The sequence below is a fragment of the Vigna umbellata genome, chromosome 1 (genome assembly GCF_029865625.1).
Source record: "Vigna umbellata cultivar VRB3 chromosome 1, Vumbellata_1.0, whole genome shotgun sequence".
Taxonomy (NCBI): Eukaryota; Viridiplantae; Streptophyta; class Magnoliopsida; order Fabales; family Fabaceae; genus Vigna; species Vigna umbellata.
The window spans coordinates 1,204,174-1,261,298 of record NC_142165.1 but is presented as its reverse complement, the minus strand read 5'-3'; the positions used below and the strand labels follow the sequence as shown (position 1 = coordinate 1,261,298).

The following is a 57,125-nucleotide window of genomic DNA, read 5'->3' as shown; positions in this document are numbered from 1 at the left end:
AAAAAAAATGCCAAAGAATATAAAATCTTCAAAAACTAAAAACATCAACGCTTTCAAACAATCAAACAGTATTCGCCCAGAACTACGTTATCCTTGATTCTCCATCAAAAGTGGAGATACGTAGGAGCAAGGCTAGTCCTTGTCAGGTTCACTTCCCAAAAATCCAAAATCATTTTCAAAACAAATTTTCAAACAATTTCTAAACAAATTTCTCAAACAGATTCAAAAGAACTACGTAACCCTGATTTCTCATTCTGAATGAGAATACGTGGGAGCAAGGTCAATCCTTGTCGGGCCCAAAAAACTAAAAAATATATTTTGTTTCTTTAGAGTTTTTATTTTAGGGGATAGTTAAACATTTTGAAAACCACATCATATTCGCATATTTAGTTAAAGGTACTGCCTTAGGGCAGGCGTTGTAGGGTGCTAATACCTTCCCTACACGTAACCGACTCCCGAAACCAGAATCTGGTTCTTGTAGACCATGCCTTATCCTTTTTATGGTTTTTCCGTAGTTTTCCAAAATAAACTATGGTGGCGACTCCAAATCTCTTTTCAAAAACCCGTTCCTTTTTTTTGGATGGTCGTCCCGTCGCGATTCCGGTTGCGACAGATGGCGACTTCACTGGGGACGTTAGAGAGTCAAGCCATTTAATTAGATGCGCGAATTCAGTGTGGTTTTGCTTTATGTTTTTCTTCCTTTCTTTTTATCTATGTTTGATATTTGAAGTAATTGCATATGATTTGTTTTGATTTTTCTATATTGAACCCTAGGTAGAGAACATGTCTATATCTGCCTGGGATTTTTTCTGGTTGTTTTGCAGGTGAGGGTTTGGGTATACATTACGCTCTCCCTTCACACACACACACTTTATGCATATCATGAGTGGGGCCCTATACCCGGGTCTGAGTGTAACTTAGAAATAGAGGGGTTGTGTAGCGGTGCCATTTGGGACATACTTCCTGTTTGGCTATCGTGAGAACCCCAGCTAGAGTTTGTTCTCTTCACTTGTGTCTCCGCATCTAGTTGATTACTCGACTGTTGTGGAGATACTCTGAAGGGGGCCATAGCTCTAGTGACCATCGACCTTTAGGTTCAGGGAGCCATCCTTGTGAGGTTGCATATACTTGACCTTCAATCTGAAGCGTTGAACCTTTATTAGGGCACAAAGGGAAAAATGTGTATTCCTCTAACCCTCACCCTGTTTGTTCTTTTTTGAAAATAATGACATTGCATTTTCATGCTACGCATGCATTTGTGTTGTTGGTCATGTTTTGCTTCATTATGTTATCATGCATCATGTTCATACATCATTTGGTGACATGTTGGTTTTAGGGGAAATCACAGGTGTTCACTTGACCTCCTACAAGATGGAAGTCGATACAAGATCTGGTGCTACCCAACAGACCGATTCTGTCATTTTAAGAAAGAAACCTCGCCTGAGGATTCATGGGGGGAATTTGACAGGGCTGATAAGCTTAGGCAAACGACTAAAGACTATAAAAAGAGAAACTTTCAAGAATAAGTATGGAAACCTGTTGGGCCTAATGGAAGTGGAGGTACAGTTGCCTGCTATCACAGCCCTAGCGCAGTATTATGACTCCCCGCTAAGATGTTTCACCTTTCAAGACTTCCAACTAGCACCGACTATAGAAGAGTTTGAGCATATCCTTGGTTTACCGCTGGAGGGTACCATGCCGTATCAGCATTTGGAGCATCATACATCTATCTCCACTATTGCTGCCATAATGAAATTACAGCCCAAGGAGCTCGAAGATAGGCTGGTAATGAGACATCAAGTGCGTGGGCTGACACAGGGGTATCTGGAACAGTACCTGCAGCATCTAGCTGATAAGGAAGAGTGGGAGACTTTTATGGATGTGCTAGCTCTCACCGTGTACGGCATTGTTTTATTCCCCAAAATAGAAGACTTTGTGGATTATACCGCAATAGATGTCTTCGTGGCGAGAAAGACGAGATCGGAGAATCCTGTGACGGCAGTCCTTGCTGATGTTTATGGCACCATGAGTTTCTGTCACGAAAGGAAGGGGAAGAAAATCCTTTGTTGTGTGCCGGCACTGTATGCTTGGATGACTGCACGCGTGTTTAAAGGCGTAGTCAATGTCAAGTGCCCTTCGGAAGATCTGTCACGTCAGGGGCTTACGGACAGAGGAGGAAATGAGTGGGCCCATTTCTTTGCTAGCTTGAATGGAGGAAAAATAAATTGGCGTCTTCCTTGGCTTGGGATTAAACAGCCTATCCAACATTGTGGCCGCTTTCCCAATGTACCTCTTATAGGGGCCCGATATTGCATCAATTACAACCCTCTTTTGGTTCAAAGACAATTCGGGCATCCCATGAAAGGGGGACCTTCGCCGGACTATCTCACGGCATTTTTCATCTACTATGAGGATGGGCATTGCACTGAAATGTTGAGGAAAGTTAGAAGCGCTTGGGAAAGTATTGTGCGAGCTGAAAAAGATCTAAGGGTAGGGGTGGCAGACGACAAGGTTAATTATCAATCATGGATCCTAAAAAGGGTAAAGGAAATCAAACTACCTTTCAAGCCGATCAGTGATCAGCCAGCTAATGAAGGGCGATCCCAAGACCTAGAGAGCGAAGAGGTGAAGCAGTTGAAGGTGGAGATGAAAAAACTGAGAGAGAGGAATGCTAGGTTGGAAAAAGAATTACAAATCGCGCGCAATGATTTTGTTGATGCGAGGAATGCTAAAGAGGAAGGATCACAGGCCTATGAAGAAATTGTTAGAAGCCAGAAGGCCGAAAGAGATTATACATTCCGAGTGAAGCAAGACCTTGCAGCCGCAAACAAAGAGCTAGCTATGAGAGTGAAGGAGAAGAACGTGGCGTTGGAAGAGGGAAAACAATGGAAACACCTCTACGAAGAGGCCAAAAGAGATAAGCGGGAAGCCTTGAAAAGACTAAGGGAAGCGCAGATTCAGGTGGAAAAAACGGGGCATCAGATGAAAGAAATGGCCACGTCGTTTGAGGCGGATATGAACCAAGAGCGTTGGAAGCTAGCAGAAGCAGAAAAAGGGCATCGAGCCATGATAAAACAAATGGAGGATTATATCGAGGCGCAAGAGGAGCGATGGAGGTCGATGGAGTTTGAAGAGAGACATCAGGCCTTGATGAAGCGAATGGAAGATCACATCGCGGAGCAAGAAGTGGCTGTGAGACATTGGAAGGAAAGTTTCTCCCAATTGGCAGCTTTGGCAAATGAAGCAATTGAAAACATCCCCAAGATGGTGTTGGACGCCGAAGCAAGTACTCACTTTTATAGCCCGCCAGAAGAGATAAAACATTTTATTAATCATTGTAAATGGTTGGTGGGCGAGATGAAATCCTTTATCGCTCGATCTCGAGAATGATGTATTTTGAAATCCTTGTATTTTGTTTCTGTAGGCGATGTATTGAACTGAGTACTTTTAATGAAAGATATGGAATGTTTGTTTGGTACCAACTTGTGTTGATTTCCATCGGTAATGTTGTCGCGACCCAGTGATTTCCACCTATTACCAACATGCATCATGTTTTCTTTATTTCGTTCTCATCTAATTTAAAATTAATCAAAATAATAAAACAGTACAAGTGAGGAAAACAACGGCCAATTTTCCACGACATCCCTACAGGACTCGAGCCAATTCAAGAATCATGGAAAGCTGGGAGGAGTCTCAGGAATCCATCAAGGCCGATATCGGCCAGCTGAAAGACCAGATCGGCCAAATCCTTGCTGCTCTAGAATCGCTGAAGATTGCGGGAGAGTCATCGTCAGCGCGGATCGAGGGGAACGCCCCCCCTTATCCCCCAATGTTTAATGCCTTGAGCCCATCGATTCCGTTCCCGATGTATGGCTTGCCCCCGGGGTATACGCCCCCCATGGGAGATTAGTCGGAAGCGGAGCATACGTCTTTCTCTTTTCCCACAACCACTAATGTGCCGCCCATCGGTACTCAGGGTCCTGTCTCAGTTTCGGCACCCATGACAGGTGTAGCTATGAATGAGACGACCGCAGTTGAAGGAACGCGGGTGACCGTAGTCGCTAAGGAGGACTCTTCAGCCGGGGCTGCGCCACGCACCACAGTGATTGGGGGGATCGATAGTTTCATCGGAGCTAAGAATAAGCTGGAAATTCTGGAAGAAAGGCTGAGAGCCATAGAAGGAGTCGAAAGCTATGGATTCGGTGACGTCGCGAGATTAAGCTTGGTCCCCGGGATAAAAATACCACACAAATTTAAGGCGCCGGAGTTTGAGAAGTACAAGGGTAATACATGCCCTAAAAGCCATTTGACGATGTACTGTAGAAAGATGGCCGCGTACGCCTATGATGACAAATTGCTTATCCATTTCTTCCAAGATAGTTTGGCTGGGGTAGCATTGAACTGGTATACCCACTTAGAGCCGTCTCGCATACGTTGTTGGGTGGACCTAGCTGACGCCTTCGTGAAGCAGTATAAGTACAATATGCATGTCGCACCCGACAGGTTGCAACTGCAAAACATGGCAAAGAAAGATAATGAAACTTTTAAGGAATATGCTCAACGATGGAGAGAGCTAGCGGCGCAGGTTGAGCCGCCTCTGTACGACAAAGAAATGGTGGCAATGTTTGTGAACACGCTCCAACCACCGTTTTATGAACACATGGTCGGGAACGTGTCCTCCAATTTCGCCGATATCGTCATAATAGGCGAAAGAATAGAGATTGGGTTGAAGAATGGGAAGATTGCCGGTGGCCCGTCTGCGGTAGCAAACTCTAAAAAGCCCAGCTTCAATCCAGGAAAGAAGAAAGAAGGAGATGTGCATGCGACATCGGCAATGCCTGCATGGAGAGGTCAAGCTCCTATTCACAATTATAGACCACACCTGGGCCAACCTCCATATGCAGCCAATGCAGCTTTTGCTCATCCAATTAGACCTCAACAACAACAAGGATTTTATCAAGCGCAACCAACTACAAACAACGCCTGGAGGACTGGGACAGGCGCGAATCCAAATCCAAATGCGGGTCAAGGCACTTACCCGAGAAAAACCCAAGAAAGAAACTTTGTTCACTTCACCCCCATCCCTACGACTTACACTGAATTGTTACCCCACCTCGTCAAAAAGGGTCTGGTTGCTATATGTCCAATGATGCCTATGCAACCTCCGTACCCTAGGGGTTATGATGCCGATGCCAAGTGTAGTTATCATGGGGGAGGAGTGGGTCACTCAACTGAGAGATGTATGGCCTTCAAACATAAAGTACAGGCCCTAATCGATGCTGGGTGGCTGAAGTTTCAAGAAGATAAACCTAGCATTGATGATAATCCGTTATCCGGACATGGGAGTGCCTCCACAAATGCCATTGAGGTTAAGAAGCATGAACTGATAAGGGATGCAAGTAAAATCCGAAGTTCCAGAAGGTTTATTTTCAAGGAATTATTGAAGTTGGGATTTTTAAACGGTGATTATGATTTGGGAAGAGCATGTGAACTCCATCCATGCGCTGAGCACTCTATCGATGAATGTGTTGAATTCGAAGAGTTTCTGCAAGATCTGCTTGATAGGAATTTGATGCAAGTGTGCTACGAGGATAAGGATGAAGAGGTGTTTGCACAAACCGGTGTGGAGTCTGATGTAACCCTGCCAGAGCCGTTGGTAATTCGTTTCACTCGGACCACCCCTGCACCAGTTATTCAAGGAAGATCGTCCGTCGTCATCCATACACCAGTTCCTTTTCCTTACAAGAGCGAGAAAGCTGTTCCTTGGAGGTATGGAACACACGCGGTCGATGAAGGACAATGTGTTGAAAGTCAATTCCTCGGCCAAGATCCAGTTATTGAAAATATATCAGGCATCGGCAGAATGACAAGGAGTGGTCGAATCTTCACGCCACCAAACCTGATGAGAGAAGGAACTAGCAATAATGAAGCACCGGTGGCCGCGAAAGCTAAGGAGCTCTTAAAGGGGAAACGGGTGCAGGCAGAAGAGACCCCCGACAAGGAGAACGAGAAAGAAATATCCGACGAAGAGGCTTGTGAGTTTTTGAAATTCATACAACAAAGTGAATATAAAGTGGTGGAACAATTGAATCGTATGCCAGCCCGGATCTCTCTGTTAGAATTGCTCATGCACTCAACCTCCCATAGAAAACTGCTGATGAAGATACTGAGCGAGGCCCATGTAGAACAAGGTATTTCCCTGAACAAATTCGAGGGCATTGTTAGCAACATCACTGCTAATAATTACCTCACCTTCACCGATGAGGAAATGCCTGCTGAGGGGAGAGGGCATAACAAGGCTCTCCATGTCTCCGTGAAATGCTTGGACCACGTCGTAGCACGCGTGTTGGTGGACAACGGATCCTCCCTGAATGTCATGCCCAAAACGACATTAGAGAGGCTACCTTGTGACGGAATGCATATGAAGCCAAGTTCTATGATTGTGAGAGCGTTTGACGGTAGCAAGAGGGAAGTCATGGGCGAAATAGAGTTGCCGGTCCAGGTTGGCCCATGTGTCTTTCAAATAACCTTCCAGGTCATGGATATCCTCCCAGCCTATAGTTGTCTATTGGGTCGCCCATGGATCCATTCTGCGGGAGTTGTACCTTTCACACTGCACCAGAAACTGAAATATGTCATGGGAGATAAGCTGGTGATAGTCTCTGGAGAGGAGGATCTCCTGGTGAGTGGGCCATCCTCCGCCCGCTATATAGAAGCAGCCGAGGAAGCTCTCGAGATAGCTTTTCAATCATTGGAGATCGTGGGAAACACCTATGTGGAACCATTTCCAGTAAACCCATATCTGTCATGCGCCTCTATCATGGCGGCCAAGGTTATGCTGAAAGAAGGCTATAAGTACGGGAACGGTTTAGGCAAGTACGGCCAGGGTCGGACATTCCCATTGGAGGTGGTCGAGAACAAAAACAGGTATGGCCTAGGGTACAAGCCCAGCAAGGAGGATAAGAAGAGGCTGATTGAGGAAAAGAGGGAGCGCAGTCTGGCTCGGATGGAGAGACGAGAATCAAGGACGAGGAAGATTCACATTTGTGATATCAAGGAGAGTTTTCGCAGTGCTGGATGGGTGAACACTAGCCATATAGCGGTCGTGGAAGAGGAAGTTGGATCTGAAAGCTCAAACTTCGTGTGGGCTTGCTCCCCAGATGCGCGGCTCAGCAATTGGAAGATTGTGGACTTACCCGTGATGTTTAATTCGAATGAAATGTAATATATTAATTGATCCTATTGCTTTACCCGGAGCTTTAGGATTCATGACTTACGGGTTGACGCTTTTATTTTGCTTTCAGTGTGATATTTGAATCGTGTTTGTTCTTGTTTCTATCATCATTTAGCCCTCTCCATCGTTTTTTTGTTTATTTATTCTTTTTTCGAAAACTTAAATAATGCAGATATGACAATGAATGTTTTGAAAATAACAATGTCGATATCCCTAATCTGGAGCACCCTGTCGATGATACGGAAGATGATTACGAAGATGGTTCGGAACCCTCTCCGGAACTAATGAGATTAGTGGAGCAAGAGTCTAAGGAAATAAAACCCTATCAGGAAGATGTCGAAATACTCAACTTGGGTGAGGAGGACGAGATAAAAGAAGTAAAGATCGGCACCACCATGAGAGAAGAAGTGAGAGAAAGGTTGCGAGTCCTATTGAAGGAATTTAAGGACGTGTTTGCTTGGTCGTACAATGATATGCCCGGTTTGGATACCGATATCGTGCAGCATAAACTCCCTCTTAAGCCGGAATGCCTCCCGATCAAACAGAAACTAAGAAGAATGAAGCCGGAGATGTCTTTGAAAATCAAGGAAGATGTGCAGAAACAATTTGACGCAGGTTTCTTGGCTGTGGCGAAATACCCGCAATGGGTGGCGAATGTCGTACCAGTACCCAAGAAAGATGGTAAAGTTCGGATGTGTGTTGACTACCGTGATTTGAATCGTGCAAGTCCAAAAGACAATTTCCCACTACCGCACATCGATACTCTAGTCGATAATACAACCAAGTTTTCACTATTTTCATTCATGGATGGTTTCTCAGGATATAATCAGATCAAGATGGCGCCAGAAGACATGGAAAAGACAACCTTTATCACGTTGTGGGGAACCTTTTACTATAAGGTGATGTCCTTTGGGCTCAAGAATGCCGGGGCAACATATCAGAGGGCGATGGTTGCACTTTTTCATGACATGATGCACAAGGAAATCGAAGTTTATGTGGATGACATGATTGCAAAGTCCGAATCGGAAGAAGAACACATTCTCAACTTGAAGAAATTATTTGAGAGATTGAGAAAGTATAAACTCAGGTTAAACCCAGCCAAATGCACGTTTGGAGTGAAATCTGGGAAATTGTTGGGTTTTGTGGTTAGCCAAAAGGGGATAGAAGTGGATCCTGACAAGGCACGGGCGATAATAGAAATGCCTGCGCCTAGAACAGAAAAGGAGGTTCGAGGTTTTCTGGGTAGATTGAACTACATTGCTAGATTCATCGCCCAATTAACCGCTACGTGTGAACCAATGTTCAAGTTGTTACGAAAGAATCAGGCTGTAGTTTGGAATGAGGATTGTCAAGCCGCTTTTGAAAAAGTCAAACGATACCTGCAAGACCCTCCCGTATTACGTCCACCTGAACCAGGAAGACCGCTCATTTTGTATTTAACTGTGTTGGATAAGTCAATGGGTTGTGTGTTGGGTCAGCACGATGAAGCTGGGAAGAGAGAACACGCTATATACTACTTGAGCAAGAAATTCACAGACTGCGAACAAAGATATTCGTCGTTAGAACGAACTTGTTGTGCATTGGCGTGGGCTGCTCATCGCTTAAGGCAATACATGCTGAGTCACTCAACCTGGTTGATATCCAAGGTGGACCCTATCAAGTTCATTTTTGAAAAGCCTGCTCTTACTGGAAGGATAGCTCGGTGGCAAATGCTATTGTCAGAATATGACATCGTGTATGTTACTCAGAAATCCGTCAAGGGGAGTGCGTTAGCAGAATACCTGGCTCATCAACCCATCAGCGATTATCAGCCCATGCAGCCCGAATTTCCCGATGAAGATATCATGGCTCTATTCGAAGAAGGCAGAAAAAACCGAGACGAAGAAACGTGGACATTATTATTCGATGGAGCCTCGAACGTGATGGGGCATGGCATAGGGGCAGTTCTCATCTCTCCAGAGCATCAGTACATACCTATGACAGCAAGGTTATGTTTTAATTGCACAAATAACATTGCAGAATACGAGGCCTGCGCTATGGGTATTCGGGCGGCAATAGAGTCCAAAGTAAAAATTCTGGATGTGTATGGAGATTCAGCTTTAGTCATCCACCAGTTGAAGGGAGAGTGGGAAACTAGAGATGCGAAATTAATTCCTTACCAAGCTTACATCAGAGGATTAATGGAGTATTTCGATGCCATCACATTTAACCACATACCGCGAGAAGATAATCAATTAGCAGACGCATTGGCTACTTTGTCATCAATGTTTGAAGTTGACCAAGATGCAGATTTACCAATGATTGAAATGAAGAGCCATGCAGAGCCAGCATATTGTCACTTCATCGAGGAGGAGGTGGATGGTAAACCTTGGTATTTTGATATCAAGCACTATCTTAAGACCCGAGAATATCCTGAGAAGGCATCTGAAAACGATAAAAGATCGTTAAGGAGGTTGGCTGGCAGCTTTATTTTAAATGGGGATATCTTATACAAGAGAAATCATGACATGGTTCTCCTCAGATGTGTGGATGCAAAGGAAGCCGAATTGATATTGAAAGAAGTGCACGAAGGTACATTTGGTACACACATGAATGGGCACTCAATGGCCAGGAAGATCTTGAGAGCTGGTTACTTCTGGTTGACCATGGAAAATGATTGTTGTACACACGTGAGGAAGTGCGAGAAATGTCAAATGTATGCAGACAATATCAATGTGCCGCCCACGACCTTGAACGTGTTGTCTGCACCGTGGCCATTTTCGATGTGGGGGATAGATGTTATTGGAGCTATAGAGCCAAAAGCGTCAAATGGACACCGTTTCATACTAGTCGCGATCGATTACTTCACCAAGTGGGTTGAGGCTGCCTCTTATGCCAACGTGACTAGAAAGGTGGTGACCAAATTCATAAAAAAGGAGTTGATCTGCAGATACGGGTTACCTAACAAGATTATCACTGATAATGCCACCAACCTGAACAACCAGATGATGGCGGAGTTATGTGAGGAGTTCAAAATTCATCATCTTAATTCTTCTCCTTACCGTCCAAAGATGAATGGGGCAGTAGAGGCTGCTAATAAGAATATCAAGAAGATCGTACAAAAGATGGTGGTCACCTATAAAGATTGGCACGAAATGCTTCCTTTTGCTTTACATGGATATCGTACATCAGTACGAACGTCAACTGGGGCAACACCTTTCTCGCTTGTGTATGGGATGGAAGCGGTACTTCCATTTGAGGTGGAAATCCCATCTCTACGAGTTTTAATGGAAACCCAATTGGAGGAAGCTGAGTGGGTTCGAACTCAGTTTGACCAGCTCAATCTCATCGAAGAAAAGAGACTGACAGCGGTGTGCCACGGACAATTGTACCAAAGAAGAATGAAAAAGGCTTTCGACAAAAAGGTGCGCCCAAGGGAGTTCCACGAAGGCGAACTGGTGTTAAAGAAGATTTTGCCTATACAAAAGGATCACAGAGGCAAGTGGACCCCAAATTATGAAGGACCATTTGTAGTAAAAAGGGCATTCTCTGGAGGGGCACTAATCCTCACAAGGATGGATGGAGAGGAGTTACCTTTACCGGTTAATTCTGATGCGGTAAAAAAGTATTACGCATGATGATTCCGCGATAGGGGATGCCACTAAGGGATATTAGCACTGTTTTTGAATTATGTTGTATACTGTGTTACTTCATTCAATAAATACCATACAGTTTTATCCATTATTCAACTTTTACGCTTTTTCTTTCGACACGATTCGTGTCACACTGGGTTTTAAAGTAAGGTAAGGAAAAGAAAAGTGATAATAATTAAAGCATCACGGGTATATCCACCGAGCACAAACTCGTTCCTGAAGGATGTCGTGAAGAAAAAATAAATAATAAAAAAGAAGAAAACGGCGAGAAGAAAAAGCACATGTTGAATTCGTTGTCAATAAAGTCGTCAAGGGTGTAGTACTTTCAAAAGCCAAAAACAAACAAAGTTTTGAAAATACTTGTGCAGAGTCTTTTCTTGATTGGTTTTTTTAGGATAACTTGTGTTCTTTTCTTACGAAAGCATCTGCATTCATATTGCTTGAACCCCTAACCCTCTCGTTTCCAGAAGAAAAAACAAAGGGGTGTTGTCATGTCGGGGCGGTTCTCATCATAGTACATCTGTTTGATGATACATTGATCGGGGAGCGTAAAATAAGAGTGACTGTCAGATTGAAAACCTGTAAGGGCATTCTAAGCAAAACAAGACAAAAGCAAGAAAAGAAAAAACAGAAGGAAATGAAGTCGGTGTGTCAACCGCTACTGAATTTTGTTTCAGGGTTAAGGTCGTGGGAAATAAGGCGAGTAAGCTTCAGAATGACGTGTGGCCATTTTTCTTCACCCAAATGATAAAAGAAATTTATCCAATTGCACCCCCTTTGAGCCGTAAGTTATAACTGTATTTCTTCATCACCCTATACAAGAATCATTGGCATATCGATGTCAGTCCGAAAGGTACATCAAGAGCATCCAAAGTCAATGAGGAAATTTCTAAAAAAAAAAAAAAAAAGTAAGGATAAAAAATAAGGATAAAAAGGGCCACAATAGGGGAAACGACACAAATCACCAAGTGGGGAAAGAAAGTAAGGATAAAAAATAATGATAAAAGGATGTCCGGAGTTTCAAACTCCCAGAAGCTTGTCAACTTGACACCTTGTGGATGATTCTTGTTAAAATAATTGAACCTTTAAGCGTTTATTTGAGTCTTCACTATCCATTTCTTTCATAACCCTTTGCCTTTTAGCCACGGTACAAGCCAATAAAAGTCCACACTGACTAAAGAATATTTGTCCTGATCTTTCTCGCGAACTTAATTCTGGAAGGAAATGATGTGGTGAGTGACACAATCGCCCAAAAAAAAAAAAAAAAAAAAATCAAAGATGAAAAATGGAAAATATGCTGTAAAGTCTCCCAATCAATCATTTCGTCAGGAAAGATATCGTCGGATTGGGGCAATCCTCCGTACCCAAACCTTTCCACTTTTCCAAATCGCACCTACTATGTGCAACAAAAGTTGGGGAAATCTTTTGAGCCTCGCACACTTAAATATTAAACAACACCTCCCTAAATGAAGTGAACTCAGATGTTAATGTTGCTCACGGATAATCATTCAGCCATCTACTTGTCATGTCCATGTCCCACACTATCTCGGGTTCAAGCTAGTTTGGATTGCAAAAAGCAGTAAAGGGAATTTGAACTCAGGGTTACACTATTTTCCTCTTCATTAAAAGACTCATTGCCTCTGGACCTTATTTTCAATGAATGCGTTTTGAATGTGCATCAAGCTCGACGACGATGTTGATAACGGATTCCAGACATGGAATTTTCAAAAAAAAATGGCAAGAAAAAAAAAAAGAAAAAGCGAGAACAAATGAAAAGAACGAAATAAATGTCTCTGTGTTTGTGCATTCATGCATCCTCATGACATTACATCACGCATCTCAAAGGAAGCAGGGGATTGTTCGAAAACCCTTATGTTTGCTCGGTTTCCACTAACTCTTCAAAGGTGCTGAATCCAGGTTTTAACGGCCCTCTGCTTGGCAATGGTCGAATTTAAGTTTTCTTCTGTGATATTGGCCCTCTGCAAGGCAATGGTCAATTCCAGATTTTAGTTTTCCTAACGGCCCTCTGCTTGGCAATGGTCGAATTTAAGTTTTCTTCTGTGATATTGGCCCTCTGCAAGGCAATGGTCAATTCCAGATTTTAGTTTTCCTAACGGCCCTCTGCTTGGCAATGGTCGAATTTAAGTTTTCTTCTGTGATATTGGCCCTCTGCAAGGCAATGGTCAAATCCAGGTTGTTGTTCTGCGATATTGGCCCTCTGCAAGGCAATGGTCAATTCCAGATTTTAGTTTTCCTAACGGCCCTCTGCTTGGCAATGGTCAAATTTAAGTTTTCTTCTGTGATATTGGCCCTCTGCAAGGTAATGGTCAAATCCAGGTTGTTGTTCTGCGATATTGGCCCTCTGCAAGGCAATGGTCAAGTCCAGATTTTTAGTTTTCCTAACGGCCCTCTGCTTGGCAATGGTCGGATTTAAGTTTTCTTCTGTGATATTGGCCCTCTGCAAGGCAATGGTCAAATCCAGGTTTTCTTCTGCGATATTGGCCCTCTGCAAGGCAATGGTCAAGTCTAGATTTTAGTTTTCCAAACGGCCCTCTGCTTGGCAATGGTCAGATCCAAGTTTTTGTTTGGTGAATCGCCTCTCTTTGGGCATTGGCCAAGTTTTTTTTGCCGCGTTGTAATCTCCTTTCTGAATTCGGTCATTATATGCTTGATTTGGTTGTTATTCCCCCTTTTCTTCTCTTTGAAACCCAGACGAAATTAGTATTTCTATCTTTACTTATCTTTTACTCTAATAATATAAAAACTTTGTTTGTCATATTATCCAGTAAAATCTAGGTTTAATAGCCAATTTAGTCCCCACTTTGGTTGAAAAATCTCAATTTAGTCCCTCGTTATAAAAGTGTTTTACATTAGTCCTAACTTTTAAAATAGTGGGTCAGATTCGTCCCTTTCGTTAAATATAAGTTAACGAAATTAATCGATGATGATGTGACACAGCTTAAAGCTGATGTGTTAGATTGGTCCCTCGTTAGCTTTAAGTTGTGTCACATCATCATCCATTAATTTTGTTAACTTATATTTAACAGAAAGGACCAATCTGACCCACTATTTTAAAAGTTAGGACTAATTCAAAACACTTTTATAACGAGGGACTAAATTGAGATTTTTCAACCAAAGTGAGGACTAAATTGGCTATTAAACCTAAAATCTAAGTAAAGAGGGGCAGCTGTTAATACCCAATTTCGTCCGGGTAGTTAAAAAATATATATAGAGTTAAGAAGGGGTAATAAAACAAAGTAAACGGGCAAAGATAAATTTAATACGAAGTCTCAAAAATGATTTGTGTTCCGTTTTCCGTTTTCTTTATTTTTGTTCTTTTATTTTCTACTTTGTTTCGTTTTTATTTATTTCCTCTCCTGTTTATATTTTATTTTGCTTCATTTTATTTTTATTTTTACTTCATTTGGTTTTATTTTATTTTGTTTTTTTCTTTTTTCTTTTTTTTATGTTATTCCATTTTGCTTTATTTCATTTTATTTTATTTTATTTTTTATGTTTTTGAGGGTTTATTTTTATGTATTTTACTCTTTATTTTTTTATGTTTATTTTTTTTATTTTATTTTATTTTTGTTGTTTCCCTTTTAATTTCGTTTTTTTATTTTTTATTTTTATTTTTATTTTTATTTTTATTTTTATTTTTTTAAAAAAAAAGGATTTAAGAAAAGGTTACTTTTTTTCATAAAAATTTGCACTGCAATGCTGACATATATAAAATAAAATATATAAAAAAAAAAAGAAGGGAAAAAAGGAAGTCAACTAGGTTCCCTCCTTCTGAAGCCATCTGTTACAGTGATCAAGCACAGAGAATGCTCAAAATGTGCTTACACAGTGGCAGCGTAAAAAGGTATTTGCTTTTCTTGCTGAAAATCCTTAAGCAGCAGCAGCCATACATGGAAGGGGAAAGATTTTTGAAAGAGCACCTGCCAACTGCAAAGTGGAGACATGAAGAAAAGAAAAAGACAAAGAAAATCCTACGCCAGAGGATATCCGAGAGTTCCCAGGAAGCGTTACAACAGGAAGGAGGGGCTTTGGCTTTGAAAAGGGGGATCAATCACATTGCAGGGGATCACTGGTCATCACCACGAGAGAGTAAGAGATCTGAGACTAGAGAGAAAGAAGGAGGACCGACGGTTGCGTGAACCTAACTGCTCAGTTAACTTTACTTTCCGGCGCCTGCAAGATCAATTTTGAGTACCAAAAGAGAAGTTCGGTCGAGGAAAGCAAAGGGGATTAGAACCGAAGAGGAAGGACATCTTGAAGCTGCGAAGGTAAGTTTTCGTACATATAAGCTCTTTAATCATGATATGCCTTCCTTATGCGTGCTGAGTGCTGAGTGCCAAGAGACGAATGATCGATGTTTTGCGTTTGTTTATCTTCCCCTGTTAATCCAAACTGCACCCAAAATGCAGTTTCAGTGCCTGCAAACTTCAGTCTATTTTGCTAACAATAGAAAATAGGCATATACTCCCCAACGTCAAAGCTTCAATACCCTTTAAACATCCAGAAAACATGTAATAAAAAAAGAAAACAGAAGCAGCAGAGACGTCTTCATACAAATTCTCATAAGAAAATAGAAAAAGGAAGTAGTTTTTCTTTCTTGTAAACCATGCGCATGTCTGCCACAGCTGCCTTCCGTCTCAGGATCATATCATACTTCACCTATAGTAAACCCAGTAAACAGACCAAATCACAGATCCCATGCCAATACACTCAAAGCTTGTCCTTTAGAGTAAGCCATTTTATCCTCTGTTATCTCCAACACATTCCAACAAGGGTGGCAAATTGACACTTCGGACTATATCATTAGTTCAACATCCTCAAGTTTATTGACTTTAACACCAAGTGTGAAAAATTTCTGTCATCCTTACACAGTAACACAACCTATCTGTTTAACCAACTCCCTCCATCACGCACATCACTGGAAACTTACCATTCCCCAACCTGTATCTTCATTTCCCTAGTCTCTCTCCCTCGCAAGCCACAGAGAGAACCGTGTTTATCACAGGGATCACCCCTTCAGATGCACTTGGAAAATTCGAGAGACCCATTGCAGAGAACCAGAATCAGACACTGGTTACAGCACAACATACATACACAAAACAAAACCCAAACACAGAAATAGAAAATAGACAAAGAAGAGAAGGAGACGTCGAGGTGGTGACCGGAGGCAACCCTGGCGACAACCGGTGATGTTGACGGGAGCCTTGGCAGGCGCGGCGTCTGAGCTCGCCCAAGGGGCGATTCACGAAGGAGAGTATCATCTCTCTTGTGCGCGAAGAAGAGAGGGGGAGCGAAGGCGACGCCCTGAGTCGCGTCTAGCGGTGGCTGGTTTGGCGGAGACAGCCGTACGCGCGCGAAGAAACGGAGAAGTAAGGGACCTCCCGCGCGCGAGGACGGAGAGGAAGGAGTTGGCGGCGGCCCCGGTGGCGCCTGGTCGCCGGTGACGCCTTGGGCTGAGCGGGGATCCGTCACGGTGGCCGGCCGTTTGAACGGAGGCTGGGCAGAGTGCGTGATGAGTGCCTCTAGGATTTCTCGTCCATGGGAGAAGCTTGAATCTCTGATGCATGTCTGAAATGAGTTGGGACGTAAGAACCCCTAGGGTTTTCCAAACCTGAGAAGTGAAATGGGCCCTAGGCCTGCTCCAGTTTAAAAATATTCACATGTATATAATTAAAAAAAACATTTCTTTCCTTCGCGCACCCCCGTTTCTCACTCGCGCACCCTCTACCCATTCCCTTGGTCTGGGCTCAGGCCCATTCTGTTACTAAAAGAGTAGAAAAAAAACTTCTTTCTCCCGCAGCCCCTGTTTCTCACTTCCACACCCCCTTTCAGCTTGGGTTTTGGCCCAATTCATTTCCATAAGAAAAAAATATAGTTTAGACACCCCAATTTCCTATTTAGGCACCCTTACTATTTGTTTTATTATTTATTTATTTATTTGCTTTTCTTTATTTATTTTATTTTGTTCCCTTATTTATCTTATTCTATTTGTTTTTTTTATTTTATTTTATTTTATTATTTTTTATTGTTGTAATTATTTTTATTGTTTTTATTTTATTTTATTTATTTATTCTAAATATCTAAAATGCATATTTAATAATGCATAAAAAATAAAATATTTATATATATATATATATATATATTTATATACAAAATTTACAAAAATATTTTAAAGGTTTAGGCACATGTGTGATCGCACGCATCGTCCTTGTGCTAAAACCTTTTCTCCTTCTCTTCTAAAAAATACAAATACAAAAATATTTTAAAGGTTTAGGCACATGTGTGATCGCACGCATCGTCCTTGTGTTAAAACCTTTTCTCCTTCTCTTCTAAAAAATACAAATACAAAAATATTTTAAAGGTTTAGGCACATGTGTGATCGCACGCATCGTCCTTGTGTTAAAACCTTTTCTTCTTCTCTTCTAAAAAAATAATACAAATACAAAAATATTTTAAAAGGTTTAGGCACATGTGTGATCGCACGCATCGTCCTTGTGCTAAAACCTTTTCTTCTCCTTTTCTCAAATAAAATTATAAAAATGTGTTTTAAAGGTTAAGCGCATGTGTGATCGCTCGCATCGTCCTTGTGCTAAAAACCTTTTCACCTTCCTTTTTACAAAAAAGATGCCAAAGAATATAAAATCTTCAAAAACTAAAAACATCAACGCTTTCAAACAATCAAACAGTATTCGCCCAGAACTACGTTATCCTTGATTCTCCATCAAAAGTGGAGATACGTAGGAGCAAGGCTAGTCCTTGTCAGGTTCACTTCCCAAAAATCCAAAATCATTTTCAAAACAAATTTTCAAACAATTTCTAAACAAATTTCTCAAACAGATTCAAAAGAACTACGTAACCCTGATTTCTCATTCTGAATGAGAATACGTGGGAGCAAGGTCAATCCTTGTCGGGCCCAAAAAACTAAAAAATATATTTTGTTTCTTTAGAGTTTTTATTTTAGGGGATAGTTAAACATTTTGAAAACCACATCATATTCGCATATTTAGTTAAAGGTACTGCCTTAGGACAGGCGTTGTAGGGTGCTAATACCTTCCCTACACGTAACCGACTCCCGAAACCAGAATCTGGTTCTTGTAGACCATGCCTTATCCTTTTTATGGTTTTTCCGTAGTTTTCCAAAATAAACTATGGTGGCGACTCCAAATCTCTTTTCAAAAACCCGTTCCTTTTTTTTGGATGGTCGTCCCGTCGCGATTCCGGTTGCGACAGACCCTTTTTTAGAGTATTGACAATTGAAAGTGATTTTTTCAATAGTACATTGAATTGGTACACATTTGTCTTTAGATGATTATTCTAAGAATAAGTCTCAAGGTTTCTATACATGTGTATTGGTTGACATGGATTTAATATCTGATTTACTTAATAAAATTTTGGTGAAAATGTCAAGATTTACGTTATTTTTTACGTGAATAATGAAAAATTGTCTCTATTTTATTCAAATTAAAAATGAGTAGTCATTATCTATCTAATTGTAGACAATTACAACAAGATGATAATGGTATTTATGGTGAGAAACAAATAGTGGTGGAATCTTTGGTGGGGCCTAAAGGGCAACATACTATTGAGTCACATTGGAGTTATGATGATTAATCATGATAATATTTGTGATGTGAATAAATCTTCTCTTAGTAAGAATCTAGATGTTAGTCTTTGGAGGATGTTAATGAAGTCTGATTTTTTTACCTGATATGCCTTCTTTGGAGTATGTCACTCACATTACTTTATCGAGTTTATGTTATGTGTCAGTTACCATTCTAAATTTTCCAACAAGTGCCCTGGTTCGATTGTAGTATAACAAGGTCGTATCTACATGAATTTGGTTTGATAAAGCAATAGCTTATGATCTATTCAAGTTTGTCAATAAAACAATGATAAAAGTTTGACAGATTTAAACAACTTTATTAAATAATGAAAATAAGTTATGCTAATTAAGATATTGGGATTGAACTTGGTTACTCTTCCTCCATTGCACTGCTTTAACTTACTATAAATTATATTTTTTATTTAAGTGTTCTAAAAGTTATCTATAAGGTAATTCTAAATTTATCCTTGGCATTTAGAACATAAGGTTATTAGATCTAACGTGATTCCTCACCCTTTTTTATAACTTATCTACTCTTCATTATGTAATTAAAGGCAAAATGGATTGCTTTACTAAAATTCACATCAAGTTCATACAAGATAAGTGTCTAAATGATATGTAATTATAAGTAAACTTGACACTAATCAGTTTACTATGATACATTCACCACATAGTAGTTTTGAAACATTCTTAATTTTTTGATGTGTAAGGAAATTCATTTTATAGAGGAATTGAAATTAGCTACTAAATGAATGTTTGATGAGAGAAAAGATTCTAATATTGAAGATCATGATGAGTCTTTTTAAACTATAAAAAAAATCAGATACTGGTAAGCCAAATAAAGTTAATACTAAATCCTCCAAGGACTTCGAAAACATAAGTTTTTTAAAAGCTTTTTCATATTTTTAATTAGTGTATCAAAAATAGATTTTTTTTGCCTTTAGTAATATAATTTTATTATGAATTTGATATGGTTCTTGTTTTTTCTTTAATTAAATTTTCATGTAATGATAATAATGTCTAACATAAACATGTTTTATAATTGCGTAATTAATTGGTTTATATTAAAAAGTGAAAATATATTATACCTTAAATTTAAATTTTTTTATCATAATTTTTGTTATGTATGCATATAAAATTGAAATAATGTAATTGACCTATTTAGTTTAAATTTAAGTTATATTTTTGTATTTTCATATTGTGGAGTATTTTGACTTTTAGTAGTTATGTACACAGAGTCATTAGTCTTCAATCTTCCCAAATAATTATTATTAAGAAACTTTTATATTTTTCAATAAAAATTAAATAAATTTTTAGTTACTTTGTCACAAAATTAAAATTCGTTTTTGTCTCAAATTTTAGTATATTTTAATTCTGAAACTTAAAAAGTGAATGAATATAATCCTTCTAATTCAATCACATTATTTTTTATTGGCTTATTAAACCGAAAAGCGAGAACTTATTAAATAGTGTCAAACAGTTTGACAAACACTTTAATAAATTCAAATATTAGTTTGAAACATATTTAACACAAAAGTAAAATTAAAATAGTTGAATTAGAATGACTATATTAATTATTTAAAAAAGTTTCAATACCAAAATGTATCAAAATTTAAATAAAAGACAAAATTCTAATTTTACATCAAAAGTTCATCATTAAAAATATACTTAACCCTTTAAATATTATTTACAATAAAACTAAAAAATAAATTACACTCATTGTTTTATCTGAATTTATCAAACTCCAACACACTCTTTATTGATTTCAACAAATGAAACTAAAAAGAAATTTACAAGACAAAGATATGAAGAGGACATTGTTATATCATCATCTGCTGCTGATAGAACAAACTTGATCCATGACAGGTTCCTCAGTATATATATATATATATATATATATATATATATATATATATATATATATATATATATATATATATATATATATATATTCTCCCTATTCATCTTTCACAGCAAACATGACCAAAACAAAGAGTAATGGATAGCTTATTGTTGTGAGCACCCAATTCACTACCAACTGGGACATCAAACACACATTGTGTTCATCTACTTGCCATGCAACAGCAATCCCTGCACTCTGTATTCCTTTAAATAAACCACTGTACCTGTATAAATATTTACATAACTCATTTACTACCTCTTTTCATTGACCAAGTGCTAGAAACTAAGGCACATAAAAGAATTAAGCACTATTAGATGATGAACTTTTATTCAACTCACAAGTTATTAACATCACTTTCAATTCAAAATCTCAAAATTTTAAGTTAAAAATAATGTCGATTCTTATGTTAATTAAACTCAAATTATATATATGATTTTTTTTAATGAGTATTCTCTCTAAAAAACCCATCAGTTGATAACCTGATGCAGAACCTCTGCTTAATAATTTGACTAAAATAGTGTATATTAATGATGATAGTCAATCCATGAACTAGCTCCTAGAGTTTATTTAAGTGTCAAACAAAGTTCTAGAAAGCATATATTTGGTAACTCTATAATTGCATTTGTTATGAAACACTATTATCGGATATGTGAATGTTCAGTTATCAGAAGCTGTGTTTAGATATTTAGCATGATAGGAGTAAAATATGTATAGGGATTACACTAATATACTCTTGTATTAAACGATGTTAATAACTTTATTAACACAATTCTCAATAATATTTCATGGGAATTACGTTATTAATCTACCCGCAGACACTACTATAATTAGTCTTAACTAATTTACCTGCTGAGGATCTCAGAATCATCAGCCAGGGCTCCAATAACCCAATAGACCAAGCTCTGGAACATGGCATCTAGCAATCCAAAACTAAAGTACAAGACAAAAGGTCCAGCAAATCCTGGGTGCTTAAAATCCAACTTTTCTGGCAAAACATTGGAGTTGTACCTAAGCTGATTAGCAAGTGCACCACCCCAAATTGCAGTCCCAAGAACACCAACCACCACAACTCCCAGCAACCCTCTCACCCTTCTCCTCTCAAAGCTGAAATCTAGCAGAAAACCAATCCCAACAGAACCCAGCATCTGAGCCCCCCAATAGAACACACTGTTGAACCCTCTAGTCCTCAAATTAAACAGTGCTCCATTCACATCATTGAACTGGTAAGGGTAAAAGAAGTTGCTGGACCAAGCTGCGGGAACCATAAGAAGAACCTTCCAATTGGAAAACAACTTGCGAATTTCCACACACTCGGTGGACACATTGGAGTACACCATGCTGCTGCACCTACTCCCATCATCACGAACCACCTTGCATGCAGGCAAGATGGCCAACGACAAGAGGGTCCCCACTGACATAAAGCACATGAAACCTATGTAGGTTCCATCATTCACAGAAGCAGCCTCACTACGATGGTAGTTCAAGATGAAAGGAATCATGCCACCAATTACTCCACCCATGTTGAAGATGCTCCAGAAAATAGATATGTAAGTGCCTTCCATCGGTAACAGTTGTGATAATCAGTATCTTCAGAATATTAGTAAAAAAATCAATATAAAACATTTTGCTTTTTATTTCGTAACTAGTAACATAAACATGTTTTCTGACATTTTCCTAAGATAGACACACGACAGATTCTCCTATTTATAGATCTGATGCAATGAAACTAGCATCTTAAGGAGTGTTTGAATCATCCTTTGAAGCACTTCAAGCATACATTCTCACTTTTTAAGGCAGTAAACACAAAAGCAGCTGTCTGTAGGCTGTCATACCATATCAAGAAATAAATTTGAAGTCTAATCCAATCCTACAAGATCAATTATTTACAAAGTTTCAAACACATATAATTGAGTCAAACCATAAAGCGAAGATTTCTTTCTACCTTTTCTATTGGTTGGAGGGTAAGATGTCATGATTGCACCTTGTGCTGCCCACAAGAGGCCTGCTCCTACACCAAGGAGAGCACCGGAAAGAATGGCAAAGGCTTGGTGGTGGTGATGGTTGTAGTAGAGTAAGGAGGATGTGTAGAGGACGTAGGTGGAACATCCTGCGAGAAGGGTAAGGTGAGGTCCTAGGATGTTGTAGATGGCGCCGCCAAGGATGCCAAACAAGGAAAAAGTGGTGTAGAGGGCAGTGAGGGAGTTGTTGGAGGCAGTGTGGTTCAGTTGGCCTCCACCACCCATTCCTGAGAGAGCGTTGAACATGCCCGGGCAGCAAAAGCAGACAACACCAACGAGGATCACTTGAACTAGTGGCGAGTTGTACCTTAAAAAGGGTAATCGTGAACTTTTACAGGTTTCAGATTGTTGGACTTGGTTGCTTGATTCTTCATCTCCATTGGAAACCATTAAGAAATGAGTTGAATTTGGTGCCTCAGTGTGTAGTGTTATGTGTAAGTGTGTGAGAAAGATAATGGAGTTTTAGACACATGCTGATATATATACAAAGGAAATAGAGTATAAGGTGTAACTAAACAATGTAACTCAAATTATGTAAGTTGTTCTACTCCTACTAATTTCAATGTTTGATTAAAGACTTCTATTACAACTTAGTAGACTTTCTTTGTCGATCTATTACCATTATGTAAGTTATTACAACATAGAATGTGGTCTTTTTATATTTATGATGGTTCAAAAACTGATATAAATACTTTTTTAACGGATATAAAAAAGTCTTATTCGAATTAGTGTTTGCAATTCTAGTTTAGAAGGAAACAATAATACTAAGAATAGAATTAACAGAAGATAGAAAAACATAAAGTAATGTCATCAGAAACTTGATAAATTAAATCAACATCAGTACCTTATTCCCTTCTCTAAAAGCATTCCATTGCATGCATTATCTTCCTTACAAAGTCTGCAAAAGGAATAAAAAACTCGATATCTGTCACGGAATCTAATTCTATAACAGTAAGATTGTAACCTCAATTAATAGCAACCCAAATGTTGAAGAATATAACCAATAATTGGAAAATTTGATTGACCATGCCCCTAACCTACAGAAGAATGTGTACCGCATATTCCCACTTTCCTCTGCATTTCTTAACTTCACATATTTATCCAATGAAATGTGAACAGATTATCATCTATTTGTGAAAATTTTCTTCTTACTGTTTAAATATAAGATAAGAAATATAACTGATTGCAAGAAGAGTATTGGTATACTTTATAATATACCTTTTCGAAGTCTTATTTCACTCTGTAAAACAGTCTTATGCCATCTAAATATAAATATAGTAATATTATTTGAATGTCATGTTGGTAACATAATAGCTAAACTTAAATATGAAGATTAATTTAATGAATTTTTCAGTCTGTAATTAAGAATGCCTAACACATACACACTTACAAATTCTAGGCGAATCTTATATTGGGTAAAAGTGATTAAAGTGAACAGTAAATAAATAAAAAAATCATAAATATATTATCTTAAAAGTTTTGAGTGAAAATAAGTTTTATTTTTTTACATTAATTTTGTCCCTAACATATTGATGTCAAATATTCTTTTTTATTATACATATATTAAAATAAATTATTTAATATAATAATTTTTTATCTCAAAAAACTAGAACATCTATTTTTTCTTTAAGGTACATTTTAATTAACATGTCTCTAGAATTAGTTTTTGACCTTAAAATCTTATTTTTGAATTTATTTTCTGCCATTTACTTTTTCTTTGTTCCAATTGAAGAAATTAAAAAAATTCTCTTGTCATTTTGTCTTTATTTTAAAAAATATATAATTAAAAACTGACATACCAGTTTTCTAATTATAATATTATATTTTTAAATTAGGATAAAGTATCCTTTGTTTTTTTCTTTTTAATTTTTCCAAAAAGTTCAAGTTTCGTCTTCCATTTTTTTCAAAAGTATTATACTTTTGTCCACAGACATGTTTTACAACTATTTATCATTGTCATCAAATCTTAACTATAGTAATTTTGAAGACTAAAAAAAAATTCTGAATTAAAAGAAAATATTAGGGTAATTTTTTCATCGAACGAAAACCAAATTTAATTTTTTTTAGAGAAACAAAACCATGTTTTATCTTTTTAAATCATTAATAATTTTTGGTAGTATTATATTTTATTCTCAAAGCTGGTTCACCAGCGAAAGTTGTTGTAATGAGTAATCCTGCTCTAACTGTTGTGGTGTTGCTTCCTCTGCTCATCCTCTCAGCACCATTGCTGTGCAATCTTTAGAACCCAATTGTTCGAAGAAATACCCTTGACATAAAAATGCTATCTTTCGCAATAACCATACCTGTTGTTCCAGTAATCACCATTAACAAATGGAAGCAGAGACATCTGCAAAGGCTAAGGCAAAGGGTTTCAGCTTCTATTCACCATGACAGCCTCAGAGTCCTCGAATGGGACAAGCTTTGCGATGTAGTCGCTTCCTTCGCCACCACTTCTTTGGGTCGTCAGGCCCTCAAGGTCCCTTTTTTCAGCCTTTTTTCCTGTGTTTGGTTGGGTTGAGTTGAGTCCATTGAAATTTATGCAAATGGATGAATGAAATAATATTATGTTTAATTGGTTGGAGTTCAAGACCAAGTATTCGTTTAATTTCTTATGCCTGTTGAGCTTTTTGGAAGAAGTTTGATATTGAATGAATTTGGTTTTGATTAGAATTGATTTTAGAGGGAAGAAGCAAGGGAATAGAAAAAGCTCAATATACGATCTCTGATTAAACACAAAAGCTACTTAAAGTTACTTCAACTCAAAATCAATTTTGGATTCATTAACAATTCTTCAACATGGGACTGATTTTGTGAACATTTACTTAAAATTACGATAGCTGATATTTTCATCGTGATTTTGAATGACTCAACATGAAACCAAACATTTAAAGTTGGGATAGAATTCATTTTGCTCAAATAGATTATGCATGTGAAATGTGTGTTAAATTAACCTCAAGAACGTATTTAACGTTGAAATGTGAGCACGGTGTAAAAATAATAATTGCTGGTGTAAAACAAATAGGCTATCTAAACTAAATAATGAAATTACAACTTTTTCCTATTTTGGTCTCTGCTCCATTTGCTTGCTCTCTTCCTGTGTAAAATGATTTAGATCTCCTTCTCCGATCGGTTCAGTGGAGTGATCTGCAAGGAAACACTTTGACGCTCAAGTTAGTGGGTGTCTTCCAAGGTCTCCTATCAAATTAGAAAAAATCAAATGTACCTGGTCATTAGTGCTGTATTTATAGGTTTTGTAATCATCCAGTCCATTGGACGTCATTTAATGCCCTTTAATGCAATAAATCTTGTGCCTAATCATTCGCTAACGTCTTTATATCCGGTCCGGTATAATGTGGCTGATATTACCCATTAATTAGCTATAAATTCCTTTCGCACGATATAGGGGTTACTCACCTTTAATACACATTAATGTCATTAACTGTCTTTCGATCGGTTATTCACTGCTGCGTTGGTCACCTCCGGTGGATCGCCCTCAACACCCAGTACCGATCGTCCACCTTATATAGTACACGTTAGATATGTAAACATGTCTTATTCCATATTATGATGTCGTGTGTTCATGTGACAGGACCAGCTATGGTCTCTGAATCAAACTTTCGAAGAAAGTCTTGCCCTTCTCGAGGAAACCAATGCTGCTGTTGAAATGCACAGGCATGGCACTCTCAGATTGCACTTGGGGCACCTTGATGCTATGCTGGTCAGTAACCAATGTGTATAAATTGGTTCCTTTTATAGTTATTATATTAATATTTGCAATTAAACACAAAACAGTTCTTCATCTTTCTGTTTTCTTTTCTGCCAAGTTGCTAATCAAGGTTCCTGTAGGTCAAAACCGCCATTCAACATGCCCGGAGAAGTACACCAGTGAGTGGCAGTGAGGCACGGGCCATTGTCACTCTTCTGCAGTGTGCTGAAATTTTGCAGGGTGATCTCAAGGCTGCAATTAAGGAAGACAAAGATTGGCATGGTCGTTTCATGCCTCTTACAGAACTGGTAAATGGAGATTTTGAACGTGTCATTCATGTATAATTAATGTTTCTGGCTTTTTTCACTCACCTAAACATGCTTGCAGATATTGGAATTTGTCATCAATCGGTCCTTAATTAAAGTGATAGAGCAAGTGGTTGATGAAGATGGATCTATTAAGGACTCTGCGGTTTGTTTCATGTCTTCTTCAAGTTTCCCCTTTTGTAGTTCTGCATATTGTGACAGTGGTTAGCCACTCATTTTATTTGGTTTGAGGTGGCATAGATTTTCTTAAACTTTTTTTAGCATTCTTTTGTAAACATTTTCAATGAAGAGAATACTTTAGCTATGCATCTTTCTTTTCTTGTCATACAGCTGACTGTCAGTTTTACATTGTTCACTTTATGCAAAAGAATTTGTAACATAAACACATATTCTTCTTAGAGTCCAGCCCTTAAACATTCGCGACAACAAGTGCAAGTGATAGAGAGAAAGGTAACTCTTGTTTATTTTTACTATTTTTATTACTGTTGGTTCTGTACATACTGGCTCCACCAAAGATGTATATAGTTTAATAGTTTTTAGTTGAGATTTAGATTTGAATGTTTGACAAAGAAATTAGTCAACAGAAAGATTTATTTATGGCTATCTCAGGTATTTAGATAAAAAATAGAATGAGAAAAAAAATTAGCACTCTCTTATAGGTAAACTTACACTACTGGTCTATGTGGATGTCATGATTATTGTAGGAGTCGATGAAACAATAATTTGCTTTAAATGAAAATTTGGTGGCCTAATTTGAAATCAAAGATCAAGTAAAACTTCAGTATTTCCTAGGAGTAGAGGTTACTTATTCAAAAAATGGAATTCTCATCTCCCAAAAGAGAATTTGTACTTTATCTCCTCAAAGAAATAGGTAAGTTGGGATGTTGAACCTCAAAAGATGAAATATTACTTATGCAGTTAGTGTGGTAAACTAATTTATGCATGGTCCAAGAGAAAGACACATGCAAACAGTTGACAAAATTCTTCATTACTTGAAGTTAAACCTAAGAAAGGGAATACTCTTTAGGAAAAGACAACACTTTAACCCGAAGATATTTCCTGATGCAGACTATGTAGGTTCTATTATTGGCAAAAAAATCTACCTCTAGGTGTTGTAGATTTCTAGGAGAAAGTTTGGTGACATGGGGAAGCAAAAAAATAGAATAGGGTATCCTGTTCTAGTGTAGAAGCTGAATTTGGATCCCATGCTCAAGGTATGTATGAAGTACTCTAGATGAAGATCATATTAGATAACCTTAAAATAAATGTTGACATACCTATGCAATTGTGCTATGATAACAATTCAGCCATGAACATTGCTCACAATCAAGTACAACATTACAGGACCAAAAATATTGGAATTGATAAGCACTTCATCAACAAAGATAATCTTGACAGAGGTATGATGGTTACAACCCATGTTCCTATAGGACTAGATTTTAGTTAGTATGAGAAATAAAGAAGATTGGGAGAAAATATCCCTTGTGTTTAGCATACACATAGGGTAGTTTATTTATATTGTAAGATATGGGCCAATGTCCTTAATACAGAATAGACTAAGCCCAAATAACAGAAAAACACATCTTAACATCTAACAATCCCCCTCAAGCTGGAGCATATAAATCATATGTTCCAAGCTTGTTACAAAGATAATCAATTCTAGGTCCTCGTAAGGACTTAGTGAATATGTCTGCCAACTGGTTGCTTGAGTTAACAAACTCAGTCTTGATATCTCCGGATATGATTTTTTCTCGAATGAAATGACAATCAACTTCAATGTGTTTGGTTCTCTCATGGAAGACAGGGTTAGAGCTAATATGGAGAGCAGCTTGATTATCACATATAAGTATCATGTGAGTGACATCTCCAAATTTCAATTCACTAAGCAATTGTTTAAGCCACACAAGCTCGCAAGTAGCTGATGCCATAGCTCTATATTCTGCTTCTGCACTGGACCTTGCCACAACACTTTGCTTCTTACTTTTCCAAGATATCAGGTTGCTACCAATAGAGACACAATATCCAGAAGTAGACCTCCTATCAGAAGGGGAACCAGCCCAATCAGCATCTGAATAGCAAACGATTTTTGTATCGTTGTTAGGGCCATATAGCAAACCTTTTCCAGGTGATCTTTTAATATACTTCAGTATGCGAACAACTGCATCCCAATGGTCTTCACATGGGGAGTTTAGAAATTGACTCACCACACTAACTGCGAAGGAAATGTCAGGACACGTAACAGTAAGATAGTTTAGTTTACCAACTAGTCTTCTGTACCGTTCAGGATCTGAGAAATGCTCCCCCTGATTTGGTAGGAGTTTGATGTTAGGGTCCATAGGTGTCTCAACAGATTTACAGTTGATTAACCCTGTTTCCTCCAAGATGTCTAACGCATACTTCCTCTGAGATATGACAATACCATCATTGGATTGTGCTACTTCAATACCCAAAAAGTACCGGAGTTTGCCAAGATCTTTGGTTTGAAAATGATGACAAAGGTGTTGTTTCATCTGAGAGATGCAAGATTGTCGCTTCCTGTGAGAACAATATCATCGACATACACTATTAAGTAGATACATCCAGCACTCGAGTGACGATAGAACACTGAATGATCCGCTTCACTGCGAGACATACCAAATTGTTGAACAACACAACTGAATTTACCAAACCATGCCCGAGGAGACTGTTTTAGGCCATATAAGGATTTGCGAAGACGACATACCAATCCAGATGACTCCCCCTGAGCAACAAAGCCAGGCGGTTGCTCCATATAAATCTCTTCATGCAAATCACCATTGAGGAAAGCATTTTTGACATCAAGTTGGTAAAGAGGCCATTGTCGAAGAGCGGCCATGGCAATGAATAGGCGAACAGAGGTCATTTTTGCCACTGGAGAAAAAGTATCACCATAATCCAAACCAAAAATCTGTGTGTAACCTTTGGCAACCAGTCGAGCTTTCAGACGATCAATTGTGCCATCAGGACCAACCTTGATAGCATACACCCACCTGCAACCAACAACAGACTTTCCAGATGGTAATTGGACAAGCTCCCAAGTTCCACTTTCCTGTAAAGCACTTAATTCATCCATCATAGCTTGATGCCAACCAGGATGAGTTAAGGCATCACTCACAGATTTGGGAATTGACACAGAAGAAATGGATGAGAGACAAGTATAAAAAGATGGAGATAATCTGTGGTAATTAAGAACAATATAATGGGGGGAAGGGTTACGGGTAGAGCGTATACCTTTACGGAGGGCAATAGGCAAGTCAGACTCAGTTGCTGGAGCCGGAGGAGACACATGAGGGAGACGATTACGGCGACTATAAACCTGAAGGGGTGGAGGTGAAGGATGATCCTGTGGTGAATGAGAGTCTAAAGAAGGAGAAGACAAAATGGGTGGAGCATCACCAGGAGGATCACATATAAGAGGAATATCAACAGTAACAGGGAGAGGTACAAAACTAGAAGATAGATGTGAAAAGTAAAAAGAAGACTCATCAAAAGTGACATCAGCAGAGATAAAATGACGATTGAGGGAAGGGGAAAAACACTTATAGCCCTTTTGTGACCGTGGAAATCCTAAGAAGACACATTTGTGAGACCTAGGAGATAACTTATCAAGACCAGGACTAAAATCATGAACAAAACATGTAGACCCAAAAACTCGAAGAGGTAATGGATGCAGAGGGTCTTGAGGAAATAAGATAGAATGAGGGATTTTGTTATCTAAGACGGAAGATGGCATGCGGTTGATAAGATAACATGCTGTGAGAACTGCATCACCCCAAAAACGTGAGGGTACTTGACCATGAATAAGAAGTGTACGAGTTGTTTCAATAAGGTGTCTATTCTTGCGCTCAGCCACCCCATTTTGTTGAGGGGTATAAGCACATGAGGTTTGGTGAAGAATGCCATGAGAAGCCATAAACTGTTTAAACGGTTGAGAAAGGTATTCACGGCCATTATCACTACGTAAATTTCGAATAGAAACCCCAAACTGTGTTTTTATTTCATTGAAAAAAGATTGGAAAATAGAAAACAACTCAGAACGATTCTTCATTAAAAACAACCAAGTACATCTGGAATAGTCATCAATAAAAGTAACAAAATACTGAAAACCTAAGATGGACTTAACACGACTAGGTCCCCAAATGTCAGAATGAACCAATGAAAAAGGGGACGACGCCCGTTGTGAGACACTACGAGGAAAGGAACTACGAGTATGCTTCCCTAACTGACAAGACTCACACGACAAACTTGATAATGTGGACAACCTCGGGACAAGTTGTTGTAGTTTGGCAAGACTAGGATGACCGAACTGAGCATGAAGAAGGGATGGTGACTCCATGACTACGCCAACATGTGGAGAAGGGCGGAGATGATAAAGGCCATGAGACTCACATCCTGTGCCAATCATGTGTTTCGAACTCCGGTCCTGCAACCAAACAGAATCTTTAGTAAATGAAATAACACAATTAAGAGTACGAGTTAAACGACTAATGGACAATAAGTTGAAGGGAGACCCAGGGACATAAAGTACATGATCAATGGATATGGATGGAAAAATATTAATAGTACCAATACCATGAGATGAGACTCTAGACCCATCAGCCATTGTTACTGAGGGTAAATTATTCGGACATGACAAGGAAGAAAACAAGGACTTGTTACCAGTGATATGATCGGTGGCGCCTGAGTCAAGGACCCAAGGTCCGAGGGAGTGAGTTAGACCAACAAAAGGTGTACCTGTACGTGCAACAGATGCAGATGTAGTGGAACCAGAGTGCTGATGATCCTCATACCATCTGAGAAATTCGTTAAAGATTGCAGGGTTGTCTACGGTATTAGATGAAGTAGGATGGTCTGCAGACGGTGATCGGGGAGGTGGATCAGAATTTGCCATTGCTACAGGTCGAGGAGGACGTCCATGGAGAGCATAACATCTATCAATCTTGTGGCCTAACTTGCCACAATGGTCACATTTTGGACGTCCTTTACTTGGCTTGCGAGACCGACTTCGATCATCACGTTGAGCAGCCATAACAGAGGAATCATCAGTATGAGGGGATGTCTCAGTGACGGGTTTGCTCGATATACGCAAAAGAGCAGAACAAGTAGAAGTAAAGTTGGGTATGACAGGAGAACCCAAAATCTGATCACGGACATGAGAAACATCATCAGAGAGTCCGTATAATGCTAACAACATGAAGAACTTTGATCGTTGTTCCAATTCTTCAGCAGGAGTGGAAGCAGGAGGTAATATATCATTAAAGTCATGAAGAAGGGCATGAATTTTACCCAAATATTCTGCCATGGGACCAGGATTGCGCGGACCAATAACAGTTAATAGGTCCTGACAAACACCATAAAGACGCTGAGTATCATTTGTGTACAACAACTTCGCTTGTGCCCATACTTCTGAACATGTTTCATAGGATCGAAACATTTGTTTCAATGAGGAGTGAATGGTGGACTTTATAACAATGCATAACTGAGCATCAATTTTCATCCAGCGGGAAGTGTCATCTATGGGAGCAGTAGTCACATTTTGAGTAAGATGATCTAAGTACCCCTGACTCTTCAACCAAAGTTTGATGTCGGACGCCCATGTTGCATAATTCGTGCCATCCAACTTGTCAATGGACAAGTGTACATTCACATAATTGGTATATATTGAGGGATCAGAAGATGAGCCACTAATAGAGGTGTTTGTAGAGGAGGAAGACGCCATAGAGAGGGGGAAACCCTAAAAATTCAAAGTGCTCCGATTGACGCAACGACCACAGATCCAGAAAGAGGGCGAGGAGGCGATCACGGCGGTGCTGATCGGCGGCGGAAAGCTCCGGCGACGCGCCGGCACGGGCGGCGGCAGCGGCAGCAGCGGCGACTTTTGCGGCGGCGCGTGGAGGCGCGTGAGAGGTCCGTTCGCCGCGATCTTCGTGCGACGGTGGTCGCCCGGCCGAGACGCTTCCGATGGTGTGGTCGCCGGTCGATTCTGGAACTCCGGCGGCGGCGGCGGCGGCGACGGTGGCGACGGTGGCGACGGCAGTGGCGGCGACTGCGACAACAGCGGCAGTGATGGGTGCCGGAGACCGTGGAGTTGACTGGAACTATTCCTGTGCTCTAGATACCATATGAGAAATAAAGAAGATTGGGAGAAAATATCCCTTGTGTTTAGCATACACATAGGGTAGTTTATTTATATTGTAAGATATGGGCCAATGCACTTAATACAGAGACTAAGCCCAAATAACAGAAACACACATCTTAACATCTAACAGTTAGCAAACATCTTTGCTATAGGACTCGGTCAGGCAGATTCTAATATCTTGTAGATAAGTTGGAAATTATCTATATTCATTTATGAACTTTAGGGGGAGTGTGGTATATATGGGATCAGTAGGATAAAAATATTCTAATATCTCTGTATAATAATATGAAAAAATATTCCTAGAATCTGCACATTCATTCCAACAAATTTTATTTATGTTTTTAAGAAAATGTGATTGTTGCATATAGAGTTGAGGATGTAACTAGCTGGATTGTATTAATAAAATATTTCTTCATTCCCTCCTACTATTCAAGTGCCTTTGAAAATTTCCTTAAATGATCCAAACCCAGTTTCAAGTCGACATTCAAGTCCTTAGAACTAACAATGGTAAGGAGTACCTCCATAATGCTCTCTGTTAGAGATATAAATGTAAACATTCAGTTACTCAGCTGGAAGTTAGTAAGTTATTTGTTTTTCTGTCTGGGGGTAAAGAAACCAGATGTCACGTGTTGTTATGAATTAAAGCACTATACTCCTGTTTCATAGTTGGAACACAATTTGGATTATTCATTGCCTTTTAACACTACAAGGCTGATTAAAAACACTGAAGGATGAATTTTAGGATTATGAAGACTGGATTTAGATCGTGTTTGCATAGAGTAACTATTAGGAGGCTTAGGTAGAGACTTAGATTCTGATTCATTAGATAGGGTATCCAAATTTTAGGTGAGAGAAAACAGAGAAAGGGTTAGCAGGAAGAGAATGGATTATAATTGCATTGAATGAGAAAGAAGATACAAGCTGAGCATATATAGGCTCAACAAGAGGCTGCAACAGTAACTAACTGATCATAGCACTAAAACAGATATCTAACTAACATCCAGTTAAATAACGGAATGTTTATATTTATATCTCTAATGCTCTCAAAGATAAAGAACTAACAGTCCACTCAAGGAAAAAGAAAACTAAAACTGAGGCAGAAATGTGCACACTTATGAGGCAAAACCTAGATTCTGATCAATACTCAGAACCTAAAAATAATCACTAGGTAACAAATTTTCTTGGTTCTCCTTCAAATTTAGATTGTCAATCTAACATACACTTGGATTGTCATTGGTCAGTCTATTAGCAAGGTAAGACCATACATGAATGGCCCAACAAGGCACACATGAGAGGGGTAAACCGTTTCTGACAATACCTTGATAAAACACCGAGAAGAGGGCTCATATCAAGAACTCGACTGCTAATGTAGAAAAATTTTCTGATTCAAATTGGGCTGGGTCGGTGACTGACAGAAAGTCAACTTGTGGGTACGGCTCATTTGTTTGGGAGAAACTAGTTACTTGAAGATGTAAGACACAATTTTTTGTTGCTATGAGTATTGCAGAAGCTGTGTTCAGAGCTATGTCCCGTGGAATTTGTGAAGGAATATAGATACAAAGAATGCTTTAAGAGCTTAAGGTCCATATACTAATTATACAATGAGTTTATTATGCAATAATAGAGCTGCCAGTAGCACTGCAAAAGGTTTTGTGCATCTTGATAGAATAAAACATGTGGAAATTGATTAGGAGAACGTTGAATTCAGATTTGGAGTTAATACTGATATAATATTGTTGAAAATTAAGGAAAGAAACCAGAATCAAGGTATTTTTGTATATGGAAATCAATCAAGATTAATACAGTCTGATTTATGCTGTTAATGCTCGATGTAATTAGAATGTCTTTCCTTCTTTATAGCTACAGCAGTTATATGAATAATTATTTTCCTGATTTTTAGGCCAAATTAGTGTACAGAACTATTCTCCTCTTCCAATTTATACCTCACCATTGAACCCGTTCTATATCTGTTAAATATATTCTCTTCTCCACATTATTGTTATTTTGCAGTGAATTCTTTCGCACACTTAATATGTAATATGGTGTATTAGTATATCTATATTGTCAGACATGCAATATATGTATGTTTATTTTACTTTATAAGAGTTCATTTTATACATTCCATTATGATTATTTAATTCCTATGTTCAGGTAAAACAGCTAATAGAGAACATAATCAGGAGTGAAAGGAGTGAAACCTCAATTCTTGTAAGATTCACTTGACTCTACATGTATTTCTTTTCCGTATAATTGTTTCTTTCTGTGTTGACTTTGTAACAAATCAAACAGGAAATGAATAATGTAGATGGCAGGTGGTGCATAAAAGTTGATTCTAGACAAAAGACAAGTTTTAAGGGTCTATTATTGTCCAGGTGCACAAAATTTTATCAACATAACTTTGATCATTTATTGTTCATGAAATAATGTTTGTTAATAAAGCTAGTATGTACACGTAAATTCCATTCCTTAAGATAGTATTTGTTGGCAGTGGATCAGGAATTGGAAGTACTATAGAGCCACTTTCTGTTGTGCCTTTAAATGATGAGTTGCAGCGAGCAAGAAGTTCAGTGGAAAAGGCTGAAGCAGATGTGCTTTTGACATTAACCAAAAAGGTTATGAATGCCATATTATAAAGATTTTAATGGTCACGTTCTTTTCTTCTCATATGATGTCTTAATTTGTGTACAGATGCAGTTGGACGTTGAAGATATTGAAAAGATATTGAACAGTTTGGTTCAACTAGATGTGGTAAATACCTAGTGGTTTTTTTAAAGTGAAGTGGATCACTACTTTTCATTTTCTCTCTTTATAATCCACCATATGCACTTATTCACCTATGAGATTCATTTTGTTTATGTTACAAATATGATTTGATTACATTAAATAGGGAGATATGATATAATTTGATGGGAAATATCTTACCACATATTTTCCATTATTAGATATTGAATTTTGTTTATTATTATTGTACTTCTTCTTCGTTATAAATAAGAAAACTCGTGTATAAACAACACAAGGAATTCATTATATTTCTTATTGGTTTGTTTCTTCTTGCTGGAAGTTCTCGCGTTGACTAGAAAGAAATAAGGTAGATTCACATTATATAAGTAGGTGCAAACCTCACCTTACAAGTTGGTTTTTGTAAGGTTGAGTTAAACTTAAAGTCTACTTCTTAACAGTCCCTTAAGCCACAGGTCCTAGGATCTGAACTTGAATATGATATCATGTTAAGAAGTGGACTTTAAGCCTAAGTTAATGTCTAGTCACCCATTAATATCTAATTTTACGCACGAGATGTATATGCCTCGGTGTGAGGGGGGTGTGTTGGAAGTCCCATGTTAGCTAGAAATAAGGCAGATTCACAGTATATAAGTAAGTGCAAACCTTACCTGACAACCGATTATGAGATTGAGTTAGGTGACATTGTATTAGAGCGATACCATCTTCCGCCACTTCATTTGTTACTAATCCTTTCAACATAATATCAAAAGCCTAAAATGAAAGGAACTAAAATCCGAGCTTTACCTATGGGTCACCAGCTCTAGGATCCAATGTCCTACGAAACTAACTATTTACATAGACAAAGACAAAGACAACACGACCAAAAACAAGACTTAGGAGACTAGACAACTTCTGATAGGTTCCTGAACTGGGAACCTAATCAAGAACTCTTCTCACCGCAAAACACAAAGAAAAGAATGAAAAGTGAGAACAGAGGCTTAACCCTCTTCACAGGTCAATACCTGTCAACAATGATCTCTCAAAACGTCCCCTCCCTAGACAACCATTTCCCTATTTAAAGACTCCTCCTAAGCTGAACATAACACCCCACCAGGACAGTTATCCTACCCCCTGCTTCCTAACTGTCCTAACAGACCCCTTAACCCCTCTAAGAACTATATTTTATTATTGTCTTCCCTTCCTTCTAAGGCCCACATTCATATCCTATCAACTTCTGTGCAATTTTTTAAGCTTTAATTTTTTATACTAGGCTTAGTTTCCACATATGCTTTTAGGATTCCACAATATTTTGCTTTTGAACAAATTTTGTGTTTGTTCTGATCACTTTTTATTGCATCTGACATTAAGAGGTCCAATGGAGTTGACTATACTTATGATTGCCCTTAAAATTACTTATGACTATACTTAAAATAATAGTGTTAGTGTAAGTGTAAACTTAGGATTTAGTGCCCCCATGGCTACCCCACTTAATTGCTTACAGACTAAAGAGCTTGCTTTGGTAGGTATATTTGATGACATGATAATCTTTCTTATTGTTCGAAAAGACAGTCATTAATGTGGATCCTATTATGCAGATTAATGCTCGTGCTACTTATGGACTTTCATTTGGAGGGTCAAGTCCCCATATATTTTTGCCAGACAGGAGCAGCGCTTCTACTACAGATGCCTTCTCAAGAAGGAATGAAAATTCCTATGGACCATTACCCAAAAAAAGGGAATGGAAGTTGTATCTTTTAAAAGCTTATCATCCTCTTTTGCTCCATAGGCATAGGGAGAATTTGCGGAAGACCAAAAAGGACGTCAATCTTGCTACATCAGTTAAGTCAAAGATGCCACATGTTAAGTTTAAAGAAAAGGGGGTGGGGGACTTGAGAGGAGATAAACACTACATACTAATTTATACTCTCTTGATAGACTTAGTGAAGACTACTATCTCCCTAGGATTATATGTGATGCAACTAACGCCTATGAACACTAAACGTGTTTAAACATGTGACGCATGAAAAATATATTTCGTTAGTGCTTTATTGGGGGATGCATTTAAGAAAATGTATTTTGAAAAACAGAAAACCACTGTTTTGTTCATATTAATTTGTGTCCCCTATTTATCGTTTTATTGATGAATGGATGGGAGAGTGGTTTCTATTCCTTGGTCGGAAATCTTTGATAAAAGGCATTCGTGTTGATTGTCTGTAATATTGCACGCTTTTCAATCTAGGTAGGCTTAAAAAACAAGGTCTTCCTGATTGTTGCTTATATTGATCAATTACTTCCATTTACCTCTTATTTTCTTCCCAAGAGAAAATTTTAGGAAAATTTTTGACAAAAAGAATACATCATAAAGAGGAGAAATGTAACTTGGGGTTTTAGGAAATTGCCTTAGGGTTCTTCCACTGAAACCAATGTATATGATATTTTATTTTATTTTTCTGGACATTTGATATGCTGTTTGAAACTTTGAATGTGTTTATTTTATGTGCTTATCATGCATTTGGTGATTACTCATGATAAAGTACTTCTGCTAGTCAGGATGGCACAGACAATGCCCTACCAGTAGCAGTTGATTTTTTGGTGTCTAAGAAAACTCGTGTTATAGTTATAACTGGTCCTAATACTGGTGGTAAAACCATATGTTTGAAGACTGTAGGATTGGCTGCTATGATGGCAAAATCAGGTATGTTCATTTAATTTAAATTATTGAGAGCCTATTGATATTTAACCTTTGGTTTCTTGACATGGTTTGGTTTTTTTGCTGGACATGAATATCCTGTGACATCTTCCTCAAACCTGGACATGATAATTTGGAGGGGGAGTGAATCATTTGATTTGTGATCTAATTTCAATTAATTCACTGTCTTCTCATTCATGAAATATACATCATACTAACTTACAACCTCTTATATTTTAAAAGGAATAAGTTATCTATTTATGTACTAGGTGTATTTTAAGAAATTTGTAGTTATAGCTTGCTAACATATTCCTTCTAAAAGAATAAGTGTATGCTAGCAAACTCTATACGCCCACCTGTTTTTTAGGAGTATTCTTGATATAAACTCATGACCTACTATTCACCAAGGTACAACTTTACCATTGCAATAGGAAGCAGATGCTCACAAAGATGTTGTTGAGTTTAATGTTGGCAACATGGGAATGGCTAATATTTATTCCCAAGGTTGAGGGGGAGTATTAGAAATCAACCCCTAATAAATTATAGGAGAATCACTATTGTAGTTCTTGAGAGAGAGAGAAAGGAAACAGAAAAAGGTTGTCTTTCAACTTGTCTTAGTCTCAGACCTAGTTGTCAATGTCTCAGAAAAGGGCTACCTACGGAGGGTTCTGATCAGTGGAAAGTTCTGACTAACAGGAAGTTGAGTGAAGTGTCACCAAGTAAAAAGTTGTCAGGACATCACCTATTAGAGACGAGGCTCTAATAGGAAGTTCGGTATTATGTGGTGCTTAAGTCTCACATCGAGTAAGTAGTATGGAATGTTTGGTAAAATATTTAAGTGTTTGGTTCTTCCCCTTTAATATCTAGGGTAAGTTCCTCAAGTATTGGTGTACTTATCAGTATACCATTGTTATTCATGAATACGTTATGTAGGATTAATTTGTGAAATCATATATTTGAATAAAATAAGTGTTGTGTTTGTTCTGTTTAAATATTTGAATTTTATGCTCAGAATCTGCAATGTTGCAGGTCTCTATGTTCTTGCTTCAGAATCTGCAAAAATTCCTTGGTTTGATTCTGTATTTGCTGACATTGGTGATGAGCAGTCCTTATCACAATCTTTGTCTACGTTCTCTGGCCATTTAAAGCAGATAAGTGTAAGTAATAATGTTTTAATTATGTATAACTTAAATGCTGAAGACCCTTTCGTTTTGTTTTTCAATTTCTGTTATTGCTTATATATTTCATACCTCTATGCATAATAACAGAGCTATGATTAAATTGATTGACTTAAAAACATTTCAGTTTAGTGTTATCAGTAAATTTTGAATGTTGATATTTTCAGGTTATGGTAACGAGTGACAATTTTCCTTAATTATTTTCAAAATTTGAAAGAAAATCTTATTTTGCCTTCTAATTTTATCTTGCAGCATATTAAATCACAGGCAACGAGCCAATCGCTAGTGCTACTTGATGAGGCATGTATTTTTTGAGTGTAATTAACAGTTCGAATTGGAATGTCATATACGTATGTGATGGATAGTACTTTGTTTGCAATTGTTAGGTTGGTGCAGGAACAAACCCTCTTGAAGGAGCAGCGCTAGGAATGTCATTGTTGGAATCTTTTGCTCATGATAGTTGTTTGTTAACTATGGCAACGACTCATCATGGTGAATTAAAAACTCTAAAATACAGGTAGTCATTACAAATGAGAACAACTTAAAAATATTGATTTTGGATATACTACATAGAATTTTCTTCGCCTGTAAAATAGAGAAAGATAAACAAAGAAATAGAATCAAAATTATTGGAAACAAATTTTAGTCTAATTGGGATGTACCCATCTTTTCAAGGGTGCAAATACCTAAATTTGACTCATTGCCATTGCAACTTTACCCAACCAACAAATAAGAAATTTCACATCATTAAACAACTAAGGTCAATAATAATGAAATTCTTTTATTCTTTTTAAATGATTGGCACCATTATAATACTTGAACTATTGATGAAAATAAAGAATTATTTTATTGATAATCATTACACCAATTACATTCCCTTAATCTCTGTCTAGAATAATCAAAACCTCTAATAAAGGAAATAAAAATGTGCTGAATTGAATAGGAATTTTTAAGATATGTTTTCCTAATTACTATGGTGATATTAAAAATACTTTCTCTCCTAATAGTCTTCTAGTTACAACACTTTCCCTCAAGTTGGTAGATGAACATCAACCATGTCCAACTTGCCTAAAAGATCCTAGAATTTACACGGAAGAAGCCCTTTGCTGAAAATGTTTGTTATTTGCAATCTACAGGAACATGATTTGTAACTACTAGGCCCCTGTCAAGATTATTTTTGATGAAATGCTTGTCAATTTCAATATATTTGGTCTTATCATATTGGACTGAACTATGGACAATGCTCTTGGTTGACTTGTTATTCATAATACAATTACATAGGATGTCAATCCTTATTTTAAGGTCATCAAATATGATCTTCATTTAAAATCTTTCACACACACACCTTGAGCAAGGGCTTGAAATTCAGCTTTTGCATTAGAAGAATATAGTTTATCCTGCTTTGGAAGATGAATCCCTTATTTTTAATACACAACCTATATTCCAAGGAAATACTTAGATTTTCCTAGGTCTTTCATATTAAATTGGGCTGCCAATTTCTCCTTTAAAGCCAGTTTCTATGTTTCATTATCTTTTCCAATAATCATGTCATCAACATAGACCAATAGTAGTGTAAGTTTACATGTAATGGAGTGCTTTGTGAATATAGTATGAACTCCTTGGTTTTGTTTATATCATAAGGAAACCATTGCTTTTTTGTGAATCTACCAAATCATGCTCCTGGAGTTGTTCAAGATCGTGTAAGGAATTGTTTAGGTGGCACACTTTTTTCCTTCCACTGTAAGCTTCCGATTTGGGAGAGATTCCCAAGTCTTTTATGATGAAGCCATATTTGGGAATTTTCCCATGTTTTTTATGTTCCTTGTTGGCTTATGACATATGTTTTGTTTTGGACCTTGGATTCCAATGTTTTGTTTTGGACCTTGGATTCCAACAGATATAACACACTCTATATAGTGCACACTGCTCCTTAGCAATTAAAATGGTCTTCCTCATGGCAAGTTCTTGATATACTCAATAAGAGAAAAAAGTTATTCAAGAATTCAAATCTTATGTAAGCTTTTTGTGTAGAGATAAGACTATTGGTCAGGTGTGGGATATATAAAACATCCTTTAATACAGTAGACTATCACCATTTGCAACTATAATAAGTTGTTATGTAGTCATTTTGACATATTATACATACACTATCACCATTTTGACTATAATAAGAAGTTGTGATTAGTTGCTCCTAAATCAAGAATCCAAACACCCTAAATCAAAGGGTCAATAGTATTGAATATAATCTTACCTTTCATGGGTAAAGTATATGATATAAAGGACTTAGTCATTGATTCAACATTTTTTTCTCAAGTGGTTAATTTCCTCTTTAGAAGCCTTCGTACCAAATATTGAAAATTACAAGACAAAGAGATAATAAAAATCCAACCCTTATCAATTTGATTACTAAAAAAAAAAAAACTATTTTTCAAAAGAACCGAATTAGGATCAAATAAGACATCACCACCCCCTTGGTGTTCAAAACGTCACAACCACCGTATCTATGGAGGCGGTGAGTGAGGCACACCACCAACCTTAACAATTGTTAAGAAGTGGACTTTAAGCGTAATTGAACCCTACAAAACCGGCTTGTAAGAAAAGGTTTGCATCCACTTATATACTATAAACTTGCCTTATCTCTACTCGATGCGGGATTTCCAACACACACCCCTCACGCCGAGGTATATACATCTTGAGTGTGAGACTAGACATTAATGGATAGTCCGATAGCGGCCTGATAGTGGGTGGCACGATAGGCCCAACAAACAATAAATCTCGCTAGGATAAGCTCAAACTCATAGCTCTGATACCATGAAGTGAACTTTAAGCCTAATTGGACCCACTTATATAGTATAAACTTGTCTTATCTCTAGTTCATGTGGAATCTCCGACAACATTGATGATGAACAACGACAATGATAGTTGATAACGAGGCAGAGGAATCAAAGCTCCCAAGATTGAGAGCTCTAATACCAACGTGAATTATGTAAGAAAGTAAAGAATTATTCTATTGATAACCATCACAATAATTACATTCTCAGCGTCTCTATTTGTAATAAACAAAACCTTTAAAAAAGGAAATAAAAATATACTAAAATGAATAATAAGAATATTCTAAAGTTTTTCTTTTCCTAATTAATTACTATGAGATATTGAGAATATTTTTTATGCTAATGATCTGCTAATTACATGAATAATTCACTGATAATTCTGAACTTCTGTATAAATGGATCAGATTTAATTTAAATCCATTGTTCGGATGTTTGTTTTCTATGCATCTTTTCTTCAATGCGTTTAAAATATATGATCCTTTTACTTGTATTCTCATGAAAAGTACAAAATCGTGATCTCTAGTTCTGCTTTGGCATTTGACTTTTATTCATGAGCAGTGATGAAGCCTTTGAAAATGCATGTATGGAGTTTGATGAAGTGAATTTGAAGCCAACTTACAAGATTCTGTGGGGTGTTCCAGGTAAGCACTCTCTGACTCATGCATAATGAAAATGAATTCAAATTTGTTTATGCCTTTCACTTGTTTTCTAATATCCTGTTGTATGTTTGGATTCATCTCCTTTGTGTGTATGTTTGTGTTACGATCCTCTGTCAGAAAAGAAAAGAATAGGACCAAACATACAACAAATATTCCTTCTATTATTCAGTATGCCACAAACTCTGTCAGAACAAAACGAGATGCTATGTTTGGATTCATCTCCTTTTTGTGTATGTTTGTGTTACTTTTCCCTTTTTTTTCTTCTAACTCTCTAGAAAGGAATGTCTTCCAACATCTCATCAACCTCCAGAATAGATTCTCCCATCTTTTCTTACAACATTGTTTATATTGAGAAGATGGACAGCTCTAACTATTCCAGTTGGTATTCGACACCTGGTTATGGTTAAGTGGGTTGAGCTACAAATCTCGTCTTACTATCACTACTGAATTCATTCCTACATAAAATCGTGAATTGCTTTTGTTACATGGAGCATGAGTTGCTTTTGCATTCAACAACCCCACTTTGTTTGGGTATAAGGACAAGATGTTCATGAACACTATAAAGGTCTTACAGACAAGTACTCGTGTACATTACCACTTTGTAAAGTGTGAATAGGGACACCAAATTGATTGTTGATTTCATTAAAAAGGGATTGATAAGTAGAAAATAATTTTGAACATCTTTAATTGAATATAATCACATGCAACGGGAACAGTCTTCTATAAAAGTAACAATATCTTGACTTTAATATAGAATCAATCTAATAAATCCTAATATCCACCGCTACTATATTTACAAGATTCTAGCAGGATGAAATAAAGCGTGAAGTGGTCATCAATTAAAACATGAGTGGTTCTTACAGTTCAGAACGACTTACATCTGTCTCAGAGATTCAACTGATGGTTTTTAAACTAAAGTTTTAATTGATTATGGATCAAATGATGACCACTTCGTAATACTCAGGATGGTTTGTACCTAGTACTGCACTTCAATTGTCAGTTTGCTAATGATTTGGAAGGCTGGACCATACCAGCTGATGGACCAGTTTCTGGTTTAAATTTTATGTTCTAAACAGGAAGTTGCATATTCAATGGACCATTTGAAATGTGGTAAGATGTAGTAGACACTTAATGTGTATAACTCGAAAAGAGATTTTCATTGTAGGGCGCTCAAATGCAATAAATATAGCTGAGAGGTTGGGACTACCATCTGTTGTTGTAGATACTGCTCGTAAGTTATATGGTTCTGCTAGTGCAGAGATAGATGAGGTATGAGTACTCTGAGATATATCTTAATTATATTTATTATTTGGAAATGGTTGTGTATGATATTCTAAGAGCATGATGTTTATTTATATTATTGTTTTAAATTCAAGTAATGAATTGCCTCCATATATTTACCACATTATTAATTCTAATTTTTTTACCTTGTATTTGGATAAGAAATTTCCCAATTTTTAAGATATTCAAATAGATTGAATTTGAATTGATCTCCCTTCAAATTGTTTCATTTTAAAAATGTTTTGTTTGGATAACTCAATTCAATTTCCTGAATATTAATTGCCTTCTTTGAATAGAGTATTTCAAGTACCACCAAATACAAAAATTATTTATATATCAAATAATTGTTAAAAATTAAAATATATCAAAATTGATTATCTTTTGCAGTCAATTTTAGTTGATGTTATTTTTTGGTCAAACTTCGTCAAGGTTTATTTAACTGATAGTCGTAAAACTTTTCCTTGATTAATATTAACCAATATTGTTTTCAGTTTATGTCGAATACAATTTAGGCTGAAATCAGTCAAAATTATTTTTTGCAAAGTTGATGATGATTGGGGTTTTGTGTCAACTTTTTTATCAATGTCAAGTGGAAAATTTCTCCAATCAACATTGGTAAAAAAGAAATCCTAATTAATGTTTGCTGAAAACTTTCCAGTTAACATTAGGGAAAAAAAATAACAAACTATTGATAACAAAATAACATATTTGTTGATAAAAAAATCACTGCAAACATTAACCAAAAAAAATAATGACAATAGACATTTGTTAAGAAGTAAGGTGAGATTTTCACCTACTTATTTTTGCTAAAATAGGTTTTAACCCATAGCCCTGATACCATGTTAAGAAGTGGACTTTAAACCTAATTCAACCCTACAAAATCAGATTGTAAAGTGAGGTTTGTATCCACTTATATACTATGGAATCTCTTTATCTCTAGTGAGACTTCTAACAATATCAATTGAAAAAAAAATTAATTCACAACCATAATAAGTTAGTCTCTCTAATATTAGCCAAGGAAAACTCTAACTAATGTCAAGCAAGAAATAATAATGGTTTATAAAAAAAACGTTCTAACAACTTAAATCATAAAACAACTCCTAGTAACCTCAATAAGAAAAACCCAGGTCGACATCAACCAAAAAGTAGTTATCTCGACAATCTCTCAATCTTAGTCAAATGGATGATGTCCAAAACCAAAATTGGGCTGAGGGGATAATTCGAAGAGTAAAGTGGAATTTGAAATTATATAACTTTAAACAATCCAATTACTTTAATGGAAATTCAATTTCTTTTGAATTCCGTACCCAGACAGCGTATTTTACCATAAAGCATTTCAAATTCTTTAAAAAAATGAATTACCCTATTAATTGCCTATTCAAACACACTATTAATGTATTGCAAATATTATAGTTGTTTTAACGTAGTTTATTTTTCATCTAGGTAATAACTGATATGGAAAGGTTGAAACAAAATTACCAAGAGCTGATGGATGAAGCGCGTAATTATCTGATGTGAGACTCTTTGCTTTAAAAAATATTAAATTCATTGCATGCTTTATCCCCGTATTTGTATTTCATGCAATATTTAAAAGAGAGGTCATTTCCTGATTACAACATGGGCACTTATTTCTGTATCTAATATTGGAGTAAGCTCATTCAGTTGTTAATGCATTCAAGGAAAAATGGATCAGGCAATCGTATTTACATCTTGCTTTAGTTGTGGACTGTTAATATTCTTTTTCTTTAGTTATTATCAGAATTGTCAATGGTTGTAATAAGGCTTCCATCTCTCTGTTTTAATAATTGGGGAGAATTTGTTAGACTAACCACCTGTAGGTTTTGTTAACCTGGGTTCTCTTCTATGCAATGGATGGAAATGTTGGTTAACGATGAAGGATTCATTTATTTGAGCATTGAACCAATCATATATTTAGTAACAGTAATTGTTAGTAATTAGTAATATATGCAAGAGTCTGTGTTATATATTAGTATTACTCGTAGATAATCCATTCAAAAAATTTTATTATGGAAATATAATCCTAGTAAACTTATTCAGATTCTTTAGTAGGGTCTAATCAGATTGCAAAAATGAGGAAAATGAGGATATCATCTTCCCATACTTGTATTATGACTAATTGTGCACAAACCATTTAGAATCGACTTATGTAAGTTTTTAATTGGTAATTTTCTTAGTGTTTTCTTTTTGTTTGTAACCGTAGGCACTCCAGAGGACTTTACAATAGTCTATTGAACACCAGAAGGAAGATTGTGAAACATACTACTGATATACAATTAAAGAAGATGAGAGATGTATCCGAGGCTGCGGCAATGGCAAGATCCATCCTTCACAAGAAAGTGAGGGAGTTGGATGTATCAGCTAAGCAACCTCCACAGAACACTAAAACTATTAGCAGCTCTCATTTATCAGCAACCAACAAAAGCCAAACTGCAGCAAATAACAGACAATCTGTTGTTGCTGATAGAAATACAGCTGCCGTAAAAGTTTTTAGTCAATCATCATCAGGTTCAGGTATGTACAAAGATAATGAAACATGAGGGGTATAGAAGGAAACCTAACTGCAATGAGTTAATATATTTAATTTCTTGCATCTGAATTAAGAGTACTGCTCTAGTTTATTTTTACCTGCTGATAGCACACGGTAAAGTTATGCTGTCTAGTCTTAGAGTGAGGATTAGAATCATAGAAATATTGATGCAAATGTCATTCACCTTATTGATCTTGCAGATAAATCTAAGCCTCCCAAGGTTGGTGATAGTGTTCATATCTCTTCCCTTGGGAAAAAAGTGACGGTTTTAGAAGTAGATTCATCCAAAGGAGAAATTGTAGTTCAAGCTGGAATCATGAAGTTGAAGCTGAAACTAACTGACGTTCAGAGATCATAGAAGTAGGGAAACCATGACCAATGTCATAAATGAGTAAGTCTTTTCTGTTTGCGTAGGATCATATGGTGTGTCTTTTTCTAACTGCATAGTAATAATAACCACCCTGCACCACATGAAAGTCCATATATTAATAGAAATTATGCAGCATCAAGTTTCGAGAATTAAAAGTTGATTTTTTATAATTTTTATTTTAGAAATCAGCACATTTTGTTGTGCAACTAAGTATAGACGGGGCCTTGGGCCTTACTCCATCCCTTGATTAGAGGTGGGTAAGGAGACCAGTCTGGCCCACTTAAGAACCAGTGGATCCCATGTTTTAAATGAACCAGATAAGTCTGATCTTTGAAATAAATGGCCTTCATTTTTTTTTGTATTGGATCGCCACAAAAGTCCCTTGATAAACAGACTAGTCCATAGACTCAATGATAATCCGAAAAATTGAAAAATATATCAATTTAAAAGAAATTTGTTTATTTTTTCTTTCCTTTGTTAGGATAAAATATATCAAACTAATATCTACTACATTAAAATCTATCAAGTCAAACTAAAATCTACTAAACTCAACAAAATTTCCTTTTTTAGTTTATTACTTATGTAATATTTTCATCTAAAATGCTGCAATATCAAGTCCACGGGTTTAACAGACCGAGCCTGTAAACTGATTATAATTATGCTGATTTCCAAAAACGAGTTTGTTATCTGTAAAGTCTGCACACTTAAGTATGGGTTCAAAAATTTGGATCTATATAGCCACCCTTTTCTGTGATGAACCAGCAGCAATCCCGAATGTTTTTGCTATTAACCGAAGAAACATGAATAGTTTTGTATTGCATCTCTAGTATGGTATCTCACATGAGAATCCTTTACACAAGTGCATCCATCTTGTACTAAATGTTAACTTTTAACTTATTAGAAGAATATATATGTAAGAAGAGAACACTAGACAATTTGATCATAGACTGCGACACCCAAACGGTTTTATTATTTTTATTTTTCATCTTTAACAACCCTTACCCTCTAGAAGTCCAAAATATATGTTTAACTTATTTGTATGCCCTTGAAAAGGGAAAATGTGCATTGAAAGTGCTATCATACGATGTGGCGTTAGAGGAAAAAAAGGTGGGGGGATTTTCAATATCAGAAACTTCAGTTCCTAGATTTAGCCGGATGTGTCAAACAATACAGTTTTGCAATGTCATCAGCTGTGCAAATAGTTGGCGTGCTAATTATGCAAGGTACATTTTCTTGATGATGCATACAAAATTCTATTGACTGATCTGCAATTTAAGCAACTTCAACTGTTTATGGTTTTGTCTCGTTGTCAGACTGTGAAATAAAGAAGAAAACAAGCTATTCAGTTGAAGTTGTGAACATCACATGGTGCTTGCTTGGTGGAAAGAACAGTGACAGGTATTCATAGAAAACAAAAAGTTTACGGTATTCTACCCTTTGTTTCTTTTCACTTTATATTGAAATGAGCCCTCTTATTTTGTTAGGTGCGATTTATTTTTGGTACTGCTGATCGTATTATCTATAGAAATGAACCCCTTTGTTTTGTATTGTCTATTTTAGGCCTTTTTTGACACTGATGGAGATGGAATGTCCCTACTCTCTTGAAGAAGATTCTACCGGATTCCAATTATGTGATTGGATTCCTTTAACTGAAAAACACCTTCCACGCCCTCCTTACAAAATCAATTTCTGAAAGGGGATCATGGCGTGACTGTAGAAACGCTTTTTTATCTGCTATAGTACAATGGCGATAACCAAGTCAGAATCTAGGATCTTGTACAAATCATCTCGATTCCCCAACCACTAGCCCCACCCTTGTGGCTTAGAAAGATTGAGTGTGGTAAAAACACAAGGTTGATGTACAAAACTAGTTTTCTTTTTTCCAACACAGTTTTGTGTAGGGTGTTTGTTTCTGCATCAAAATGTATGAAATGCAGTTTTTTTCATAAGCAACCTAGTGAAGTTTCTTTTTGTTCTTTTTAAGAAATAGAAGTGATTTTACATTCTCAAATGCATGTCCAAACATATGTAATTATTGTAGTTTATTGCCCCCATCTACTGATTTAGTTTTAATTTCTTTTTGTGGTACTGTCAGGGAATAAACGGAGTAATTTTGTTGCTATTGCAAGTTGCAACTAGGCATGAGATACAGTAGCTTACTGGATCCGAGGTTTAAAAATATTTTCTTAAGAAAATGGCCAAGTTGGAAAACAATTACCTACTTGACTTTAACATAAAATAAAGTTGATCAAATTAAAAATGCAAAAGATTTTGAATTCAAAACTTCCACCAAGTTGGTGGAACTTCCTTCATCAAGCACTAATGGGTAGCTGAAAGGAAATCACCAACTAAGAAGGAGAAATTGATATACTGTGCTTCTGTTCATGCAACTGCTAATGCCATGTGTTGCTTGGTATTTACGATTTTGTGGTTATAAAGCTTCAAATTTTACTGTCATTTTTCATTTGGGCATACAAGACTGTAATCAGAATTTTTGTTTTCACAAAGCTCAAGAGTCTTTCGTTTGAGTTGTGTTTTAGTTTGTAACAGAGTCACGACAATACCTTTTTCCACAAGATAATTAGTTAGTGGAATTAACTTTATGTTTTGAATTTGCATTGTGTTTTGACTTGGCTTCCTAAAAAATATTGCACATAACGAGGTATTCCAGCTTTACATCACACGCCACTAATGGAATTTGCTTTTGTACTAGTCCTTGTACTTTCTGCCATTGTTTATTTCTGCTGCATCATACACCACTACTGTTGTTATCTTGCACAGATTCAATTAAATTTTCAAGCTGTTACCCATAGACCATAATTTTGAACATTTTACATGAGGCAATAGACATTAGTTTAAATTCTCAAGCTGAAAAATTTGTTGATTATTCTAAATTATACAACAGTACCTGCAACAGTAGCAGGCATCAACTTCCCACCATAGGTAGTGACATATAAATATACATTCATTAAAATAACTAAATGCTTTAGCATCATACCATTCACTATAGCGTACTTTCTCTCTGTTTTAGTCTTGTATGTTCCTTGGATTACTGGTATGAAAAACTAGAGTGGTACTCAAGTTAAAATGTACTTGTGCTAGAAAAAGAAAACACATTAATTTTGCACAAGTTTAAGATTTTAGATGGATTGGACAATTCATAGAAGAGATTAAAATATTATCTTTTTAACTTGAAATTTCTAAAATAAATAATGTAAATCGATCTGTTTATGCATTGTTTATTTTACTCATTTATGTTTAATATAAAACGTCCATTGATTTTTTTTTGCAATTAACAATTGTTGATGAATATAATCTTTTTATGTGTAAAGATGAATTCTTCACAACAAACCATTGTTGATGAATATACTCTTTCTATGTATAAAGAACTAACAACAATGATCAACACTAAGAAATTGAGTTACATAATTTTCCAAAAATGTGGAATACAAATTGGATTATTTTTCGTTAGGGCATTATATAGGGATGTCGTTAACAACTTTTTTTAATTATTGCAAAGGTATTTTCCAATTTAAGTATAATTTATTAAAAAAAAAAACAAGTAGATATTTTTATTATTGATCACAAATGTCCTATTTTATTGAATGAAAAAATTAAAGAGTTAAAAAAATTCAAATTAAGAGAGAAATAACGGGAACAAATTATTAAAAATCAAATATTTAAAATAACACCTTTTTTTTAAATTTAACTGGAAGCAATAATTAAATTAGATAAAGAAAATATATTTGAAAAAAAATAAAGTAAAGAAAAAATTAATATAGAACAATTCTTTAAAGGTAGTTTAATTCAAGAATTAGATATTGATTTTATAAGTTAGAATTGAATTGTATAAAAAAAATATATAAAATGGAGAAAAACATCTATACCCACAATTAATTTAAATTAAAATATTTCTCTATTTTTAATTTTAATGCATTTTAAATCTAAATTGAAAACATTCTTATTTTCTCGTTTCACGCAAGAGAGAGACAGGGAACAGTCTACATTTTTTTTTCTAACATTATTCTTATTTAAATATTATTAAAAGAAAGTATTAACGTTCTTCTTTACGTAATTCCATTAACTTTATATTCCGCCTTCTTAGTCTTAGGACGAAATTAACTCTCTATTTTGTATCAAACTACCATAATTTGCTTTAAAATTATTAAGCTAATTTAGTTTTTAAAAAGTGTGATATTATATATAGTTATTTGATTTTTTATTTCTAATATGCACACATCTCGGAAATGATTTTTGATGTTTTATTTTAGCATTCACAGAATATTCTCTTTGCATCTTCGTCTCTGTTGAACTTCTTTTCACCATCAAATGAAAAAAAAAATGTATTCATTATTTTCTATGGAAACTTTTTAAAATAATAAAAAATGTTTTTTTTTTATTTTTTTATTAATAAACTTTTGTAATAGTTACTGCTAGATATTCTTTATAGTCGACGGTGATATCTCACATAAGTTTTATAAAAAAAAATAAAAAAAATACTGAACCTAAACGGAATATTGTTATTTGCGTTTTTGGTGGTGTGCAGACAAAACAGAAAAGAAAAAAAAAAACAAAATATCTTCTTTTCCGGTACCAATTACATCTAATAACATCACAAGTCACAAATAAAAACCCATATTTATGCCATAAGTCTAAGTCACTCAACCCTTCGAATAAAATGTGACCTTCTTATATATTATATTATGAAATTGTTTAATTTTAATCCTCGGATTATCTGTCTTTTATGTGGGAATGGATGGTCGATGACCACTTCATAGTAAGATAGAATAATATGTTTAAAAAATAATAAATCTTTGTTAGAATTGTTTTGATCCCATATTAAAAAAATATATTTTAAATGTAATTTAATCTCACCAATCGACTTATATTTACACTTATTTTCGCTTATATATTATAAATATAGTACTTCTAACCATCTCCAAAACTATTGAATTAACCATTTATAAGAGTTCTCAGATAAAGTTTACATACCATAAAATATTTTGCAGAAGTTGCATTGTTACACATATCTTACTACCCTACACGCTAACCCATTAACACAATCAACCAAAGTTTAATTAACCATGTACCACAGAAAAATCAACCTACTTTAACACCTAATTATCCCTTCCAATTTCAACATCAACATGGTGTTTGTTCAATTGAAAAACTTGAGCAATGTCAGTGTCAGCAACCCCAGCACATCCACACTCAAATGTAACATCCAAGAAGTAGAGCATGAAAACAAGAGCAAAGGAAGTGCAGAACACTGGAATTGGTCCAAAGAGCCACATGAACAGAGGGAATGAGAAGTAAAAGGCACGCAAGCCAAGGGACCAGAAATAGCTGCCTCTGTTCACAGTGGTCGCAACATACTCAGCTGTGAGCATTTGGTGCCTCACATTTGAAGTCACTTTCTTGAAGGGCACGTTGATAAGGATACTTGCATGGCTATAGTACCTTATGGACTGAACATTCAGCAGAAATGCCAACAAGAAACACACCAATATGGAAAAGAACTTTATGGACAAACCAAGGTCACTCCTGTCCCCAAAAACCTCAGACACCACGGTTTTCTTCTCATGCCCACTGCTCATCAACACAGCAATCAGGGAACTCAACATTATAGCTGTGGAAGCCAAAAGGGTCGATGCCATTATGTTGTTCCTCAATGATTGCACTGCTAGAACCCCATTCTTCGATACATCCTTCACACAGTATCATCCAAAATCAATGAATTTTAAGGCAAAATTATTGATTTTTACAGTAATTACTTTAAAAAATTATAGCAAAAGACTTTCTATCCATGACCTATACCTCAAATAAGAAGAAGCAGGTTTGTGTGACTTGAAATCAAATGCACAGATAAAGCTGATGCTGTGTAAAACAAGGTCTAACTAAGACATGCAACGAGTAATATATACGTTCCCAAAACATGCGATGAGATTCAAGGTATATCAGTTTGAACCCAGAAACATAATTTTTGAAATTACGCAAAACCCAAGAATCAAAATCGAAACTTTTGAGCACCCACTGCACATACCTCCATCATGGCCTGGACCCAGATACGGCGATTGATTGCATTGACACCAATGACTGTTTTGGTGGGATGTTTCATGACTCGGTAGAAGAGCCAGAAATGATACACCGACATCATAAGTAGGCCACCAGGGACTAGTATGAAATCCAGATCCTTCTTTTCCATTGAATGACAATGTGTTAACGAATCTATTAACAAACCAAAGGGAAACGGCACACAGTAGAGATACAGAACAGAAAATGGATTTGGAGATTGAATGGTGAGGAAGATGAAAAAGTGATTATGGAAGATTGAAGGAAGAGAGGGGAAGTTGTACACGGGTATTGCCGTGAATGTATGGAAAGAAAATAATGAAATTTGGTATATATAGAACTATCAAACACATGGAGGAGTTATATGTCATGCACACCCACGCACCCAATCAAACACATGCCATTCCATTTTGACTCCCTATTTTCTAAAGTCATAATTGAATTCAGGTATAAATGAATTCAGGTATAAATGAATTCAGGTAATGTCTGTATAATAAATATATGATTTAAACTCTCCTTAAAATTTCAGTTCGGTTCTCATTTTTTTATTTGTCTCAATTTGATCATACATTTTGTAAAAACGAACACATGTTACCCTAATCATTAATTGGTTTCGGACGGCGTTAAATTAAGATCACGTAATGCAGAGAAAATGTACTGATGTGTGTTTCTCATTTACGTGGAGTGTTTTGATTAAAGAAAATGAAATCCCTAAAGTAAATATCCCTAAAGTCACATAACCATATTTTCTCTTTAATTTTTTATATTAATTATATGTTTTTTAATGAGATTGATACAAAAATAATATAAATAAATAATTAACTATTGTACATTAATAAATTTTTTAAATATATGTTTTCTTTTTAATTTTATGAGTTTTCCTTTAAAAATAAATTTATATAAATAAAATATATATAAAATACCGTAATTTATTATAATAATATTATTTTATGATAAGACAAAACATCACATCTTATATACTAAAGATTTATTTTAGTATTTTTAATATAATATTGTTAAATTATTTCATTTTATAGAAGTTAATCCTAGATCATACAGGTTAGGATAAAAAAACTTAATAAAAGTAAAAGTAATTTTATTAAAAAGTTTATATGATTAAATATTTATAAAGTCTTAAAATTATATCTATTACAGTTAATTTATGATTTTTTTATATGTTAATTATTTTATTTTAACGATATTAAAAAAATATATTAAGATAATATATTAATTTAATTAATAATCCAATTTAATCATATTCACTGGCCATTATTTTGAACTAAATTATTATAAATTTAATTTTTTAATTTTAAAATTTTTATAAAATTATGTGTATTTTAATTGAATATTAATATACAAAATTGTTTATATTATATTAAATTATTATATAAAAATAATAATTTATTTAATATTTTTTAATGAAAGAAAACATTTCTTTTTAAACTGAAATATGTTTATTATATTTTTTTAAAATTATTTTATTTTTAAATTTAAATAAATTCAACATATATATTATATTTTTAACTTTTCAAAGTAATAAAATTATATATCTAATGATTACAATAAAAAATTATTTTAAATAATTTTTTATAAAATTTAATATTTATGTATTTATATTTAAAGAAAAAAGATAATATTAAAATATTATGTAAAACTTGAAAATTAAAATATTAAATAAAAATTATAAATAAATAAAATAAATAATTAAAAATAAACTAATTTAAGTCTTAAGAATACTCTGTTTTAACCCACAATATATCCTGTAGGTGGTGAAACTTAAAAAAAGTTTTCTATAAAGTAAATAAAAGATAAATAAAACTTGGTTTTAAAAATATTAAATAAAGAAAAGTAAATAATGTCACATCACCCATTTTCTTTAATCAAAACACTCCACGTAAATGAGGAACACATATCAGTACATTCTCTCCTGCACCATGAAGTCTTAATTTAACACCGTCTGATATCAGTTAACGGTCAAGGTAAAATGTGTTTATTCTTACAAAAAGTATGACCCAATTGAGACAAATGAAAAAATGGGGACCGAACTGAGATTTTAATAAAAAATGGGGACCAAAAGAAGGTTTAAGTCATTAAATCAAAAATGATATCCTGTATATATTACTTAATAAACAATTTCAAAGTCATTAATCTATATACACAATAATAAAAGTTTCATTATAATAAATAACTTTTGGGAAAATAAGTTGTTATTTTATTAAGTTGTTACTTAATAATAACATTTAAATTATTGTTTAACTTTAAATGTATTTTGAATTAAATTTTATAATACAATTTAATTAAAAATAAATGGATATAATTTTTCTAATTCAATTAGATTAAATTTGTTCACATGACAAATTATATCTCAGATTGTCTGATTAAATTATTTATATCATTTATACATTTTAGTCAAATATCAATATAAAATGTCATTTAACATTAAAAAAACATTAATATCATCGTGTTAACCGGATTCTATTCGGCTTTTGAATTTATAACCGAAATGTATGAAAATTTTAAACAAAAACAAATTTCAATTTTACATTTAAAAATTAAAATATATTTAACCAGTATATTTGTATATCTTTACACTTAATATATATTTTTATCACACGAAATAAAATTTAATATCTCTTATTCAAGTACTATCTTTTCATTATTATTTTTTCATTATTTTTACTTAACATCGGTTAATTGTTGTAAAATGAATTTTTTCTTGCTTCAATAAGCTAAGACTATTATTACTTGACAATGAGTAATGATAAAGTAATATATTTTTACATTCATTTATTCATAGTATAAGAATTAAATTAATATAAAAAAAATTATATTTGTTTTAAGAAAAAAAATAAAGGGCAATAATATCAAATAAATATAAAAAAAATTATGTATGAAAATATCATTTGACATTTACAATAGTAATCCTGTCATCGGACATCTTTCTTCCACCTCCAAGTGGCTGTCAAATTTCTATAATATATATATATATTTATTGAATGTTAATGATAGCTTGTTGAATTGTTTTGTATTTGTTCTTCCTCTTTTTATGGTAATGTGAAAGCTTGTTGTGACGATGGTGTCTGCTACATTGGAATGCCATAGCCAACCCACTAACTTTCCCCCACAAAACACTAATCTTATTAATCACTCTTTATATTCTCTAAAATTTTCTGTTATTTATTGTTTTCAAAATCAAATGTTACTCTTTACTTAATAATTAATATTGTCTTAAATTTGTTAATAGTTACAGATGTTTTGAACACGTAACCGTATTAATAGTTACAACTCAGTTTCACTTTAATTACTTTTCACTTAAAACGATGTGAGTGATTTAAGTTAATTATTTATTACATTTCTTTTAATGTATTTCATGTCTTATTATATTTTGTTCTCTCTCCTCATAACTATTTTCACACATCTTTAATTAAACCAACGATAAAAGAATTATTTTATATTTGGAATTTAAAAAATGACGAGTAAAAATTAACATTTTTTGTTGAAAAATGGACAACTAACAAAAATAAGAAAAAGGAATATGTATTGTCTTAAATATTTAGAGAAAAATTTATTGTATTCTAACCAATCCTTCTCTCTTTTTTATCAATACGTCTCTCTTTTTTAGATGTGACTTTTTGACGTTTAACTAAACAAATAAAAAAAAAGGTAACTTTTACAATTTTTAATAAACTGATTTATTTTTTCTAACAATATCTTTATCATTTTCACATTCTTTTACATTGAAAATATCACTGAAAATAATGTATCTTCTCTCTTTATATAAAAACATCAATTATTTTTTTCTATAAAATAATTTATTTCCTCTCTATATAATAGAGTATTAACTTTTCTTTCTCCATCCAAATGCTTGTAATAGAGTATATGAAGTGTATTTTCTTTTATTTCAATGAAAATAAGTTTCTTTCTATAAAAATAAAGTATAATTGGTCAAACAATAGTTAATGTAGTTTTAAATTTAACAAACAATAAACAAAATTTGAATAAAAAAGCTAAGAATTAAAAAGGAATATTGAGAGTAACTAAAAGAATAATTGATATTTTGTTAGAATGACAGTTAATAGAAATCATTTTTTTTTAAAATACTGCACTTAAAAATGATAGGGAGTAATTCATTTACCCTTAAATCTTTAATATTTTAGCTTTTCAATTTTATTTTCG

General features: G+C 35.5%; 4 protein-coding genes across 5 annotated transcripts; 2 read left to right on the top strand and 2 right to left on the bottom strand.

Moving 5' to 3' along the window:
* Nucleotides 1–4,000: 4,000 nt before the first annotated feature.
* Nucleotides 4,001–7,225, top strand: LOC148204360 (uncharacterized). Its single transcript, XM_088105589.1, has one exon. It carries the CDS (start codon nucleotides 4,001–4,003, stop codon nucleotides 7,223–7,225), a length of 3,225 nt encoding a protein of 1,074 aa, XP_087961715.1.
* Nucleotides 7,226–20,423: 13,198 nt separating this feature from the next.
* Nucleotides 20,424–22,895, bottom strand: LOC124829308 (UNC93-like protein 1). 2 transcript variants are annotated; one of them, XM_088105607.1, is made up of 3 exons: nucleotides 22,336–22,895; nucleotides 21,402–21,948; nucleotides 20,424–20,616 (listed from the first exon to the last, which is right to left on the bottom strand). In XM_088105607.1, exons 1-3 carry the CDS (start codon nucleotides 22,799–22,801, stop codon nucleotides 20,448–20,450), a joined length of 1,182 nt encoding a protein of 393 aa, XP_087961733.1. In that variant the 5' UTR covers nucleotides 22,802–22,895; the 3' UTR covers nucleotides 20,424–20,447. The 2 variants fall into 2 exon arrangements, with proteins under 2 accessions (XP_087961733.1, XP_087961732.1); XM_088105606.1 differs by having other exon boundaries at nucleotides 21,240–21,948; nucleotides 22,336–22,884.
* Nucleotides 22,896–24,558: 1,663 nt separating this feature from the next.
* Nucleotides 24,559–48,927, top strand: LOC124829307 (DNA mismatch repair protein MutS, type 2). The gene is made up of 22 exons (XM_088091360.1): nucleotides 24,559–24,887; nucleotides 26,001–26,129; nucleotides 26,258–26,425; nucleotides 26,505–26,588; nucleotides 26,843–26,893; nucleotides 34,752–34,808; nucleotides 34,890–34,972; nucleotides 35,089–35,212; nucleotides 35,289–35,348; nucleotides 36,917–37,159; nucleotides 37,872–38,016; nucleotides 39,040–39,167; nucleotides 39,441–39,488; nucleotides 39,575–39,705; nucleotides 42,578–42,660; nucleotides 43,844–43,947; nucleotides 45,403–45,473; nucleotides 46,181–46,491; nucleotides 46,708–46,898; nucleotides 47,931–48,100; nucleotides 48,191–48,275; nucleotides 48,438–48,927. The coding sequence occupies exons 1-19, from the start codon at nucleotides 24,690–24,692 to the stop codon at nucleotides 46,863–46,865; spliced, it is 2,376 nt and encodes a 791-aa protein (XP_087947486.1). The 5' UTR covers nucleotides 24,559–24,689; the 3' UTR covers nucleotides 46,866–46,898; nucleotides 47,931–48,100; nucleotides 48,191–48,275; nucleotides 48,438–48,927.
* Nucleotides 48,928–51,823: 2,896 nt separating this feature from the next.
* On the bottom strand, nucleotides 51,824–53,301 carry LOC124829128 (TRP-like ion channel protein (Protein of unknown function, DUF599)). Its single transcript, XM_047302593.2, has 2 exons — nucleotides 52,921–53,301; nucleotides 51,824–52,585 (listed from the first exon to the last, which is right to left on the bottom strand). The coding sequence occupies exons 1-2, from the start codon at nucleotides 53,080–53,082 to the stop codon at nucleotides 51,995–51,997; spliced, it is 753 nt and encodes a 250-aa protein (XP_047158549.1). The 5' UTR covers nucleotides 53,083–53,301; the 3' UTR covers nucleotides 51,824–51,994.
* Nucleotides 53,302–57,125: the final 3,824 nt, after the last annotated feature.

What these genes read in the sequence shown, in the direction of transcription:
- LOC148204360 (XM_088105589.1), top strand. Translation starts at nt 4,001, where the DNA reads ATGACAGGTGTAGCTATGAATGAGACGACCGCAGTTGAAGGAACGCGG.
- LOC124829308 (XM_088105606.1), bottom strand. Translation starts at nt 22,801, where the DNA reads ATGGTTTCCAATGGAGATGAAGAATCAAGCAACCAAGTCCAACAATCT. An exon ending in CCCTCCAACCAATAGAAAAG is followed by an intron (nt 21,949 to 22,335) that starts GTAGAAAGAAAT and finishes TACCGATGGAAG; the next exon opens with GCACTTACATATCTATTTTC. An exon ending in GATTCTGAGATCCTCAGCAG is followed by an intron (nt 20,617 to 21,239) that starts GTAAATTAGTTA and finishes ATATTTATACAG; the next exon opens with GTACAGTGGTTTATTTAAAG.
- LOC124829307 (XM_088091360.1), top strand. Translation starts at nt 24,690, where the DNA reads ATGCTATCTTTCGCAATAACCATACCTGTTGTTCCAGTAATCACCATT. An exon ending in GGAGTGAAACCTCAATTCTT is followed by an intron (nt 34,809 to 34,889) that starts GTAAGATTCACT and finishes CAAATCAAACAG; the next exon opens with GAAATGAATAATGTAGATGG. An exon ending in CTAGTGCAGAGATAGATGAG is followed by an intron (nt 43,948 to 45,402) that starts GTATGAGTACTC and finishes TTTTTCATCTAG; the next exon opens with GTAATAACTGATATGGAAAG.
- LOC124829128 (XM_047302593.2), bottom strand. Translation starts at nt 53,082, where the DNA reads ATGGAAAAGAAGGATCTGGATTTCATACTAGTCCCTGGTGGCCTACTT. An exon ending in GGGTCCAGGCCATGATGGAG is followed by an intron (nt 52,586 to 52,920) that starts GTATGTGCAGTG and finishes TACTGTGTGAAG; the next exon opens with GATGTATCGAAGAATGGGGT.